The sequence below is a fragment of the Phoenix dactylifera genome, chromosome 11, assembly GCF_009389715.1.
Source record: "Phoenix dactylifera cultivar Barhee BC4 chromosome 11, palm_55x_up_171113_PBpolish2nd_filt_p, whole genome shotgun sequence".
Classification (NCBI taxonomy): Eukaryota; Viridiplantae; Streptophyta; class Magnoliopsida; order Arecales; family Arecaceae; genus Phoenix; species Phoenix dactylifera.
The window spans coordinates 28,606,544-28,678,632 of record NC_052402.1 but is presented as its reverse complement, the minus strand read 5'-3'; the positions used below and the strand labels follow the sequence as shown (position 1 = coordinate 28,678,632).

Here is a 72,089-nt window from a genome sequence, read left to right as displayed (position 1 = left end):
TTTTCCTTTCACTTCGGGTTCTTCATTCCCATCTACTTCAGCTGGACCATCTACAGCTCCACCACCTCAGCAACCTTTAGAAGTCCGGATCAGCACTGAGCAGCTCCGGGAGATGAGATAGGAGATTGTGAGGGAGCTGAGAGATGATTTATTGAGAAAGCTCCGAGGTCCACTGAGTGCTCCCTCCACTGATGTCGTTCCCTCCTTAGTAGCAGTGTCCAAGATGGTAGCAGACCTGAAGGAGGAAATGTACAACATAAGGAGTCTAGTCCAAGATCAATACTGGAGCCTTAGTGATATAAAGGATGACACGAGGAAGATGCGAAATAACATCAGAGAAGAGCTGGGTAGCCAAAGTCAAGGTGCGGAAAGGCTTGCAAATGCCTTAATATCCAAGCTTGACACTATTCAAGAAAGTGTGACCCAACTCACTGCGATACAATCCAGGGCCACCTCGGAGATCATCGAACAACTAGGGAACGTATCTGAGGGGCTAAGCTTGGTCATAAAACATACTAGACTGAGTACGGGAGCCACATCCTCCACTACTAAAAAACCCTAGTGTATTTTTTTTTGATTTTATAATGTACAGTCCCTTGAGGACCTTTTCTGATATGTAATCACACTTGTACTCAATTTGACTTTAATACAATGAGTAGAAATTTCCTTTCAAAACTGTGCAATTTGAGTTCTTATACTTTTCTGTGTTTTGTGCCTTTTTGCTATGATGACAAAAAGGTGGAGAAAATATGATGAATTGAAATGTAAAGAGAATCACTAAAAAGAAAATCCTTAAAGCAAAAAGTAATTTGTTCTTAGTGGATTCGATACCTCGAGGCTCATTATCTCTCTGTTGGGGCTCCTCAAGGAGTAATCTCCAGAATCTATTCAAGGAATATTCGGAGATTAGTTGAATCATACTCAAGAACAAATTGACATATTTTTCCTCTGAAAGTAAGAATTTAAGCTCAAAAGCTTCAAGACATTAAAAGAAAATTCAGAGAACCTAAACAAAATTAAATGCATATGTTGAGGGGGAGAATCTGAAATTTTAAGAAAGCAAATTCATTAAACACATATAAGCCAAATAATTGATTGCATGATATGAAGGCTTATATAATTTTAAATGAAAGGGGGAGCTTTAATTTCAGGATTTATTGTTTTATACCTTTCAATTTTGGATAAATTAAATGACTAGATATTTGAATTTATTTCAAAACTTTACTATAAATCACCTCTTGGTTGAGCAATTCACTATACAAATACTCAATGTTTTGTCATCATCAAAAAGGGGGAGACTGTGGAGTGATTGACTATACCCCTATTTGATTTTGATGAGCTCAAAGCATTTGAGTATATTTCATGTCGTACTAATGAATTCAATCTAGTGTTTCAGGCAAAATATATGAATTTATCTTTAAGAGCATCGAGCTTTTGTTCAAAGTCATTTGGCTAAGTGTTGAACTCAATTAAGCTAAAGTCTAAAGCTCGAGTCGACTCCAGACGATTGCGAGTCGACTCTAAGTATTTCAGAGGTTCTGGCACAAGCTCGAGTCGACTCCGGTACACTACGAGTCGACTTCGACTGAGAACAGACAGAAGGATAGAAAGATGAATTTCAAACCCTGTCACTGAGTCGACTCCGACGATTTCGAGTCGACTCCGATGCTTGCCGAGTCGACTCCCGACAGTTTCAAGTCGACTCCAAGGAGTAACAGACAGAAAGACAGAGAAGTATTTTCTAGACCCTGTTACCGAGTCGACTCCAGAAGGATGCGAGTCGACTCCAACATTTGGCGAGTCGACTCCTAAACATGCCAGAGTCGACTCTCAGACGGACTGAAAGGCAGAAAACCAAACTCAGTGACTCTGAGAGCCGAGTTGACTCCAAGAATTCGAGAGTCGACCCCAAGTCAGCCGAGTCGACCCCAACAAAGTGCGAGTCGACTCCGATGTAGTTCAACTCGAAAGACAGAGGATCAGTTTTTCGGTCCCTGAGAGCCGAGTCGACTCCAAGATGATCCGAGTCGACTCGAGAGAGAAACGAAGAAAAATAGATCTCTGAAATTCTGAGAACGAGTCGTCTCCAAAATGCCAAGTCATCTCCAGATCATGGCGAGTCGACTTCAGGTTTGGCCCGAGTCGACTCCAGGATGGGACAGCACTTTAATTCAAATCCTGAACAGTGGGCGAGTCGTCTCCAGTAAAACATGAGTCGACTCCAGCAACAGCCGAGTCGACTCCAGATCGAGCGAGTCCGCTTCGACCCCAACGGATACATTGTCAGAAAGTGCAGACTATGCAGAACGGCCACAAATTAGTGTCTAATGGCTATTTTTCAAGGGGGACTGTTTAAATAGCCAGAGTGAACAGTAGTAGACATCAAGAGAGTTACTCCATCTGTGCATTAAGTGTTTTCCAACTACCAAGAGTCTATTGAGAGAAAAGACAAGCAAAAGAAGGAAGAAACGCATTCAATACATTCCTAGAAGTCTTTCCTTCGCATTCAAGGCTCTTCTTCTGACATCAAATCTTCATTGCACTCAAAGAGGAGACTCAGAGTTCGAGAAGCCCTTCTCTTCCTCTTCCAAAATCTATTTGAGGGCTTCTAACTTTACTCTATTCATATTGATTCATATTTGCTTGTTAAGAAGCTTTTCTTGTATCTTTTCCCAAATTATTTTCTTACTTGATTCAATCAGGAGATTGAATCAAGGGTTGTAAGGTTGTTGGTGAGCCGAAGTTAAAACCAACGGTGTAAGGGTTCGATTGTGATCCCAGAAAAACAATCGGGTGGTTCTAGTTGGTAAGCCTGTGAAAACCGACCGAGTTTGTTGTGATCTCGCGAAAACAATGAGTTGGGTTGTGAACTTATAAAACAACCGGCTATAATCCAAAAAATTATAGTGAACTCCCAAGTGAAGCTTGGGGAGTGGACGTAGGAGCAAGGGTTAGCTCCGAACCACTATAAACTGGTTTGTGTTTGTATTGGTTGTTGTCCTCTCTCTCTCTCTTCATTCACTTCATCTAGTAACTTAACTAATTTGCTTGCAACAGATTTAGTTAATTACTAATCATAGTTTTTAATTGGTCGAGAATTAATCCAAACCCAATTCACCCCCCCTCTTGGGTTGTCTTCTTGGGCAACATAACTGAATGGGGGATTGAAGATAAGGTTTCCACTATTATATTAGACAATGCATCTTCGAATGACACAACAGTCAAGGTCTTGAGGGATAATTTTGCAATCAAAGGAAAGCTTTACTTCAATGAAAAAATATTTCATGTTTGTTGTTGTGCACATGTTTTGAACCTAATGGTACAAGATGGTTTAACAGAAACAAGGGATGTAATTGAGAATATCCTCAAAAGTGTGAAAGATCTGAAGATGTCTTTTTCATGACTTCATAAGTTTAATAAAATTGTTAAACAGTTGATGTTGTCAACCTATAGAATGCTTTAACTTGATGTGCCTACTCGATGGAACTCAACATATACAATGCTAAAGTCAGCATTGGAGTTCAAACCGGTGTTTCCAATGTATAAGGAAAGAGACTTCAACTATAAATGGTTACCATCCGAGGAGGACTTGATACGAGCTACAAAGGTTTCAAAATTTTTGGAAGTTTTTAATAAAGCCACAGAAGTGTTCTCAGGACGTCAATATCCAACTTCAAATTTGTTCCTTAAAGAAATTTAGCAGTTCAGCAAGACTAGCTCGACGGAAAGGGGTCGGTTTGGAGAGTGAGGAAGAAATTAAATGATATGTCCTTAGATACTAGAGATTTTGCGATGCGCATGACTCGAAGAATGAATAAAAAAATTGAGAACTATTGGGAAGATTGTAACTTACTAATGGCAATGGAGCAGTTTTGGATCCTCGCTATAAAATGCGGCTCATTATATTTTAGTTTTCAAAAATTTATGGTGGATGTTTTTCAACGCCATATTGATGATGTTCGTGAAGCTTTAGATATGCTCTATAAGGAATATGTATTTTCAGAGGGACAAATAAATGTTAATACTAGCAATATCACTAGTACCTCCTCCAAACTGAAAAGAAAAAGAAGGGCTGATGATGACTTTGATATGTGGGCTGAACAACATGGGGATATTATTCCTGCAAACAAAACTGAGTTGGACATATATCTAGGAGAAGGTATTTACAAGCATAGTGATGAAGGCTATGACAAGTTTGATACTTTGAACTGGTCAAAAGCCAACACCCTAAAATTTTGCTATCTATCAAAGATGGCTCGAGACATACTTATTGGAAATTGTGTCCTGAAAGACAATTGTCAGCCTGTTGATGATTGAATTGTATATGAATTAATGAAATTAATAAAAGTTATTTGGCAATGTTTCATTATATATTTTGCATCTTCGTGAAATCAAGTAATGTAATGAAGTCCTTAGGACTCTATTAAACGATAAAGAAGGATTTATCTACGAGTCCTTAAACTAGTTCGCGACCAAACGATATGCTATCACTAGGATAATAGCATTATCAAGAATAGGTCGTTGTGTGCCATATGTGTTGGTTGTCCTCTTAACCAAGGAGTGTAGGACACTGATATATCACACAGGTAAAGTATAGGAGTACACTTCACTAAACGTGACCAGTTTCGGAACGCTCTCTTGTCAAGAGATGCTCCAAGTGGATATGGATATAAGTATCCCTCAGACCTGAGATCACCACGGTGACTTGCAAGCAACTCACTGTACTTTGATACTACACTATCAGAATTTCTAATTCAATGATGGAAGGCTATTAGGTGCAGTCAAGTACTTACGAAGTCAGTGTATGAGTCAAGATGGAATTGACCCCTCTTGGTGATAGGAGATAATGCCCTTATGTTTAATTTAGCAAAACCTTGGCCAGAATAATCCTTGTGAGGAGTCATAGGATTTGTACAATTGAAACACATTTTGGATATACTGATGAAAGAGTTGATAGAACTCTGAAGTCATCCTAGGCATTTGGAGTCATAGGCATTAATTATACGTGACATATCTAGGAGAGAATGGGATCCTCTCTCAGTGGACTCCTCCTAGTACACCTCAATATAATGGAGTGTCAGAAAGGAGAAATCGAACCTTGATAGACATGATTCGATCTATGATGGGGTATGCTAGTCTGCCAATATTCTTCTCGGGATATGCGCTCGAAACAGCTTCCTATATTCTTAATAAAGTTTCGAGTAAGTCTATGACTAAAACATCACATGAGATGTGGACAGGGCGTAAGCCGGTGCTCACTCGCCTTAGAATTTGGGGATGCCCGGCCTATGTCAAATGTTTGAAAGCAGACAAACTCGAAGCTAGGTCTGATAGATGTTTCTTTGTCAGCTATCTAAAAGAAATTAAGAGTTATTATTTCTACCTTGCTGAAGAACAAAAATTATTCGTCAGCAATAGAGCTGTCTTCTTGGAAAAGAAATTTCTTGGAGAAGGAACTAATGGTTCTAATGTTGAACTTGAAGAAATTCGACATGTAAAAGAACCGACACCACCCACTGAACCATTAGAACCTGATTTGATTAGATCAAGCCCAGAACCCATTATGGAAACATCCTTAAGGTGATCTGGTAGAGTACCACGTCAGCCGGACAGATACTATGGTTTCTTGATCCGGGATCCTGTTGAGCTTGATAAAAATGATGAGGATCCGATCACCTATATAGATGTTATGCAGAGGAACGATTCTGATAAATGGCTGGAAACCATGCATTCCGAAATGGAATCTATGGAGGTCAGTAATGTATGGATATTGGTTGACCCACCCGAAGGAATAAAATCCATAGGGTGCAAATGGATTTTCAAAAGAAAAAGGGGCGCAAACGGAAAAGTGAAGACCTACAAAGCCCGTCTGGTTGCCAAGGAATATCATCAACATTATGGTATTGACTATGACAAAATATTTTCTCCTTTGGCAATGCTCAAATTTATTCGGATTATGCTTGCGATAGCAGCACATTTTGATTATGAAATCTGGCAGATGGATATGAAAACTATCTTCTTGAATGGAGATTTGGAAGAAGAGGTATATATGATACAACCTGAAAGTTTTACATCCACATATGAATCAAAAGTCTGCAAGCTTCAGAGATCCATATATGGATTAAAGCAAGCTTCTCGGAGTTGGAACATACATTTTGATAAAGTGATCAGAACATATGGCTTCATTAAGAATGAAGAAAAACCTTGCATATATAAATGGGCTAATGATTCAGTGATTGTATTTCTTATTTTGTATGTGGATGATATTCTCTTAATCGGGAATGACATCCCTATATTACAAAGAATAAAGGTTTGGCTATCATCACAATTTTTCATGAAGGATTTGGGAGAAACATCCTACATCCTAAGGATGAAGATCTATAGAGATAGATCTAAAAGGTTGCTTGGATTGTCCCAATCCACATATATAGATACCGTGCTGAAAAGGTTCAGCATGATAAATTTCAAGAAAGGCTATCTTCCGATGGACCATAAAATTCAGCTCTCTAAAAAGAATTGTTCGACAACTTCTAAAGAAAGAGAGAGAGTGAATAGAATTCCATATGCTTCAGCAATAGGATCTATTATGTACGCAATGACATGTACCAGACCTGAGGATGATAGTGTTATTTTGATGATTAACAAGCAATAATCGAGAGTATGTTATAAGTTAATTCGATACTTCATTTATAAGTCTGTTACTCTCAGTATATTTGTATAACAAGTTAAAGATGCATTTCATTGTTTACTTAGATGAATCTAACCTTGAGTTGCAGCAAAGTGTGGATTGAGTCGACCCCAAGATTGATTGGGTCGACCCCGGCACATCAAGAAAGCATTTGGCACACTTCTGCAAAAATGGCACAGATGAACAGTAAGTTGGGTCGACCCAAGGAAAGCATGAGTCGACCCAAACTTCAAGCTTCTCAACAACTCAGAAAATGGTTCTCTGGAAATACTGAGAGGGTCGACCAAGATGAAGTTGAGTCGACCCAAGCTTGAGTCGACCCAAACCCTGAGAGGGTCGACCCAAAGGCAAGACAGAACAGATGACAGAAAAGGTTCTCTGGAAACCCTGAGAGGGTCGACCCAAGAAGAAGTTGAGTCGACCCAACTGAACCTTGAGTCGACCCAAAGAAATGTTGGGTCGACCCAAGTGAAGGAAGGCTGAATTGCAAGTTTCTGTGGTTCTGAGAGGGTCGACCCAAGAAAAGTTTGAGTCGACCCAAGTGAAAGTTGGGTCGACCCAAGGACAGGTTGAGCCGACCCAAACACGGGCAGAAGCATAACGGCTAGTTCTGCAGAAGTACTTTTTGTCCTTCCAACAGTGAGTAACGGCTAGTTTTTGAATTCTAACCATTGGGGCTTGTCCAATGGATTAAGAAAACTATTTAAAGTGGCACTATTCATCAGAGACATCACCCTTTCAAAAGAATATCAAAGTGTACACAAGAAAGAGAAAGTGCCCTAATCTTCTTCATCCAAGTGCTTCATTCAAGAGTCAAAAGAAAGTGGTTGAGCAGATTCAAAGAGTCATCAAGAGCTCCATCCACCCTTGAAGAGTGAAGCATCCTTGACAAAGAAGAGAGAAGTCACATCAAGCGATAACTATTCTCTAAACTCTTCTTTGTGGATTATATTGTTATATTTGCTCATCTAGGAGTTTAAATCTTCTTACTTTGTTCATTAAACTTATTGTAAAGGTTAGTTGGTAAGCCCGCAAAACCAACGGAATAGGTTGATTGGTGAACCCGTAAAACCAATTATAAAGGTTCGTTGGTGAGCCCGTAAAACCAACATAGGTTCGTTGGTGAGCCCGTAAAACCAACATAGGTTTTTGGTGAACCCGGAAAACCAAAGTGTAAAGATTTTTGGATTGTGAGCCCGGAAAACAATCCAACTGTAATCTGCGGGATTATAGTGAATTCCCAAGGGGTCGCTTGGGGAGTGGACGTAGGTGCTAAGGAGAGCACCGAACCACTATACTTCTTGTTGTTTGTATTGTGATTTGTTTATTTCACTAACTCATCAATTAACATAAGTAAGATAGTTAAAATTAAGAGAAACCAATTCACCCCCCCTCTCTTGGCTTGTCACCTTGGGCAACAAGTGGTATCAGAGCAAGGTGCTCCAATAGTACTTATTGATCTCACAATCAAGAGTTAAAGATCATGACAACCCAAGTGGGATGTTCTATGAGTGAGGGGCAATCCACAAATAGACCTCCTCTATTTAATGGCACAAACTACACATACTGAAAAGCTAGGATGAGGATATTCATTCAAGCTTTAGACTATGAATTATGGTACATCATTACTAGAGGACCTCACACACCCACACTTAATATAGAGGGCACTATCATACCCAAATCAGAAATGGATTGGAATGAAAGTGATAGAAGATTGGCACAGTTAAATGCAAAAGCAATTAATGTACTTTACTGTTCATTAGATGTAAGTGAATTTAATAGAATATCTACTTGCATCTCCGCAAAAGAAATTTGGGACAAACTTGAGGTCACTCATGAAGGGACTAATCAAGTTAAAGAGTCAAAAATAAACATATTAGTACATAAGTATGAACTATTTAAAATGGAATCCTCTGAGTCCATAACTGATATGTTTACTCGTTTTACTGAAATTATAAATGGGCTTAAGACTTTAGAAAAGTCTTATACTAACTCTAAATTGGTGCGAAAAATTCTCAAGTCTCTACCAAGAGTTTGGAAGGCCAAGGTAACTGCAATTCAGGAAGCAAGGACCTCAACACATTGCAATTAGAGGAACTTCTAGGATCACTCATGACCCATGAGTTGACCATGAGGCAAAATTCAGAAGATGAGGTCAAGAGAAGAAAGCCCATTGCCCTAAAGTCTACCACTCCTAAACAACAAACTGAGTCGGAAGATTCAGATGATGATGAGGAATTTGATGAAGAAGGAATGGCTATACTTGGAAGAAAATTCAGAAAATTTATGAGAGGTAAGAATAGATTTCATAAAAAGAAACCCTTCTTCAAAGGTAGCTCAAGCAAAGAAAAGGGTAAGGACAAAGAAAAAGAAAAAAAATCACCTATTTGCTATGAGTGTAACAAACCCGGGCATTATAAAATAGACTGCCCAGATTTGAAATGGATGGCAAGAAAACTGAAAAAGAAGAACTTCATGGCTGAATGGAGTGAAAGTGAGGAATCAAGTTCGGAAGAAGAAGATCATCAAGAGACGGCCCAAATGTGTCATATGGCCAATGACGATGAGGTAGATTCTGAACTTGAATGTGATTTTACTGTTGATGAATTACATGATGCATTCTTAGAACTCATGGAAGAACATAGAAAACTAATCAATAAAAATAAAGTTCTAAAAGAAGAAAATCAGTCTCTTGTCAAAGATAAGTTAAAACTATCTCATAACTATGAAACATTAAGTAGGAAACTTACAAATGAAACCAAGAATCTAATTGCTGAAAATGTCAAGTTAAAAGAAGATGCTGAAAAATATAAATCTTTAGTAGATAAGTTTACACTTAGTTCTACCAAATTAAATATGATTCTTGATAGTCAAAAAGCTGTATATGATAAGGCTGGATTAGGTTATAAAACAAATAGGAAACAAAAATACTTAAAGAACATTTTTGTTAAAGCTAAAAATGAAAATATTGCTTGTCATTGCTGCAATAAATTAGGACATAAAGCATATGAATGTAATTATAGAAAGTCCAGTCAAAACGAATTGAGTAATAATCATAAGATTAAATTCAAGAAAGTTTGGGTTCCAAAAGGAACATCAAGTACTAACCCTAAAGGACCCAACATAGTTTGGGTACCTAAAACTCCTTCTTGATCTTTATTGCAGGGGTCTCTTGCAGCTAATAAAGTGGAAAAACGATGGTATCTAGATAGCGGCTGTTCAAGACACATGACCGGTGACGTAGACCAATTTGTCACCTTGGAATCTAAGAAGGGTGGAGTAGTAACCTATGGAGACAATGGTAAAGGGTATATCATTGGAAAGGGTAAAATTTTCATTACTCCATCTATTTTCATAGAAAATATCTTATTAGTTAAGGGTTTGAAACATAATCTACTTAGCATAAGTCAATTTTGTAATAAAGAATTTAAAGTCACATTTGAAGCATCAGTATGCATAATCACAAATCCTAAAGACAATAGCATTGTACTTGTAGGACAAAGGCAAAGAAATATTTACATGGTAGATCTTCATGATTTAAGCAAGAAAAATGGATTATGCTTAATTACTAATGAAGAAAAGAAAAATGAAATAAGTTGGCTTTGGCATCGTAGACTAGGACATGCTAGTATGGAATTAATATCAAAACTAGTTAATAAGAAATTAATAAAAGATGTGCCAAAGTTGATTTTTGAAAAGGACAAAATCTGTGGACCATGCTCATTAGGAAAACAAACTAAATCATCATTCAAATCAAAGAATATAGTATCAACAACTAGGCCTTTTGAACTCATACACATGGATCTATTTGGACCCACTAGAACTGCGAGTCTAGGAGGGAAGAAGTATGGATTAGTTATTGTAGATGATTTTTCAAGATATACATGGGTTTCATTTTTGGCACATAAGAATGAAGCATTTTCAGAATTCTTGAAACTATATAATAATATCATAAATGAAAAGAAGCTCACCTTAGTAGCAATTCGAAGTGATCATGGTACTGAATTTAAAAATCAACACTTTGAAGAATTTTGTAATAAAAATGGTATTTCACATCAATTTTCAGCACCTAGAACGCCTCAACAAAATGGGATTGTTGAAAGAAAAAATAGGACATTGGCAGAAATGGCACGCACGATGTTGTGTGAGTCAAATCTTCCAAAGTACTTTTGGGCTGAAGCTATAAGCACTGCTTGCCATATTCTAAATCGGGTTTTAATACGACCAATAACCAAGAAAACTCCTTATGAACTTTGGAAGAATAAGAAACCAACTGCTAAATATCTTAGAGTATTTGGATGTAGATGTTTCATCTTAAACAATGGCAAGGAGGATCTAAGTAAATTTGATGCCAAGTCAGATGAAGGTATCTTCTTAGGATACTCCACATCTAGCAGGGCATATAGAGTATTCAATAAAAGAACTCTTGTAGTGGAAGAGTCAGTTAATATTATATTTGATGAGTCTGATAGTGAGTCTGCTAGGAAAGAAAATATTCTTGATGATGATACAGAAATTATCGACTTTGAAAAGTTGAATATTGATGATGTGCCAATTCAAGATAAGGGAGATGATTGCGTGCCACCACAATCTCAAAATTTGCCAAAGAAATGGAGGTATGCATATGGATACCCTAAAAACTTAATCATTGGTGATCCATCTCAAGGGGTAAGAACTCGATCATCTCTTAGAAATTTAAATGATTATCTTGCTTTTGTTTCACAATTAGAACCTAAGACTTATGAAGAAGCTGAAAAGGATACTAATTGGAAAAATGCCATGCAAGAAGAATTAAATCAATTCAAAAGAAGTAATGTATGGACGTTAACTGAAAGACCAAAGCATAACTCAGTAATTGGAACAAAATGGATCTTTAGAAATAAATTAGATGAAAATGGGATAGTTATAAGAAATAAAGCTAGACTGGTAGCTAAGGGATACAATCAAGAAGAAGGAATAGATTTTGATGAAACATTTGCTCCTGTAGCTAGATTAGAGGCTATTAGATTACTTCTAGCATTTGCATGTTTCATGGATTTTAAATTGTATCAAATGGATGTAAAGAGTGCATTCTTAAATGGTTTTATAGAGGAAGAAGTGTATGTAGAGCAACCTCCTGGTTTTGAGAATCATGAATTGCCAAATCATGTGTTTAGATTACATAAGGCATTATATGGATTGAAGCAAGCACCTAGGGCTTGGTATGATCGATTAAGCAAATTTCTGCTTAATAATGACTTTAGTAGAGAAAATGTAGATAAAACACTGTTTCTTAAAAGAAAGGACAATAATCTATTAGTGGTACAAATATATGTAGATGACATAATCTTTGGTGCCACAAATGATACTCTTTGCAAAGAATTTGCTGATTTAATGCATGGAGAATTCGAAATGAGTTTGATGGGAGAACTAAGTTTCTTTCTAGGATTACAAATCAAACAAACTAAAGAAGATATTTTCATTCATCAAACTAAGTATACAAAGGAAATACTAAAGAAGTTTGGGAATGAAAATCATAAGGGAGTAGGCACTCCAATGAATCCTACTAGTAAGCTAGACAAAGATGAAAAAGGGAAGAGTATTGATATTAAGCTTTATAGAGGACTAATTGGATCCTTGCTCTACCTTATTGCTAGTAGACCAGACATCGTATTTAGTGTAGGAATATGTGCTAGATACCAATCAGATCCTAAGGAGTCACATCTAAGTGCTGTTAAAAGAATCTTTAGATATTTAAGAGGAACTACGGACATTGGATTATGGTACTCAAGAGACTTCTATCTAGATTTGCTTGCATACTCAGATGCTGATTTTGCTGGATGCAAATTAGATAGGAAGAGCACTAATGGTACATGTCAATTCTTAGGAAACAACTTAGTATCATGGTTTAGCAAAAAGCAGAATTCAGTGGTACTGTCAACAGCTGAAGCTGAATATATAGCTGCTGGTAGTTGTTGTGCTCAAGTACTATGGCTTAAGCAACAACTAGAGGACTATGGAGTTAAGCTAGATAATATTCCTATTAAGTGTGATAATACTAGTGCCATCAACCTTACTAAAAATCCGGTTCAGCATTCTAAAGCCAAACACATAGAAATAAGATATCATTTTATTAGGGATCATGTGCAAAATAGAAACATATGTATTGAGCATATATGCACTGAAAAACAATTAGCCGACATATTCACAAAACCCTTGAGTGAAGATAGATTCTGCACGCTTAGGAGGGAATTAGGCATATGTGATCATTTTTATTGAAGAGATATAAAATGGAGCAAGCAGTCTCATGATACATTCCTCTCATTTCTAAAAACCCATGAAACATGAGTCAAACTTTTCATTTATAGATTCCCTACTCATGTATCATTGTCCTAGAAAGAATTTATAAGGATTGGAAGCAAGAAAAATTTTTAGAAGCAAAAAGGAAGAGAAAGGAAAAATTCTGAACTTGGGTCGACCCAACCCAGAATAGGGTCAACCCAACGTTGAGTCGACCCAAAAAAATTCTTGAGTCGACCCAACGTCGGGACCCCACTGTTAAAAGGGGGACTCGAGAGCTTTTTTAGGGCACTGTTTGCCCTTGTCCTCTTCTGAAATACCTATTTTCCACTCTCTAAACTCCTCCAATCATCTCCAAACAGTAGATTACTTTAAGATCTTGGAGAAATGGGACCCAAAAGAGCCGTAGCCAAGAGATCCGGAAGAGTCTCACGGATCCAACGTGAGGAAAGACATGCTACGGAGCCATCTACAGTGTCTCCACAACGTGAGGCACGTGCAGAGCCACCTCCTCCTCCTTCCCCCTCAGTACAACTTGCAAGGTTTGCGGGGAGACCAGTTACAACGGGAAGAAGGATCCATTCCGAGTTCTTTGATCAAGAAGGGTTCCGTTTGAGGGAATGAATCCAAAGGCAAGGTTGGGAGTATCTTTGCTCCCTAGATGTGATGATCTACCCCGGACTAGTTCGGAAGTTCTATGCCTTTCTCAAAACTGGAATGGGAGGGCTTATTTCGGAAGTTCGAGGAGTTAGGGTTCGAGTTTCCAAGGAGAGTTTGAGTGAGCTACTTCATCTCCCCTGCGAAGAAGCCACTCCAGAAAAGCCTGAAAACAAGATGAGAGCTCTGTAGTTGATAATGGAGAATGAAGACTTCGACTTCTCCGAGAAGGTAATAGCTAGCTCTCTCTCTGCAGAAATGAGATTATTGCTCAGCATCATAAATAGGATTTTATTTCCGAAGAGCGGGAGATTCGATCTCATCACAGAGCGAGATCTTGTAGTGATGGAGCATATTATTCAGGGTATTCCCCTTGTTGCCCAGATAGACAACCCAAGAGGGGGGGGTGAATTGGGTTTTTAAATTAACTTGAATATTTAAAACTTTGTGGATAATTAATTTAAAGCTATAGCAAGTTGTTTAATTAAAGCTAAGTGCTGTGAGTAGTGTCCGGGGAAGAAGATGAGAGACAATGCACTACAAACACAAAGTTTTATAGTGGTTCGGAGCTAACCCTTGCTCCTACGTCCACTCCCCAAGTCTCACTTGGGAATTTCACTATAACCCCCTTGGATTACAGCCGGTTGTTTTGCAAGCTCACAACCAAACTTGTTGTTTTACGAGCTCACAACGAACTCGGTCGGTTTTCCCAGGCTCACCGACTAGAACCAAACCCCGATTGTTTTCCCGGGCTCACAATCAAACCCTTACACACGTTGGTTTTAACTTGGCTCACCAACCAACCTTAAACCCCTTGATTCAATCCCCCGATTGAATCAAGTAAATACAAGAGATAGAAGAAAACAGAAAATAGCTTCTCAAAAAGCAGATTTAAAACAATATAATCGTAAAGGAGTTAGAAGCCCTCAAACGCTTTTAAGCTGGTGAAGAGGTATGGCTTCTGGAACTCCGGTCTCCTCTTGAAAGAGTGGTCGACTTGAATGCAGGAGGAGGAAGCTTTGATTGTTGGGAAGAAGTTGTTGGAGCAGTAAATGCAGATCTCCCCTTTTTCGTTTAAGAGCACTTGGAGAGCTTGAAAAGCTTGAATGCTTGGAGTGGAATGTCTATTCTCTACCTTGCTACAGTCCTCTGTGGCTATTTAAGCCAACCCCCACGGAAACTAGCCGTTACTCTGCTTTTTCTGGCCGTTCTGCACACTCTGCGCAGCCTGACAATATGACCGTTGGTGGGTTGGAGTCGACTCGCGCGATCAGGAGTCGACTCGGCTGTAGCAGGAGTCGACTCACGCTTTTCCGGAGTCGACTCGGCAACTGTTCCAAATTTGAATTAAAGTTGCAGTCTTGACTGGGAGTCGACTCGTCTTGACCTGGAGTCGACTCGCCAACTTCTGGAGCTGACGTGGCAATTTTGGAGTCGGCTCATCCACTGAAGTCCGTGGATCCAAATTTGAATTTTGTCCACTCGAGTCGACTCGACTGTCCTGGGAGTCGACTCAAATCTCAGAGCCCGAATTCCCGATTCTCTGTCTTTTGGCTCATCCAGTCTTGGAGTCGACTCGAACTTCCTTGGAGTCGACTCAGCTCTCAGTTTCCGAAAGTTGGTCTTCTGCCTTTTGACGTGAAGCTTGTCTCGGAGTCGACTCGAGCTGTCTGTGAGTCGACTCGAATCTCAGAGGCAGTAACATGGTCTTCTGTCTGTTGATGGTCGCTCAGTCTCGGAGTCGACTCGCGTACTGCGGGAGTCGACTCGAATCTCAGAGTCCGAAAATCGTTCTCTGACTTTTTCTTTGTGTTTCTCTTGGAGTCGACTCTTACTACCCTGGAGTCGACTCGTTGAACATTGGAGTCGACTCGCGCACTTCGGGAGTCGACTTGTTGACAGTTTCTGAGTTGAAGCTTTCTGTCCTTCTGTCTGTTCTCAGTCGGAGTCGACTCGTACTGATCTGGAGTCGACTCGAGCTCGTGCCAGTGAACTTGATACGCTTGGAGTCGACTCGTGATACTCGGGAGTCGACTCGAGTCTCAGACATTGGTTCATGCAGACTTCTTAACTTATCCAAAATACTATGAACCAAGTCTAGAAACACTTGGACAGGATTTTCACTGAAACACTCAATTGAATTCATTAGTAATCACAAGATATACTCAAATGCTTTGAGCTCATCAAAATCAAATGGGGTTTTAATCAATCACTCCACAATCTCCCCCTTTTTGATGATGACAAAACTTTGAGTATATGTAAAGTGAATTGCTCAGAAAACAATGAAGTAAAATCCATAAATGAATTCAAATGTCTGATAATTTAATTTATCCAAGTTTGAAAGGAGTGAAACATTAAATTTCGGAGTTAAAGCTCCCCCTTTCATTTGGAATTATATAAGCCTTCATATTATGCAATCAATTGTTCGGCTTATATGTCATTAATGATTTAGCTTGATTAAAATTCAGATTCTCCCCCTCAACATATGCATTCAACTATGTTTTGATTCTCTGAATTTCCTTTTAATGCTTTGAAGTTTTTGAACTGAATTTTATCTTTTTAGAGGGAAAATCTGTCAATTTGTTCTTGAGTAGGATTCAGCTAATCTCCGAATATCCCTTGAATAGATTCTGGAGATTACTCCATTAGGAGCCCCAAAAGAGAGATAATGAGCCTCGAGGTACCGAATCCACTTAGAACAAATTTGTGTGTGTTATTAAGAGTTTATCTTTTTATTTATTTCCATTGATTTCTTTTACATATTTTTTCATATTTCTCCCCTTTTTACATATTTTATACATATTTCTCCCCCTTTTTGTCATCATACCAAAAAGGAGGTAATCACACACAATCAATGGCACAACCAATCATCAAATGGCACATAATTGAAGATAAAATGTCTACTCATTGTATTGATATGAATGTGAATACATGTGAGAATACAATAAGTAAAGCAAAGCAAGACAAAACACAACTCAAACACATCTATGTCCTCCTCGAGGATGAAGCTCCCCCTCTCGAGGATGCATCTCCTCCTCTGGAGGGTGTGGCTCCTCCTCTCGAGGATGTGGCACCTCCTCTGGAGGATGGTGCTCCTCCTCTCAATCGGCTCTGCTCCATGAGGAGGGTGACTGCATCTGTCACATGTCCGAGCTGCGTGATAATAGACGTGGTGGCTCTGCTATGTGTAGTGGAGAGCTCTGTCACCGACGCCTGAAGTCCAGTCACCGATGTCTGTAGTGCGTCCAGCTTGTCGATGAGTACATTCGACAAGCGCTCGGCCCCCTCGGTGGTGGTGTGCATGTCACGACCTATCTCCTCTCGCATCTGTCGAGTGGAGCTCGTGACCTCACTCATGCTATGGAACTGGGCCTGGACCAAACTCCGGATATTGTAGATCTCTTCCCGTACATGAGCCGTCATGTCAGTCACGGCTGTCAAGGAAGGGACCAGGGCAGAGGAAGTGGGCGCAGAAGAGGGAGCAGGCACCGAGCCGCGGATCTCCCGAAGCAGCTCGTCCTTCAGATCTCGGACGATCTCCTGCCGCAGCTCCCGGAGCTGCTCTGTATCAATACGGACCTCCATAGATGGTGAAACTGAGGAGGAAGGTCCGGCAGAGGTGGTAGGAGCAGGAGGAGTGGATGGGAGGTCTGGATGGTCTGGAAGGTCTGCGTAGTCTGAATCTGGCTCAGGACTGGGTGATGGTCTGGTGGTCTGAGCAGTGAGAGTGGACTTCCTAACCCAGATCCCTTCTCTCTTCCGAAACCCCATCCTGTGCATAGTCCCCGTACATAAGCGATCAGTCCATCGCAAGGCACGAGAGGGTTCCCTCTCAAGAATGGAAATCTCGTACTGCCTAAAAAGAAGAGTGAATAACATCCCGTATGGGAGTGAGAGCCTAGGTCTATCTAGGGGCTCACACATATACCTATAAATGAGCTTTGGGAAGTTGATCGGGGTGTCCTGAAGGATATAAGACATAATAGCTAAGTCCCTCTCATTCACAAAATCAAATCTCCCTGTCTTAGGGAAGATGGACCTGGACAGAATGCTCAAAAGGATTCTCACTTCAATAGGAAGTGAGCTAGCAGATACCTCATCTAGGGGGGACTGAGGTGGATGCCCTAAGACGACCGTAAGGGCCGCAACTCTATCCTCAGGGTGTGCGGGAGCCACCCCTACTAATGGAAGGTGAAGGATATGGGCAATGAGGTCCTCTGTGACACGCAACGGGACACCTACTACCGTGCCCTCGATACCTCCATCTCCCCGATGGACGGTACTGTAAAACTCTTGAACTAGGCCAGGATAGGTGGGAAGGTCCAAGGTGAGTAAGTACTCTAGGCCCTGGGCTCTAAGCCTATCGCCTATGGTGAACCCCTCCCGGGAGAGATAGTCGAAATCGACAAACCTCCCGGAGGTGACGGCCTTCCTGGCCAACGGCCTAACGAGAACCACCCTAGGCGGGGAACGATCCGGAGGTGGTTGCCTCGCGGGATCGTGCCGCGCCTTGGAGCGCCGCTCGGGACCGGCCTCGGGATGGGACCTCTTCCTAACGACGGTCTTACGAGGCATCTTGACCTAAACGGGAAGAAAAATACCTAGAGGACGGTGAAGGACCGACAGAGGAAGCTCGGGACGGACCGGAAATGACCTAGGAACGGACGGAAACTCAATGTCCGGCGAAGAATCGACGGGAAAAGGGCTTGGAGACGATCGGGGATGACCTAGGAGTCGGCTCTAGGGCTTTGTGAACAGTGGCGGCTTGAGGAAAAGTGTTTGCGAAATGACAACCCTAGGGTTAAAAAGTCGGATCCCGACTGCGAGTCGACTCCCCTGAGTCGCGAGTCGACTCGACCTCGAGTCGACTCCAGAATATGCGCGAGTCGACTCTCTGTTAGCGCATATAGACTTCGAGTCGACTCCCGACATTGTGCGAGTCGACTCCCCCTCAGCTGCCAACTTTGCGAGTCGACTCCCGCAAATGTGCGAGTCGACTCCCCCTTAGGAGCCGGCTCTGAAACTTACTCGAGTCGTCTCTAACCTTGGCACGCACCTAAAAACCATGCTATAATCGTGCCAAATGAGGGAAAATCAGCTAATTAAAGACTGATTTGATGATCACTGTATAGAAACTCTATTTTAACCTCATTCTAATCATCAAAATCAATTAATCTAGTGAAAAACTCCCACTAGGATGGATCAATCACTCCTAATCCCCTTCTAAGCACACTAAACCTCTCTTCACTTAGGGTTTTGTAAAAATGTCTGCTAATTGATTATCAGTACACACAAATTGGGGTGACACATCACCATTCAATACATGATCTCTTATGAAGTGATGTCTTATCTCAATGTGTTTAGTTCTTGGGTGTTGAATTGGATTTTTAGTGAGATTTATGGCACTTGTGTTATCACAATTAATGGGGATTTTATCTTGTTTAATGCCATAATCTTCTAATTGTTGTTTAATCCATAAGATTTGAGCACAACAACTCCCGGCTGCAACATATTCAGCTTCTGCAGTGGATAATGCAACTGAGTTTTGTTTCTTGCTAAACCATGAGATTAGGTTTTCTCCTAGAAATTGACAGGACCCGCTGGTACTTTTTCTATCCAGCTTACATCCAGCGAAGTCTGAATCTGTGTACCCTATTAAGTTTAGGCTAGATTCTTTAGAGTACCACATCCCTATGTTCTTAGTTCCAATTAAGTATTTAAAGATTCTCTTAACTGCAGCTAGGTGTGATTCTTTAGGATTAGCCTGATATCTAGCACACATGCACACACTAAACATAATATCAGGCCTACTTGCAGTAAGATACAGTAAAGAACCTATCATACCTCTATAAAGTTTTTGATCTACAGATTTACCTGATTCATCTTGGTCTAACTTGCATGATGAGCTCATGGGGGTGCTGATTGACTTGTTTCCCTCCATATCAAACTTCTTGAGCATCTCCTTGATATATTTTGCTTGATTAATGAAGATGCCTCCTTCAGATTGTTTGATTTGAAGCCCGAGGAAGTAGTTCAGCTCTCCCATCATGCTCATCTCAAACTCACTCTGCATCAAATCAGCAAATTCCTCGCAAAGGCGATTGTTAGTAGCACCGAAAATGATATCATCAACATAAATCTGTTCTAATAACATATCCTTATTTTTCTTTTTCAGAAATAATGTTGTATCTACATTTCCCCTAGAGAATTCATGTTCTAATAGGAATTTACTAAGTCTCTCATACCATGCTCTAGGTGCTTGTTTTAGTCCATAAAGTGCTTTGTTCAGTTTATACACATGATTAGGGTATTGATGATTTTCAAAACCAGGAGGTTGTTCTACATACACCTCCTCATTAATAAACCCATTTAGAAAAGCACTCTTTACATCCATTTGATATAGTTTGAAGTCCTTAGAGCATGCATATGCTAATAGAAGTCTAATTGCCTCAAGTCTAGCTACGGGAGCAAAGGTTTCATCAAAATCTATGCCTTCTTCTTGATTATAACCCTTTGCTACTAGTCTAGCTTTATTCCTTATAACAATTCCATTTTCATCTAGCTTATTTTTATATATCCATTTAGTACCTATAATTGGAGATTCAGAAGGTCTCTCCACTAGATCCCAAACCTTGTTTCTAGTAAATTGATTTAGTTCTTCTTGCATTGCATTTATCCAATTTACATCATTTTCGGCTTCTTCTATATGTTTGGGCTCAAAGTGTGAAACAAAAGCTAAATGATTATTCAAATTCCTAAGGGATGCTCTAGTCCTAACCGGTTGTGATGGATCATCTAGAATTAGTTCCTTAGGATGCCCGTGAGCATACCTCCAAGCTTTAGCTAGCCCATGATCCACTATAGGCTCTTGGTTTGACGATTCTCCTTCAATCAACTTTTGATTATCATCTTGTAATCCCATCTCATCTATCTTTTCTTCAAGTATTTCAATATCATCATCAAAATTAACCTTCTTACTAGATGAGATGTCACTAGAGTCATCAAAAACAACATGTATAGATTCTTCTATAACTAGGGTTCTTTTATTAAAGATTCTATAGGCTTTACTAGTTGTAGAATAACCTAGGAATATTCCTTCATCAGATTTAGGATCAAATTTCCCTAGATTATCTTTTCCATTATTATGTACAAAACACCTACATCCAAAAACATGAAAATAGTTAACTTTTGGTTTTCTGTTTTTCCACAGTTCATAAGGTGTTTTCTTTATAATGGGTCTTAATAAAACTCTATTTAATATATGGCAAGAAGTATTAATGGCTTCTCCCCAAAAGTACTTAGGGAGGTTACTTTCACATAACATCGTTCTAGCCATTTCCTCTAGAGTTCTATTCTTCCTTTCCACAACTCCATTTTGTTGTGGTGTCCTAGGTGCAGAAAAATTATGGGTTATCCCCTTTTTACTACAAAATTCGTCAAATAATTGATTTTCGAATTCGGTACCATGGTCACTTCTAATGGCTATGACTGAAGACTCTCTAGCATTTGTTACTTCCTTATGGAATTTTTTAAACATAGAAAATGCTTGATCCTTATGTACTAGGAACATGACCCATGTGTACCTAGAGTAATCATCTACTATAACAAGACCATATTTATTTCCACCTAGACTTGTTGTTCTAGTTGGACCAAATAGGTCCATGTGTAATAATTCTAGAGGCCTAGAGGTAGAGACACATTTTATGGATTTAAAGGAGTTCCTAGATTGTTTGCCAAATTGACATGCTTCACATATTTTGTTCTTTTCAAATTTTAATTTTGGCAAACCTATCACGGAGTCTCTTTTAACTAATTTAGTTATTGTGTCCATGCTTGCATGACCTAACTTACGGTGCCATAACCAACTAGCATCATTATCTTTAGTTTCATTTACAACTAGACATTGGTTATGTTTTGCAAGATCTTCTAGGTCTACAACATATACATTTCCACGTCTAATCCCTTTAAAAACTAAGCTATTATCATTAGGATTTGTTATAATACATAGTGATGGTTTAAACATAACATCATATCCTTTATCACATAATTGACTGATGCTTAACAAGTTATGCTTAAGACCATCAACATATCTGACATTATCTATAAAAGTAGAAGGGGTGATTTGAACTTTACCAATACCAATGATGTGACCTTGGTTGTTGTCTCCAAACGTCACAGCACCTCCCTTCTTAGCTTCAAGGGTGAAAAATTGGTCTTTATCACCCGTCATGTGCCTTGAGCAGCCACTATCCAAATACCAGCAATTTTTGTTGACCTTGGCTGCAAGACACTCCTACACAAGCAAATCATGTCATCTTAGGTACCCAAGTTTTCTTGGGTCCTTCATGGTTAGTCAAGTTGGTTCCTTTTGGAACCCATACCCTTTTAATCTTTCTTTTAGTTTTTCTTTTCCTATAGTCACATGCATTTGCCTTATGTCCTATATTTCCACAACAAAAACAGATCATTTTCTTAGTTTTATTTTCCCCAGCTTTGACAAAGAAGTTACTAAGAAGTTTTTGTTTATTTTTCGGTTTATACCCTAAACCCGCTTTATTAAATACGGCTCGTTGACTGTTAAGTATCATGTTTAACTTTTCAGAACTATATGTGAATTTTTCAACTAAGGGTTTGTATTTGTTAAGTTCTTTAGTTAATGTTTGATTTTCGGCTTTTAGATCATTTAGTTCTTTTGTTAGATCCTTGTTTAAGACTTGTTTATGGTTTTTGAGTTCTGAAAGTTCCTTAGTTAGTTTTTCATTATCTTTAGTTAAGGTATTAGTTTTCTTAATTAAGAGTTGGTTGCTTGTCTTAAGTTCTAGATTTTCTTTGGTAATAGCATCTTTCTCCTTAATTAAAGAATCATACTTACGGATATAAGTTTGGTTAGTTACTTTTAGTTCCCTGTTTTTAACATTAACATCCTTATATTCAATCATTAGTTCGTTAAACGCATCATAAAGTTCATCAAATGAAAAATCATAGTGCGTATCAGAAGTTTCCTCATTTTCGTTGGCCATGAAACAAAAATTGGCCTTCTCTTCTTGTTCTTCATCCGATGATGAGGATGATGCGTCGGAGTCCGATAGGGTGGTGACAAGGGCTTTCTTCTTCTTCTTGTACTTGCTGCTCTTCTTTAGTAAGGGACACTCAGCTCGGATGTGTCCCGGCTTTTTGCACTCATAGCACCCGATCCCCTCACTTTTCCTTTCCTTACCTTTGTCCTTGCGGTAGGAATTTGAGGGGCCTCTCCTTTGATGATAGGACTTCTTGTGGTTGATGAATTTCTTGAACTTGCGCACAAGAAGAGCCTCACCACCATCTTCCTCATCTTCTTCTTCACTGCTGCTGCTGCAAGACAAGTCCTTGTTAGAAGAAGTAGATTTTAAAGCTATTACCTTTTTCTTATGGGAGGACTCTTCCTCGTTGTGTTGTTTCATGGTAAGCTCATGCGTCATAAGGGATCCAAGGAGCTCTTCAAGTGGAAGCTTGTTCAAGTCTTTAGCTTCTTGGATTGCCGTCACTTTAGCTTCCCACGACCTTGGTAGACACCGAAGGATTTTCCTGACAAGTTCACTGTTAGTATAGTTCTTGCCAAGGCTTTTTAGGCCATTGACAATATCAGTAAACCTAGTGAACATGCATGTAATTATTTCGTTAGAGTCCATTTTAAATAGTTCATATTTATGAACCAAAATATTTATTTTGGACTCTTTCACTTGATTCGTGCCCTCATGGGTCACTTCAAGTCTGTCCCAAATCTCTTTTGCAGAATTGCAAGTAGAGACCCTATTGAATTCATTACGGTCTAAGGCACAATAGAAGACATTCATTGCTTTAGAGTTTAATTGTGCCTTCCTCATGTCATGTTCATCCCAGTCCATTTCTAGTTTAGGTACCTTAACACCATCTACGTATATGGATGGGATGTAGGGCCCATTTACTACAATGGACCACATCTCATAGTCTTGGGCTTGGATGAATATTCTCATCCTAGCCTTCCAGTATGAGTAGTCAGATCCATTGAAGAAAGGGGGTCTTTGGGTGGACTGACCCTCAATGTGAGAAGATCCAAATGGGGTTGTCATTTTGATCTTTTAACTCTTGAGTGGAAGAGTTTTTGGCTCTGATACCACTTGTTGCCCAGATAGACAACCCAAGAGGGGGGGGTGAATTGGGTTTTTAAATTAACTTGAATATTTAAAACTTTGTGGATAATTAATTTAAAGCTATAGCAAGTTGTTTAATTAAAGCTAAGTGCTGTGAGTAGTGTCCGGGGAAGAAGATGAGAGACAATGCACTACAAACACAAAGTTTTATAGTGGTTCGGAGTTAACCCTTGCTCCTACGTCCACTCCCCAAGTCTCACTTGGGAATTTCACTATAACCCCCTTGGATTACAGCCGGTTGTTTTGCAAGCTCACAACCAAACTTGTTGTTTTACGAGCTCACAACGAACTCGGTCGGTTTTTCCAGGCTCACCGACTAGAACCAAACCCCGATTGTTTTTCCGGGCTCACAATCAAACCCTTACACACGTTGGTTTTAACTTGGCTCACCAACCAACCTTAAACCCCTTGATTCAATCCCCCGATTGAATCAAGTAAATACAAGAGATAGAAGAAAACAGAAAATAGCTTCTCAAAAAGCAGATTTAAAACAATATAATCGTAAAGGAGTTAGAAGCCCTCAAACGCTTTTAAGCTGGTGAAGAGGTATGGCTTCTGGAACTCCGGTCTCCTCTTGAAAGAGTGGTCGACTTGAATGCAGGAGGAGGAAGCTTTGATTGTTGGGAAGAAGTTGTTGGAGCAGTAAATGCAGATCTCCCCTTTTTCGTTTAAGAGCACTTGGAGAGCTTAAAAGCTTGAATGCTTGGAGTGGAATGTCTATTCTCTACCTTGCTACAGTCCTCTGTGGCTATTTAAGCCAACCCCCCACGGAAACTAGCCGTTACTCTGCTTTTTCTGGCCGTTCTGCACACTCTGCGCAGCCTGACAATATGACCGTTGGTGGGTTGGAGTCGACTCGCGCGATCAGGAGTCGACTCGGCTGTAGCAGGAGTCGACTCACGCTTTTCCGGAGTCGACTCGGCAACTGTTCCAAATTTGAATTAAAGTTGCAGTCTTGACTGGGAGTCGACTCGTCTTGACCTGGAGTCGACTCGCCAACTTCTGGAGCTGACGTGGCAATTTTGGAGTCGGCTCATCCACTGAAGTCCGTGGATCCAAATTTGAATTTTGTCCACTCGAGTCGACTCGACTGTCCTGGGAGTCGACTCGAATCTCAGAGCCCGAACTCCCGATTCTCTGTCTTTTGGCTCATCCAGTCTTGGAGTCGACTCGAACTTCCTTGGAGTCGACTCGGCTCTCAGTTTCCGAAAGTTGGTCTTCTGCCTTTTGACGTGAAGCTTGTCTCGGAGTCGACTCGAGCTGTCTGTGAGTCGACTCGAATCTCAGAGGCAGTAACATGGTCTTCTGTCTGTTGATGGTCGCTCAGTCTCGGAGTCGACTCGCGTACTGCGGGAGTCGACTCGAATCTCAGAGTCCGAAAATCGTTCTCTGACTTTTTCTTTGTGTTTCTCTTGGAGTCGACTCTTACTACCCTGGAGTCGACTCGTTGAACATTGGAGTCGACTCGCGCACTTCGGGAGTCGACTTGTTGACAGTTTCTGAGTTGAAGCTTTCTGTCCTTCTGTCTGTTCTCAGTCGGAGTCGACTCGTACTGATCTGGAGTCGACTCGAGCTCGTGCCAGTGAACTTGATACGCTTGGAGTCGACTCGTGATACTCGGGAGTCGACTCGAGTCTCAGACATTGGTTCATGCAGACTTCTTAACTTATCCAAAATACTATGAACCAAGTCTAGAAACACTTGGACAGGATTTTCACTGAAACACCCAATTGAATTCATTAGTAATCACAAGATATACTCAAATGCTTTGAGCTCATCAAAATCAAATGGGGTTTTAATCAATCACTCCACACCCCTGAATCTCCCGGCCATGATCCTGAGGCAGATGAGGAAGGTGATCTGCAACTCCAGAGTATCTCTGCCTTATGGTATGATACTCACTTTGATCTTTCGACAGCATGACATATCTGTCGAGGGGGAGGTATCCAGGTATCTGCTTCATACTGATACATACACTGCACGAACACTTATACGTATGGGCTATGAGAAAGTGAACGGGCAGTGGATTCATACTAGAGCAGGGATTCAGGGTGATGCACCAGAGGGTGATGCACCAGATATTGGAGACCCTATCCCTGAGGATGAGGAGCATATGGATCATCCTACTGCACCTTCAGAGGCTGGACCATCGTCATCTGTTCCTCCGAGAGATACAGATGAGTTCTGGAGTAGGATGACAGAGCTTATATCAGCTCAGGCGAGGACTATCACTGATGGGCTGACGAGCAGATTAGACAGCATGTCTGCTGAGATCAGTGATCTGAGGCAGCAGATAGGAGCTCTACGGAGAGAGAGAGAGACCCATGGACCATCTGTGCCACAGGCTGCTGAGTCAGAGATTTCGGCACAGAATCATCCAGCTCATCATGCTCCACGACAGACTCAGTCTCACCAGGCTCGACCTCCCCTCGCCACGTACACTAGGAGGATGAGGACTAGATCCCAGCCATTAGATACTCCCTAGGCTGAAATTAGTACTTCTGTTTAGAGCCTAGGATAGGTATCTAGTTTTCATATGTATTTTGTGTTGATCATGTACTTTGAACTTTGATTGAGGAACATTGTATTTGCTTTTGTTTTTGGCATGATTGTACTAAAATGTTCCTATTTGATCAATGAAGTTTGAATGTTTGCTATTTATTGTGTCTATTCCCATGCACCTATTTGATGATAACAAAAAGGAAGAGAAGTAAAAAAAGAGAAATAAGTTGTGTAAGAAAGAGAAATAACTTGTAAAACAAATTGAAAATTATAATGGGAAAGCATATACATTTTAGGGGGAGCAATTTATAACAATAAAAATGATCAAATCTAAAATTTCTATTAAATTTCAGAATTTGGCACATAGAATTTCAGAATTTGGCACGTACCTTTCACACCTCGATACATAACCTGAAACTCATGCTTTATCTCAAATTTTTGGAGTTTCATCTTTAATATAAATGAAAGGGGGAGCAATTCAAAAAGTTAAATTGGAAACATTTGAATGATATAGGGGGAGACTTCACTCTCATATTTGAAAAGCTGAAATTCAGCAACTTGAGCCCTTTTAAAACTGATCTTAAGACAAGTATCAATGGGCTCATACTCTATATTTTGTAATCATCAAAAAGGGGGAGATTGAGGATGATAGTGTTATTTTGATAATTAACAAGCAATAATCGAGAGTATGTTATAAGTTAATTCGATACTTCATTTATAAGTGTGTTACTCTCAGTATATTTGTATAACAAGTTAAAGATGCATTTCATTGTTTACTTAGATGAATCTAACCTTGAGTTGCAGCAAAGTGTGGATTGAGTCGACCCCAAGGTTGATTGGGTCGACCCCGGCACATCAAGAAAGCATTTGGCACACTTCTGCAAAAATGGCACAGATGAACAGTAAGTTGGGTCGACCCAAGGAAAGCATGAGTCGACCCAAACTTCAAGCTTCTCAACAACTCAGAAAATGGTTCTCTGGAAATACTGAGAGGGTCGACCCAAGATGAAGTTGAGTCGACCCAAGTTTGAGTCGACCCAAACCCTGAGAGGGTCGACCCAAAGGCAAGACAGAACAGATGACAGAAAAGGTTCTCTGGAAACCCTGAGAGGGTCGACCCAAGAAGAAGTTGAGTCGACCCAACTGAACCTTGAGTCGACCCAAAGAAATGTTGGATCGACCCAAGTGAAGGAAGGCTGAATTGCAAGTTTCTGTGGTTCTGAGAGGGTCGACCCAAGAAAAGTTTGAGTCGACCCAAGTGAAAGTTGGGTCGACCCAAGGACAGGTTGAGCCGACCCAAACACGGGAAGAAGCATAACGGCTAGTTCTGCAGAAGTACTTTTGTCCTTCCAACAGTGAGTAACGGCTAGTTTTTGAATTCTAACCATTGGGGCTTGTCCAATGGATGAAGGAAACTATTTAAAGTGGCACTATTCATCAAAGACATCACCCTTTCAAAAGAATATCAAAGTGTACACAAAAAAGAGAAAGTGCCCTAATCTTCTTCATCCAAGTGCTTCATTCAAGAGTCAAAAGAAAGTGGTTGAGTAGATTCAAAGAGTCATCAAGAGCTCCATCCACCCTTGAAGAGTGAAGCATCCTTGACAAAGAAGAGAGAAGTCACATCAAGCGATAACTATTCTCTAAACTCTTCTTTGTAGATTATATTGTTATATTTGCTCATCTAGGAGTTTAAATCTTCTTACTTTGTTCATTAAACTCATTGTAAAGGTTAGTTGGTAAGCCCGCAAAACCAACGGAATAGGTTGATTGGTGAACCCGTAAAATCAATTGTAAAGGTTCGTTGGTGAGCCCGTAAAACCAACATAGGTTCGTTGGTGAGCCCGTAAAACCAACATAGATTTTTGGTGAACCCGGAAAACCAAAGTGTAAAGATTTTTGTATTGTGAGCCCGGAAAACAATCCAACTGTAATCCGCAGGATTATAGTGAATTCCCAAGGGGTCGCTTGGGGAGTGGACATAGGTGCTAAGGAGAGCACCGAACCACTATACTTCTTGTTGTTTGTATTGTGATTTGTTTATTTCACTAATTCATCAATTAACATAAGTAAGATAGTTAAAATTAAGAGAAACCAATTCACCCCCTCCCCCTCTCAGCTTGTCACCTTGAGCAACAAGACCAGACATGGCAAACTCACTAGGGGTAGTGAGTAGATACCAGTCTGATCTAAGTAGCAACTACTGGAAGGTTGTAAAAATCATTCTTAAGTATTTAAGAAATACTAAAGACCAGTGGCTTGTCTATGGAGATACTGACTTGTAATTAGTGGGATACACTGATTCTAGTTTTCAGTCAGATCAGGACGACAGCAAAAGTGTGTCAGGTTACATCTTTACCCTGAAAGGTGGTGCTGTCTGTTGGAAAAGTTTCAAACAGCATACTATGGCTGATTCACTGTGCAAGGCAGAGTATATTGATGCATCCGATGCCGCCAAGGAAGCTGTATGGATGCGAAAGTTCATTACCGAGCTTAGAGTGGCATCCTCCATTGATGGTCCAGTTCCACTATTCTGTGATAGCACTGGAGCCATTGCTCAAACGAACGAACCAAAAGCACATCAGCGGACCAAGTACATTCTGCGACGATATCATCTTGTTCGAGAGATAGTAGAACGAGGTGATATAGATCTTCAGAAGATTAATAGAAAGAAAAATCTGGCCGACCCATTTACTAAAGTCCTCGGCACCAAAGAGTTCAACGATTACAAGTAAAGATGGGTATACGATATTGTACCAATTGGCTTTAGTCCAAGTAGGAGTTGTTGGAAATTGTATCCTGAAAGACAATCTTCAGCCTGTTGATGATTGAATTGTATATGAATTAATGAAATTAATTAAAGTTAGATGGCAATGTTTCATTACATATTTTGCATCTTCGTGAACTCAAGTAATGTAATGAAGCCCTTAGGACTCTATTAAACGATAAAGGAGAATTTATCTACGAGTTCTTAAATTAGTTTGCGACCAAACAATATGCTATCACTAGGACATTAGCATTATCAAGAATAGGTCATTGTGTGCCATATACGTTAGTTATCCTCTTAACCAAAGAGTGTAGAGACACTGATATGTCACACAGGTAAAGTATAGGAGTACACTTTACTAAACGTGACCAGTTCTAGAACGCTCTGCTGTCAAGAGATGTTCCAAGTGGATATGGATATAAGTATCTCTCAGACCTAAGATCATCACGGTGACTTACAAGCAACTCACTGTACCTTGGTATCGGACTATCTGAATTTCTAATTCAGTGATGGAAGGTCTTTGGGTGCAGTCAAGTACTTGCGAAGTCGATGCGTGAGTCAAGATGGAATTGATCCCTCCTAGTTATAGGAGATAATGCCCTTATGTTCAATTTAGAAAAATATTGGCCAGGATAATCCTTGTGAGGAGCCACAGGATTTGTAAAGTTGAAACATTTTTTGGATACACTAATTAAAGAGTTGACAGAACTCTGAAGTCATCCTAGGCATTTGGAGTCATAGGGATTAATTATACGGTAACCATAGTCCAAAGGTTCCAGAATATTGCTTTACAATTATTCGGCCTATCCGAACGTCGAGTACCATTGCTAGATGGTCACTTCGATTAGTACAGAAAGTTGTGCTTGTGCTACCGGCTTAGGTTTGAACCTAAGGGGTCATACGCATAGAAGTTTTTAGGTTGATCAAATGGCTGTTCGACGATTAAGAATCGTTTAGGGGTACATCGGTCAATTTGATTGACAAATTACCTTAAGCAAAAGTTGCAGTAAAATAATTATTGAATTATTGAAGGACTAATTAGCAATTAGATTGCTAATGAACTCAATTGATTGAATGATTGAGCTTAGGTTAAGCTAAATTGAATAAAATTTAATTTGGGTTACATCAGGTTTTGACATAATTGGATTGGATTCGATCCGAGTTGATTAGACTCGACCCAATTAATTGGACTTGACCCAATTGGATTGGAATTGACCCGAGCCTATTAAAAGTCCTTATTTAATAAGGATTCTAAGTTCAAAAATTCAGAAATTGATAAGAAGTAGAATCTCTAAATTTTAGGACCCTAGCTTTTTTTTGGAGAAGAAAGACACCTCATCCTTATCTCTAAAATTAGTGGTGCCTATCCTATTTATTTTTGACCAATTTTTGGTGTGATGAAAGAGGAGGCATGGGGCTATTTTTCAAAAAAATATGGCACCTCAAATCTTCCTAAAAAGATTGGAATCAAATCCCTAATTTGTAGGAAAAACATGGCACATGAAGCAGGGTAGCGTGCGGCTGAAGTTTGGGGTGCATGAACCCCCTAATTTTTAGGGATTCATTGATAGTCAACTTTAAAGACCACGCAATAGCATATATCTGGTAGGATAGTGATTACGGGTATCGATCCATAGAAATTGGGGTACAGTTATTTTTCTTAAAAATAAAAATATTTAAAAGGAAGAGTTTGTGAAGAAAACTTAACTAAAAAATTTTAATAAAAAAAATGTAATTAAAATGATATCAGTTTCGGAGAACCTAGGGCATGTAATTCACCACTAACATCGGAATAAGGGTTATTTGTATTTTAATTTATTTTTGGATTAACATGCAAATTGACTACAAGTCTAATTAGCATTCAAATAAAAATCTCACAAAAGTAATTTAGGAACATCCATCTTCGGTCGGCATGAAATGTCTACCCTAAACTAATGTGACAGGATACTGCATCTTTCCTAAGTATGGATGATCTTCTATTAACTTAGTGATCATGAAGAACAGTTGTATAAACGTCATATTTAAAATCAATAATACAAAATATTCATTAAGAACAAAATATTCATTAAGAATAGAAATCAATAATATTCATTAAGAACAAAATAAGGTTTATACAACTCCAAGAATAGAAATCAATAATACAAAACCCTTAGCCCTTTGTTAGGGCTACATCCGGCCCTGGAGAGGAGATCGGCCTTCTATGGAGTCGTGGGCGACAGCAGCAGTGGTGGAGAAGGCTTCCATCACGACCAGCTCTTCTTTCTTTCTTCCTCCGGCGACTCCCATCGAAAACTCCCTCTCAGCACTTCATTATTTTTTATATGGGAAGTTATTCCCGAAATGCCCCAAAGTCTTCTCTCTCTCCTTTTATTCTTGTGGGAACTCCCTGAGAAGAGCCAAGCTTCTTCTTCTCCCGGTGGGGAACTTGGCCTCTGAGGAGATGATTCCGAAGAAGGGAAGTCTCCTCCTTTTATAGCTTCACCAGCTCCTCTATTTTCCTCCCTGGATAAGATCTTCCGAGTGAGAAGATAAGGCAGAGAAAACAGCTCTGTTTTGCGGATGCGGGTGAGACGCAGAAGGAAGGTTGGACGGCTGAAGATGTTGATCCACAGGAGGTTGCCCCACGGCTGCTGCGGCCTATGATTCACGGACGTGAAGCGCGGAACGGTTGAAGCAGAGCTGGGAGGAACGCGTGGAAGATGCGAAAGCGTGGGAAGCTTCATCACGGATGGCTGCTGGCTGATGTTTATCCTTGTGAACGGTGGGATGGGAATGTATCACGAATAGAATGAACTGCAAGATCTTGGAAGATACTGAGCCGTTGGGAGGTGAAGGCTAGATTTTGGTGGGAACAGGGGATCTTTAGATGCAGAAGATCTCATAAAGTTGGCTGCGGACGTGGAGTAGGGGAGAAGAACTGGTTGCTTGATCCGAACGGGAGAAGAAAAGATCATGATTGGAGGAAATCTGGGAAGATGATCCATGAAGCTCGAATGTTGTTCCGCGAACGCTGGGGAGATTGCTGAAGTTAATCCGGATGTTGAGACTCGATCCACGGAATGAGAGGATGATCTCTGTTCTGTTTCCGAAATAGGGGATAATGCGACTCGGATGATGTTCACGGCTGGGAGATGAAGGAACGAATTTGAATTGCGGTTGTGGATAAGCTGGTTCTCATCCGGAGGTTGTGAAGGAACGCGGAGAGCATGGGATGCTGGGAGGATAAGATTGGGAAGGATGACACGGTTGGAACGAATCCGGGAGGTGATCTAATCTGGGAGAAGATCCAAAAGATGAAGCTTGAGGACTCGGCTGAGAGCTGGGATAGCTTGCGGTTGAGATGATCTTGGATATGGCTTGGTTCGTGGGAGAACAATGGGCGTGTGGGATGATGTGCGAATGGCTGGGAAGAAATCCAGATTGGGATGAAGGTGGATCACGAACGATAACATGGAACGGATGCTTGGTAGAATCGCGGAATGGCTTGCGGATGAGGTTGATCCGGAATAGGGGAACTGGGATAAATATTGGATGTTATTCGGAGAAGAGGATGAGGAGAAACAAAGGACTTGATTTTGGGAGGATAAGCTCAGGAACGACGTGGAGGAGTTGGATTCGGCTGGGATTGGTTCCGAAACAAGGGAAGAGATGGCTTTGTTCGTGGACATGGAAGGAATCCGAAAGAGGTTGGCTTGATTCGATGGGATCTGGGATGCAGGGGATGCGGATATGAACGGGATGAAGCTTGGTAACAAACATGATCCGGAGGGAGGCTAGGACGGCCTCTGGATTTGGTTTGGAAGGAGGTTACGGCTGTGATGTGGAGCATTAGTTGCGGGAAGGAATCAGGGGAGGCTTGTCCGTGGAGTTAGTCTAAGCGGGATGTGAGGAAGAACACTCGAGATGAGCATGGGACGTTGGGATATATGATCCGGAAGTTTGGGGATAATCGTCGTTGGCTGGATGTGGCTGAGATGTTTTGAAATCCCATGTACTTTGGCATGTGTCATTCGGGATGGCTGCTACGTGTGCTCTAGCGTGATCAGGCTTCATGGTTATGAGTCAGATGATGGGTTTGACCCGACCTGCATACATTGAATTCGACCCAAAATAATTAAATCAAACTCAAATTACCAAATAATTTATTAAAATGCAATGATGAAGGGAAACACATTTTTTTATGTTTACATTTAAAATATGTGAATTAAAATAATGATAAGTGCCATGAATAAGATTTTAATTTATGCATTATTTAGCACTTATCACACCCCCCAACCTATATTTTGCTAGTTCCAAAGCAAAAATTAAAAAAAAAAGAAATTAACTCACTTTCGCAGGAATCGCGATTGTATTTACCGTATGCAATAAGGCTTTAAACTCCTAGGTGGCCCTAGTGGACGAGTTTTATCTCGTGAGGGTTTCCGGCTCAGATACCCACAAACTGCTGTCGAAAGAATTTATTTTATTGTTTTATAAAATCTAATTTCAAATGCCTAAGTGCCAAGAATTTCAAAAGCACACGAAATTTTAATTTAAGTCGGCCCAAATTCTAGGTCAGTATGCAACTTAAGTTGAAGTCATTAAGTTTCTATTAGGGAGTTGTAAAACTTATTTATATTTGGGTGCTCGGTGATATCTGGACCATACACAAGCTAAGGCTTTAGATCCTCCAAAATACTGCTAAAGCTGGTAGTTTCCAAGAATTGGTGAGATAAGACCTAATCACTGATTCAAAATCATCCTATCTTGCAGAATTTCGAGAGTTGTGGATGTTTACTTTAATACCTCATGGGCTTTATCTGTAATATTCTAGTTTATTCGAATTTTGACAACGACGGCTTTCACACTATCGTCTTGTTCAAGGTCAATATTATTTTCTTTTTCGCTGTTTTTTTTTATTTATTTATTTTGTATTTATAAATAAATTATGCACTTTTACTCTTGTAATGATTCCTCCTCCGTGTAGCGAGCATTCAATCAACACTCCCACACCAGATGGCATAAGGTGTTGGGCATCAAACTCCCCTACGGACCTATGCTCGGGTTCATCATCACAAGCCCGCTGACCTTTAACGATAGGTAGCCCTTTTCGATGTACCTGACTAAATTCACTCTTTTTTTTAAATAAATATTGGATAATAGTGAATTAGATAGGTATGATTCATCAGGACTCAAGGTTGCTACCAGACTTAACAACATAATGTTTGAACCTAATTCTTAGAAGTGCAGGCCATGTGTGTTGTGAAATTCCAAAGTAAAAATTATCTTACAACTCACTAAAAGAACTTTTAATAAAAAGAACTCAAATTGTCTTACTCCTGGCTAGTCATTGGGCTTTTTTAGATTTTATATACTTCGTGTGTTTATTATTTCAACACTAAGGCAAAGAAATTAGATTTTTTTTTGAGATAAACTTATTTCAAAATACGAAAATTTTCTTCAAAAATTTGAATCCTATACCCCCAACCTAGATCAGACATTGTCCTCAATGTTTTTTTTAATTATTATTATTTATATATATATTAAATAATATTATATAATTATTTTTTATTTTTTTATTTTATTTTTATTATTTTTATTTTGGATGAAAATAGATGCATATAGAGGATAGAAGCATTGTACCTTAGTTGCATCAGTAATATGAGGACTCCTGAAAAAAATATGACAAGAAAATGTGCAAAAATAATCTATGAAAATTGGGTTGCCTCCCAACAAGCGCTAAGTTTAACGTCTTCAGCCAGACGCAGTGCATCTTTATCAAATCATACCGGGTTCATGCCGGGTTCTCCAAGGAAGAAAATTTGTGGAAGACTGATTATCGGGCAGGAAGTTGACTGTTTCTATGGCCTTGTCTATATCAAAGTCAAAATGGGCCAAGCATGTTTTTAGAAGGTCATCTGCCAAAGTATAGAAAAGGTTTTCTTCTACAAGATCGTCCATTTTATCTATTAGGAAGCACTCAACTTTCTTTGCGGGTTGATCAGAGGCACGAAATATATTTAACTTGACCTTCATATTCCCAAAGGATATATTCATCACCCCAGTTCTACAATTTATACTCGCATTAAAGTAACCCATCCAATGGTATTTAACATCCAAAAAACTACCAAATAAAATGCGTCCCAAGCAGAAATATCACAAGTACGGCTGTAGCTAAAAAGGGGCGCCCAAGGATCACGGGGATTTATTTCTTAGGATTAGGCTCATGTTCCATATCAAGGACGATAAAATCTACTGAAAAATAGAATTTGTCTACCTTGACAAGAACATCTTCAATTATCCCACGTGGTGTTTTTACAGATCGATCAGCCAATTGAAGGGATACCGAGGTTGGTTTTAACTCACCTAACCCAAGTTTCTCATAAACTGAGTAAGGTAAAAGGTTGACACTTGCCCCTAGATCTAAGAGTGCTCGATCAATAAAATTATTTCCTAAGACACAGGAGATAGTGGGAGCACCAAGATCTTTGAATTTTGGAGGGGTGTTGTGTTGGAGAATAGAACTCACTTGCTCAGTTAGAAAGACCTTTTTAGGCACATGTGTCCTAGATTTTCGCTTTTGGGTACAAAAGTCTTTGAGAAATTTGGCATAGGAGGAAACTTATCTAATAGCATCAAGAAGCGGGAGGTTGATTTTGACTTGTTTGAAAACCTCCATCATCTCCTCTAGTGAAGTTCCCTTTTTGCCAAAGGGAGAGGGTGAATTAAGAGCTTCCGGAAACGGGGCTTTTGGAATGTGAGTTTTGGCAGAAGGTGGACTAGCTGAAGAAGAAGAAGAAGGTTTTGGATTTTCATGTGATACATTTTGCTCCTCTTCTTTACCTTCATTATTGTTTCCCTCCCTAATCTTATTGTCTACTACACGTCCACTCCTTAGGGTAGTCAAAGCATTAGCTTGTTCATGATGAATTGTATTTAGTTGATTTTCTTGAGCCATGTATTGTCCCCTAGGATTACTCACTGGTTGGCTTGGAAGCTTTCCTTCCTCTCGTTTGTTCGATGCATTAGCTAGTTGCCCCAGGGATTCTAGCTTGGCGATAGATTGCATATGAGAGTGCACCAATTGTGTAATGGTTTTCAAACCTTGAAGGGCGGTCAACACTTTCTCCTCAAAGGCTGTATTTCTATGGGGTGGAGGAGGAGTGTGTTGAAATTGAGTCGAAGGACGGTAGGGATGAATATTTTGTGAGGTTTGAAAATTCTGAGGGTTTTGAAAATTTTGGAAGTAGGGTTGGGCAGTATTCGAAGCTTGCTGCTTCCAAAAAAATTTGGATGGTTACGCCATCCCGGGTTGTAAGTGGTAGAATATGGATCATTACCCGGTCGGAATTGCGTTTGGGCAGCATTTACTTGTTCTTGCACAAATTCAGGAAATTGTGCTGCCGAAGGACACTCAAAAACAGTATGAGACAGACTATGAGAATGATAGTGTTATTTTGATGATTAACAAGCATTTAACAAGAGTATGTTATAAGTTAAATCGATACTTCATTTATAAGTTCATTACTCTCAGTATATTTGTATAAATTGATATAGATACATTTCATTGTTTATATGAATGAATCTAACCTTGAGATGCAGCAAAGTGTGGATTGAGTCGACCCAAAGGATGATTAGGTCGACCCCGGCACATCAAGAAATCATTTGGCACACTTCTGCAAAAATGGCACAGATGAACAGTGAGTTGGGTCGACCCAAGGAAAGCATGAGTCGACCCAAACATCAAGATCCTCAAACAACTCAGAAAATGGTTCTCTGGATTTACTGAGAGGGTCGACCCAAGAAGAAGTTGAGTCGACCCAAGTAAACCTTGAGTTGACCCAAAGAAAGGTTGAGTCGACCCAAGTGAAGAAAGGCTGAAATTCAAGATTCTGAATTTTCTGAAAGTTGGGTCGACCCAAGAAAAATTTGAGCTGACCCAAGGTTTGAGTCGACCCAAGAAAAGTTTGAGCTAACCCAAGGTTTGAGTCGACCCAAAGAAAGGTTGGGTCGACCCAAGGGAAGGAAGGCTGAATTTCAAGTTTCTGTGTTTTCTGAGAGGGTCGACCCAAGGAATGTTTGAGTCGACCCAAGTGAAAGTTAGGTCAACCCAAGGACAGGTTGAGCCGACCCAAACACGGGCTGAAGCATAACGGCTAGTTCTGCAGATGTACTTTTTGTCCTTCCCAAGGTCAGTAACGGCTAGTTTTTCAAATCTAACCATTGGGGCTTGACCAAAGGATGTGGGAAGCTATTTAAAGGGGCACTATTCATCAGATAGAATAACTTTTGAAAGGAATATCAAAGAGTACACAAGAAAACAAAAGTGCCCTAATCTTCTTCATTCAAGAGCTTCATTCAAGAATCAAAGAAAGAGGTTGAGCAGATTCAAAGAGTCATCAAGAGCTCCATCCTCCCTTGAAGAGTGAAGCATCCTTGACAAAGAAGAGAGAAGCCACTTCAAAGCGATAAATATTTTCTAACTCTTCTTTGTAGTTAATATTGTTACATTTGCTCATTTAGGAGTTTGAATCTTTCTTTTTGTTTGTCAAACTATTTGTAAAGGTTGGTTGGTTAGCCCGCAAAACCAACGGGATAGGTTTTTGGTGAGCCCGGAAAACCAAAGTGTAAAGGTTCGTTGGTGAGCCCGTAAAACCAACAAAGGTTCGTTAGTAAGCCCGTAAAACCAACAAAGGTTTTTGGTGAACCCGGAAAACCGAAGTGTAAAGGTTCGTTGGTGAGCCCGTAAAACCAACAAAGGTTCGTTGGTAAGCCCGTAAAACCAACAAAGGTTTTTGGTGAACCTGGAAAACCAAAGTGTAAAGGTTCGTTGGTGAGCCCGTAAAACCAACAAAGGTTTTTGGATTGTGAGCCCGGAAAACAATCCAACTGTAATCCGCGGGATTATAGTGAATTCCCAAGGGGTCGCTTGGGGAGTGGACGTAGGTGCTAAGGAGAGCACCGAACCACTATATATTGTTGTGTTTGTGTTGTGCATGTGCTTACGTTTATTCTTGCAATATCTTCCATCTTTGTTCTAGTTTAACTCATTCAAATAATTTAAGAAAGCATCCACCGCACTTAATTAAGAAAACTTTTAAAACACCAATATTTAGAAGAAACCAATTCACCCCCCCCCCTCTTGGATTGTCACCTTGGGCAACAAGTGGTATCAAAGCAAGGTGCTCTAATAGTACTCATTGATCTCACAATCAAGAGTTAAAGATCATGACAACCCAAGTGGGATGTTCTATGAGTGAGGGACAATTAATTGATAGACCTCCACTATTTGATGGTATAAACTACACATATTGGAAAGCACGCATGCGCATTTTCATTCAAGCACATGACTACGATTTATGGAGTATCATAGTCAATGGGCTACACACAAACACTAATCATGATAAAGAAAGGGCTCAGCAAAATGCAAAAGCCATGAATATTCTATATTGTGCATTGGATGATAGTGAACTTAATAGCATATCTTTTTGCATAACTGCTAAGGAAATATGGAATATGCTTGAAGTTAAATATGAATGCACTAACGTTTCTAGTGAATTTGAAACTAGTTTCGAAGAAGAAGAGTATCAAACTGAAACTGAAAATCTATGCTTTGTAGCACATGAAGATGAGGTATGTACTCGAACACAAAGTGATTTCTCATTCAAAAATCAAGTACATACTGAAGCTCAATCTGATTTTACATTTGATGAACTTCATGATGCTTTTTCTGATTTATACTTAGAATACAAGAAGCTTAATTTAAAGAATAAGAAGCTTAGTTTAAAGAATAAAAAGCTAAATCTGAAAATGTCAGAAGAAAGAAATTCTACCGGTGAAATGAAAGACAAATTAAATTTTGAGAATGAACATTTAAGGTTAAATTCAGAAGAATTAATTCAGAAAAATCAGAATTTAATTAAAGAAAATCAAAACTTAAGTAAAAAGGTTAACCAACTGAAATCTTTTATTAACAAATTCACTGTAAGTTCAGAAAGATTAAAAACAATGTTTGAAAGCCAACATGCTGATTTTGATAAATCAAAACTTGACTGGACTTCCTTACTTAACAATAAACCCCTAAATAAAAAGGTAATTAATTCACCAAGCAAACCATCAAATAAGATAACTTGTTTCAAATATGAAAAGAATAGGCATAAAAACTTTACCTATTGTTTCAATACAAGCAAATCAAATGATAAAATTATTACAATTAAACAGATTTGGATTCCAAAAGGAACCATATGCACTAACTCCCAAAGACCCAAGCAAGCTTGGGTACCTAAAATGAAAAACTGAGATTATCTTGCAAATGTGTCAAAGCAGCCCTTGAAGCTCATGTGAAACTCTTAATTGGGTGCCATGGCACGTGACTTATAAATAAATTTTATTTCATCATTTGTATGTAATTTAAATTGTCATTTTATGTCTTGATATGCTTAACTTTATAAATTCAGTTAGGCTATTGAATATTTATTAAATGCCTTGTATGTATGACAAATCTTATCTACACGATCTTAGCATGAAATTTTCTAGTGCTTGCATGATGATAAGAAAACAATGAATGAATATGTATAACTTTCTCCTTCAAGTTTTCAAAATCTAAATTTTCTCTCTAGTATAAATGATTGATGCTGATTTCATGCCTTCATGTTAAAACTTCATTGAGCATAATCATTGTATCCATGATTAATATCTTTCTCTAAAATTATCTCAAATTCTACTGATTAATTGTAACATGTCATGCTTAACTTGATCATAAAAATCTTTTAAAGCATGAATATTAATTCTTTTAAACTATCACTCATAAGTCAAAATAAAATCCTAATTGCTCTAAAAGAAGATTGCTCAACTCCCTGAAACATGATTATTAGTATTGAAAACTAAATCATAATCAAAATTTTTGATAGAAACAACTGTTTAAGATAATTTGATTAAAACTCAACTTGTATATCTTATTGATAATTATCTTAAGCAAATAGAATCTAAGCTAAATTAATTCTGAAAATAAAAAAAAAATTTGATTTGACCTTGATGAATCCTTCTATTGCCTCACATGCTTGTCCTTGAACCATTTTACTTAATGAAGTTATCTCTTTAGTTCAAGTGACTTGTGCTTGCTTATATTTAGGCAATCTCTTGAGTAAAGTGACTCAAATTCAATTATTATCATGTCTCATGTTGAGTCATCTAGTTAAGAAATATGTTGTATGAATGTTTTTGTATCCTAGAGAACCTAATGAATTGCCTTCAAGAAAAGAAAAAGATTTAGCTAATGATACAGGACTTATGAGCAAGAAATTTCAACTTGAAGGACACCTCGATGAAAGATACAATAAACATCCCCTTGCAAACAAAAAAAAAGAGAGATTTTCTTCAGCCAAGGATGTAAAGAATTTAAAAGATATTTGGCTTGAAGAATGCTAAATGCATTGGTAATCTAAACCCTTCTCTTGTGAGTTAGTTGAGCAAAATTAATAGTCTGAAATTATATGGTAGCATGATTAAACATTTAATTGCTAATCTTCTTGATATCATGCTTCATTCTCATGCTAATGATAATTGTTTCATGGAATGATTAAATTGAAGTTCACTTTAACCTGTATAATGCATAACCATGAAATACACAAGTTTATGCCTCAAGTTTCTAATTCAAAATAACTTGTGATAAGCTATGAATCATTGGGCATAATGAAAATGCTGTTTGCATGATATATATTTATATGCAGCATATTAGATTAATTCTTTATTCTGCTCTTTCATGTAACTACTTGAAAATGACAAAAAGAGAGAGAGATAAAGAAAAAGAAAATGAACATTGCTCAGAAGAAGTAAAAGCTAAGTAAATACTCCAATCTTAAGTAAAAGCAGCGCAAGCATAATATATTCAGCATATTTGTGAGACTTGTGTGAACATTCTTTTGGAAGGGATAAAATCCGTAATTAATTATATTTAAATAGGGAGAGTTTGGAGTGAATATCTTGTTGCTAAAGAGAACAGTTTAACATTTCTACATTGCTCATTATAGGGATGGTGCCAATGGGGAGGCTAGTGGTAGTACCCGGCACTATTTGACCCAACTATTCGGTGTAGGGCATATTAGGGACGGCACAAGAGGGAGGCTAGTGGTAGTACCTCGTGCCCCTTCCAACTCCACCGGATAGGGAGCAAATAGAATATAGAGCATAGAAAAGTAAAACCGAAAAATAAATGAAGATAATCAAAATGTTCATTGAATGGTTAAAGAAAGAAATTAAAAAATTTGGGGAATGAATGATAAATAAATGAAAATATATAAGAAGGTTGTGAAAAATCAAATGAAGTTTCAATCACTTGAAAACACACCTTAAGGATAAAATCAGTGCTAAATTGTATTTAAATAAAAGAAATTTTATTTGAAAAGAATTGATTTTGATCCATGACATGCTTGTTATGTTTTGCATACTTTGAATTATATGTTTTCAATGTTCAGTTTGAAATGCTTCATGCTTGAATAATTTGATTGAAACATGTTTCTACCAATAGCAAATTTATTTTTTTTATGACACTCATAATTTGGAATAGGCTTTAACTTTGTATACAAGTTTTTGCTTCACCTTTGACTTCGAAATAACTTGTGCCTCAAAGCCTAATGAAAATTGTTTTTACTTGTATTCTATACTCATCAATGATATGTTGGATTTCTCTTGTACTCTCTTGATCAAAAATAAAATTTCTTATTAAATCGGTTCCAATGCTTGAATGTTTGAAAAATTACATAAAGAATTTTTCTAAAAATATTTTTGAAAGAAATTTTAGATTTGTCGTTCATGATCACCTTTGAAATCTGAAAGTTGAATATATTTATAAAAAGAAGAAGAAAAGAATACTTCTATTTTAATGAATATCTTCCAAAAAAAAAAAGGATAATCTGAATTTGCAAATTAGGCAGAATGAATTGATTATAATTTATCTTTCAACTTGCCTAACATTAGTACATAATGTCCTCCAATTTGTACCAAAATTCAATATGAATTACAAAGATTCTGGATGTGCTCTAATGTTTTTGAAATATGTGTTTTCAATCTTAATAGTTTAAGATGAGCAACAAATGAGAAGATACATATCTCAAATTACAACCTTGAAAGCCTCCTTGAGAATCTTTATGAAATTCAGAATCTGATTTTGTATAAAAGCTTAAACTCAATATGAATTTCTAGATAAAACTACAGCTTAAGAAAAATAGAATAATTCTGATGCCTTGATTGCTTGCTCCGATACGCATCTGAAACATATCATTTCTTATCTTCAAAGTGTACTAATATTGGTCTGAATGATGTGTCTTTCGATGATCTTGATTGCAAACAAATATTTTTAAATATGTGATTTTATTTTGATATTGAAAAGATTTATTGTGCTTCATATATACATTGCTGAAAAACTTTGATTAAGAAATTGAGTTCTATAAATATATATACTTCAATGATCATCTATATATTTTTTTTTCCTCTCCTACATTATTAAAGACTTCTATCAAAATATATATGTATATATATATTATTAAAAGAGTGAATGATCTTAAGTTTAGAAATATTTCAGCTCACTCAAATGATTCTTAAAAGAAAGAAAATGTAAATGCTTTTGAAAGAATTTGAGCTTCAAATGAATTATTTTCTGATTAATATTTCAGTACATTTTCTCAAAGATTAAGAGGAAGCATAACTTGTTCTTAAAAGATTAAAAAGAGTGATTGCTATAAATTTTGAATAATTCTAGATCACTCTACATTCTTGATATCATAAAGTTTCAGTTTTATTCACGTTTATCATTAAAATCTGAAATTCAACAAAAGATAAGAATAATTAAAGAAGAATGCATCTTTTAAGGGGGAGCTTTAGATATTCAGTATCTTATCCTAAAGTTACTTTAATTTGATGCATACCTTGAATTTTATGGATTGATTTTGATGAACCTCCTTATATTGCAAGACTTGCTTTAATTATATAATAAGTTTATACCTTGAGATGAGTTCTATAAAGGTTGTCTTATCTCAAACCTTGAGTCTTATGAAAATAAAATATATTTTCGAGATTGACAATTTTATTGAACAAATTCTAAAACTCTCAAATGGAATGATTAATTAAGGAGGAGAAAGAAAATTTCAGAGGGAGAGATCATATAGAACTTAATCATGTAAATTCACAACTAAAGATGAGAGAAAGAATACTAAATGTAAAGTGGTATTGAACTTTGTGCCTCATTGAATATCTTTTGAAAGTTGGATTTTCATCTGTACTTAATTGGTAAATTACTTGTTTTGAAAACTAAGTGAAAAGGATTCCATTTGTCTTAGTATTGGAAATTTACTTTGGAATCTACTAATGAGCTCTTATTGGCTTGCACTTTAGTGTTTCAATCATGAGCCAATTCATTTTAATTGATTTTGATGATATAATCTTTAAAGGAGTAAAAGAAAGTCTTTAAGAGAGCTTTCAAAGAACTTTCAAAGCCCTAAATTTTATGTATCCTACATTACATAAATTCATACTTTGGTACCTATGCTCCAATACTTTTATATCATGAAAGAACTTTGAAGTCATTAAGAATTAAGGATTCAACATAATCTTATATTTTTCGAGTATATAAGTTTTGATCTTTATCTGCTCTTATACTATACTCTAAAAATTAATTAGATTGCTCTCATGTTGCTATATACTTAATATATTAAAAAAAAGGGTATTGAAGTTTCATTCGTGCTTTCTTTGAATATTATTCTTGATACTCCTTGAAATAACTTGAAAAAGATTCCATCTACACTTGATTTCAAAACTATCTTTGGAATCTACATTTAGAGATCACTTCTGGCTTATATCCTAAATATCTCATTCCTAAAGCCAAACACATAGAAATAAGATATGATTTTATTAGGGATCATGTGCAAAATGGAAACATATGTATTGAGCATATATGCACTGAAAAACAATTAGCCAACATATTCACAAAACCCTTGAGTGAAGATAGATTCTGCACGCTAAGGAGAGAATTAGGTATATGTGATCCTTTTTATTGAAGAAATATAAAAGGGAGCAAGTAGTCTCATGATACATTCCTCCAATTTCTAAAAATCCATGAAACATGAGTCAAACTTGTTATCTATAGATTCCTTACTCATGTATCATTGTCCCAGAAAGAATTCATAAGGATTGGAAGCAAGGAAAATTTTTAGAAGCAAAAAGGAAGAGAAAAGAAAAATTCTGCACTTGGGTCAACCCAACCCAGAATAGGATCGACCCAACGTTGAGTCGACCCAAGAAGTTTCTTGAGTCGACCCAACGTCGGGATCCCACTGTTAAAAGGGGGACCCGTGAGCTATCTAGGGCACTGTTTACCCTTTGTCATCTTCCGAAAACTTTATTTTCCACTCTCAAATCTTCTCCAATCATCTCCAAACAGTAGATTACTTCAAGATCTTGGAGAAATGGGACCCGAGAGAGCCGTAGCCAAGCGATCCGGGAGAGTCTCACGATCTTGTTTAGAGACTAGGATATGTATCTAGTTCTCATATGTATTTGGTGGTTATCATGCATCTTTAAACTTTGATTGAGGAATATTGTATTTGCTTTTGCTTTTGATATATTAAAATGTTCCTATTTTGATCAATGAAGTTTGAAGTTTGGTATTTATTGCATCTTTTCCCATGTACCTATTTGATGATAACAAAAAGGGGGAGAAGTAAAGAAAGAGTAATAGGGGAGAAGTAAAGATATCTTTAGAGTAAATAGAGTAACAAAAAGGGGGAGAAGTAAAGAAAGAGTAATAAGAGGAGAAGTAAAGAAAGAAAGAGAAATAATTTGTAAAACAAATAGAAAATCATATAGGAAAGCATATACATCCAAGGAGGAGCAATTTGCAACAATGAAAATGATCAACTCAAAAATTTATATCAAATTTCAGAATTTGGCACACATAATTTCAGAATTTGGCACGCACCTTTCACACCTCGATACATAATCTGAAACTCATGTTTTATCTCAAATTTTTGGAGTTTCATCTTTAATGAAGTATAAATGAAAGGGGGAGTAACTCAAAAAGTCAAATTGGCAACATTTAAATATAGGGGGAGACTTCACTCTTATATATGAAAAGTTGAAATTCAGCAAGTTAAGCCCTTTTCAAAAACTGATTTTAAGATAAGTATCAATAGGCTCATACTCTTTATTTTGTAATCATCAAAAAGGGGGAGATTGAGAATGATAGTGTTATTTTGATGATTAACAAGCATTTAACAAGAGTATGTTATAAGTTAAATCGATACTTCATTTATAAGTTCATTACTCTCAGTATATTTGTATAAATTGATATAGATACATTTCATTGTTTATATGAATGAATCTAACCTTGAGATGCAGTAAAGTGTGGATTGAGTCGACCCAAAGGATGATTAGGTCGACCCCGGCACATCAAGAAATCATTTGGCACACTTCTGCAAAAATGGCACAGATGAACAGTGAGTTGGGTCGACCCAAGGAAAGCATGAGTCGACCCAAACATCAAGATCCTCAAACAACTCAGAAAATGGTTCTCTGGATTTACTGAGAGGGTCGACTCAAGAAGAAGTTGAGTCGACCCAAGTAAACCTTGAGTTGACCCAAAGAAAGGTTGAGTCGACCCAAGTGAAGAAAGGCTGAAATTCAAGATTCTGAATTTTCTGAAAGTTCGGTCGACCCAAGAAAAATTTGAGCTGACCCAAGGTTTGAGTCGACCCAAGAAAAGTTTGAGCTGACCCAAGGTTTGAGTCGACCCAAAGAAAGGTTGGGTCGACCCAAGAGAAGGAAGGCTGAATTTTAAGTTTCTGTGTTTTCTGAGAGGGTCAACCCAAGGAATGTTTGAGTCGACCCAAGTGAAAGTTGGGTCGACCCAAGGACAGGTTGAGCCGACCCAAACACGGGCTGAAGCATAACGGCTAGTTCTGCAGATGTACTTTTTGTCCTTCCCAAGGTCAGTAACGGCTAGTTTTTCAAATCTAACCATTGGGGCTTGACCAAAGGATGTGGGAAGCTATTTAAAGGGGCACTATTCATCAGATAGAATAACTTTTGAAAGGAATATCAAAGAGTACACAAGAAAACAAAAGTGCCCTAATCTTCTTCATTCAAGAGCTTCATTCAAGAATCAAAGAAAGAGGTTGAGCAGATTCAAAGAGTCATCAAGAGCTCCATCCTCCCTTGAAGAGTGAAGCATCCTTGACAAAGAAGAGAGAAGCCACTTCAAAGCGATAAATATTTTCTAACTCTTCTTTGTAGTTAATATTGTTACATTTGCTCATTTAGGAGTTTGAATCTTTCTTTTTGTTTGTCAAACTATTTGTAAAGGTTGGTTGGTTAGCCCGCAAAACCAACGGGATAGGTTTTTGGTGAGCCCGGAAAACCAAAGTGTAAAGGTTCGTTGGTGAGCCCGTAAAACCAACAAAGGTTCGTTGGTAAGCCCGTAAAACCAACAAAGGTTTTTGGTGAACCCGGAAAACCAAAGTGTAAAGGTTCGTTGGTGAGCCCGTAAAACCAACAAAGGTTCGTTGGTAAGCCCGTAAAACCAACAAAGTTTTTGGTGAACCCGGAAAACCAAAGTGTAAAGGTTCGTTGGTGAGCCCGTAAAACCAACAAAGGTTTTTGGATTGTGAGCCCGAAAAACAATCCAACTGTAATCCGCGGGATTATAGTGAATTCCCAAGGGGTCGCTTGGGGAGTGGACGTAGGTGCTAAGGAGAGCACCGAACCACTATATATTGTTGTGTTTGTGTTGTGCATGTGCTTACGTTTATTCTTGCAATATCTTCCATCTTTGTTCTAGTTTAACTCATTCAAATAATTTAAGAAAGCATCCACCGCACTTAATTAAGAAAACTTTTAAAACACCAAAATTTAGAAGAAACCAATTCACCCCCCCCCCCCCCCCCTCTTGGATTGTCACCTTGGGCAACAGACTAGAACAGAGAGCACACACTTGTGCTTGGGAAAAGTTTGGGAGCTGTTCTCTAGACATTAGCTGGTCCAACTTGCGGGATAGTGCATCTACTTTGTCAGATAGACCTATGGACTGGCTAACTTCGTATATGGTTCCTTTTCTTTGAGAACTCGGGGGTGCTTGACGAGCGGAGGAGGCATGGTGGAGGAAATTTTCATTGAGGTTTTCAAACAACTGCCATGCCTCATGCTCACTCTTAAGCATGAAAGTTCTCCCATAAGAAGCATCAATCATTTGACGACAATTGGGATCTCTCTCGCATGCAAATCTTTTCGTTCAGACAACCCGTCATAAAAGCATTGCACTAGTTGCCATTTGGGTATTTGATGATGCGGGCATTTTCGGAGTAAATCTCTAAATTTTTCCCAGGTTTCATGAAATTCTTCCCCGTCAGACTAAGAGAAGCTCGTGATGGCACGCCTAAATTGGTTTGTTCTTCCTATGGGAAAATATTTTTTTAGAAATTCATATTGCATTTGAGCCCATGAAAGAATGGAATTGGCTTCTAATGAATGGAGCCACTGCTTAGCTCTATCCTTAAGAGAGAAAGGGAACAACCTAAGTTTCAGAGCATCATCAGTGAAGTTTTGAATTTTAACAGTAGTGCAGATCTCAAGAAACTCATCTAAATGTTTGTATGGGTCTTCATTGTTGAGTCCATAAAAAGACACTAGACTTAATTTCAAACTGCACAGCAACAGTGGTATCAGGTAGTCGAATACAAGATGGAGAGGTATAAATGGAAGGAGTAAAGTACTCCTTTAACAGCTTGGGTTGTTCTTCAGCCATCTCGATAGGTGGAGCAGATCCTATGGTTCTATAGGTACGGATTTCGGCTCGAAGGGCCCTAATAGAATGCTCTATTTCAGAATCAAAAGGTACTAATTCAGGATATCTGGAACGACACCCTAGCGTACACTAATACCTTTCTGATCAATTAAGTACAGTCAAGCATGCACTAAAAAGAAAAACACATCAACTCCTTGTGTTTGCCCTAAAATCACTAGACAGCTCCTAACTGGTTTGAAGAGGGCACCTAAGCCTCCAATCCGGTCTAATGAACTGAGTTGACCAGGTAAGCTCCTAGGTAAGTGGGGGGGTCACGATGCGTTTACTAAGGTCCCACTTAAAAACCACTTGCCTCGAACAGATGAACTATCTTCCTTAAAGGGACAAAGCTTGCCTAGACATCAACTGAGCCACAGAGCAAAATTGGTGCAACTTTCGGTGATCTTCATCCTATTGAGCTCGAATGTCCCTAGGGGCCAACGTCTAATTAATTTTAATTAAGGTGATAGCTATGTGCGAATTGGTTCACCTAATTTGGGCAAGAATCTGGTGATGAAATCCAGTTCTTTTCTTGTTGGGGTGATTGCCCTTACTATGTGCGGATTAATTGGTGTATGTGTATCAAGCATGCATTCACACTTTTACTGAAATTAAAATCAAACAATTACCACAAAATTTTAGGCTAATTTGGAATCAACTTAAATAAGAAAAGTTTAGAGGTTACCAAAGGAAATTTTTCCAGCAATTTTTTTTTATTTTTAGGCAAACCTCTACAGCATTACTTTTTCAGCAGTTTCCTTTTTGATCGTCCCAAATTTTCTCTTTGATTCCTGATCGAATAATACCAATAGAAAAATCAAAAATTAGTAAAAGAAAAGAAAAAGGGATAAGTAAAATAACCAAAATAGAAAATATTTTTATTTTATTTTAGATATATGTGTATATATATTTTTTAAAGAGTTTTTTTTTATGAAAAGAAAAACAACTATACTAACAATCCCCGGCAACGGCGCCAAAAATTGATAGTCAACTTTAAAGACCACGCAATAGCACGTATCTGGTAGGATAGTGATTATGGGTATCGATCCTCAGGAATTGGGTACAGTTATTTTTCTTAAAAATAAAAATATTTAAAAGGAAGAGTTTGTGAAGAAAACTTAACTAAGAAATTTTAATAAAAAAATGTAATTAAAATAATATCAGTTTGGGAGAACCTAGGGCATGGAATTCACCACTAACATCGAAACAAGGGTTATTTGTATTTTAATTTATTCTTAAATTAACATGCAAATTGACTGTTAGATATATGCCCTAGAAGCCAATCTGGCAGACATATTATTTATTCTGGGACATAAATTTGTACTTGACTTTATTATTATTGAATAATAAATGGGCATATTTTCATTCATATTGTTTATGTGTCTATGAATCGTCCAAGAAATTAATAAGATGATGATACATATTCTCAAGAATTGAGAATTTGATCCATGTATCATTGGTGATTAATTTCTAAATGCTCCTGATCAATGGATCATCACGTGGACGGTGATCGATCCGATCAGTGCACAGATTGCTTTCCTTATGGATGGACGAGACTCGAGTCCACAGTGTAGGGTCACTGAAGTGAGAGTGCAGGTGCTTGTTAGAGAACAAGGGTACTGAGCGTGACCAAGACAAGAAGTCACTTGGATGTCTATCCACTCGTCAGTGACTTACTTGATGTTGCAGTAGTGTGACTGGTCCTTTGACCTGCGGTGCTTCGGCTACTCACAGTGAGGTTATTGTAGTTTGACTGCACATATACATGGTCTCTAGTCATATGGGTCCTTGTTGTGTAGATTGGCTGCAGTAGGTTCACTGTAGGAGTAGGGTATGCACTTACATGGAATCTATCGACCTTGATAGAAGAGGAGTGATCCTATGTGATTTATTAGACAGAGTTCTAAGATCTTGGCCAGGGAAATAATATATAGTGGACAAAGAGTTTTCCACTATCGAACTCAAGTCGAATAAATCTAGACATATGACAGACAACGGGGTTTGACGAGTTATCCATGACCTCCGGTCTGTAGGGATCCACGATAGAAGGACTGTATCATACGATAACTGCACCTAGAGGTTCATCATTCTATTCTGCTGGGTGGCCACTACATACTGCTAGGTGTCACTGGTGGATGGTGAGACTCACAGGGATCATCTTGATGGTCGATAAACCCTGATGAGTTGAGTTGAAATTGTTTCAACCCATTGAAAGGAGTTTTCAATGATATTGTGATAGAGATCGCAATATATCTCACTACCAGTCAAAATAGAACCTATGGGGTCACACACATTAGAAGTATTGATCGATCCAATGGTTGAATGTGATTAGGAATCACAAATAATCAATTAGATTGATAAATGAAAACCCGCTAAGAGTTAGTGGTTAGAAGAAGGATTAATTGCAATCGGATTGCAATTTAATTTAATTAATTGGATTTAATTAATTGGACTTGATCATGAGTCCTACTTGGAGTGGAATTCATGAAGTCCTAATTGGATTAGGATTTCAAATTAAATTAGAATCCCATTTGGAATAGGATTTCTAAAGTCCTAATTGTCTTAGGGCTGAAAATTGAACAAGTCCTGATTAGATTAGGATTTTCTTAAGTCCTAATTAATTTTAAATTTAATCTAATTAATTTCATGACTCCTAATTGGATTAGGATTGAAGAGTTCAATAGAGTCATGGTTCAATTAAGTCCTAATTAGATTAGGATTGGGAGGAAATTGAAATAGGTCCATACAAGTCCTATTTTGACTAGGATTGGACTCATGCACTAGACCCAAATTAAATCACCCATTAATTTGATTAAGTGGCAGATTTAAATGGATAAGAGGGAGGGGAATATGCCCCTCCCTTTGAGCCATGCGTGGGAGAAAAAGGAGGGGCGCATGCCCCTCCTAGGTGACATGAAATAGAGATAAGGATGAGCTCCTAAAAAATAGGAGCTCATCTTTATCCCTTTGCAATTAAAAAGGGAGCATGGAATTTCGGCCAAAATGAATGTTTTTCTCCTCATTCCAGCCGTGAGCACCCTCCTCCATCTTCCTCCTTTGAGCCACGATCAAGAGAGGAAAAAGAAAAGCTTGGGACGCCCTCTTCCTTCTTCATCTTGGTTCCAAAAGGAAGAAAAAGAGAAAGGTTGCGGGTCTTGTTTTCTTCTTCCTACATCCATCCTTCTTCTTCTTCCTCTCAAGCCAATCAAAGATTGATTCAAAGGAGAAGACTTCAGCCATCCATAGCCATCTCTGCAAGGGAGCTAGCACCCCGGTGAGATCCAAAGGCTTCGATCGAGTCAGTACTTCGTGTGGATACCTGTAGAGGCCGGACGCGTGTGCGGCTTCCACTGAGCCTTGATCAAATACCACGTAAATCAGATTTGCGGAGACCATTTACCCGCACAAGGTGAAGATCTGATCTTCTTAATGATTTTAAAATGGTTTAAAATAATTTAATTCTAATCTATCTACAAACGAATGGTTTTAAAATACATTCATGCGATGAACGGATCCCGCATATGTTTTTCCGCTGCAATCTGAAAATTATTTCAAAATTTTCATGACATATGAGGGATGATAACATTGACTACCAGTCTAATAATAATTCAAATAAAAATCTCACAAAAGTAATTTAGGAACATCCATCTTCGGTCGGCATGAAATGCCTACCCTAAACTAATGTGGCAGGACACTGCATCTTTTCTAAGCATGGGTGATCTTCTATTAACTTAGTGATCATGAAGAATAGTTGTATAAACGTCATATTTAAAATCACAAAAATTAAATATGAGATGAAATAAAATATTCATTAAGAACAAAATAAGGTTTATATAACTCTAAGAATAGAAATCAATAATACAAAATCCTTAGCCCTTTGTTAGGGCTGCATCCGGCCCTGGAGAGGAGATCAGCCTTCCATGGAGTCGTGGGCGACAACAGCAGTGGTAGAGAAGGCTTCCATCGCGACCAGCTCTTCTTTCTTTCTTCCTCCGGCGACTCCCATCGAAAACTCCCTCTCAGCACTTCATTATTTTTTATATGGGAAGTTATTTCCGAAATGCCCCAAAGTCTTCTCTCTCTCCTTTTATTCTTGTGGGAACTCCTTGAGAAGAGCCAAGCTTCTTCTTCTCCCGGTGGGGAACTTGGCCTCTGAGGAGATGATTCTGAAGAAGGGAAGTCTCCTCCTTTTATAGCTTCACCAGCTCCTCTATTTTCCTCCCTGGATAAGATCTTCCGAGTGAGAAGATAAGGCAGAGAAAACAGCTCTGTTTTGCGGATGCGGGTGAGACGCGAAAGGAAGGTTGGACGGCTGAAGATGTTGATCCACAGGAGGTTGCTCCACGGCTGCTGCGGCCTGTGATTCACGGACGTGAAGCGCGGTACGGTTGAAGTAGAGCTGGGAGGAATGCGTGGAAGATGCGAAAGCGTGGGAAGCTTCATCACAGATGGCTGCTAACTGATGTTTATCCTTGTGAATGGTGGGATGGGAATGTATCACGAATGGAATGAACTGCAAGATCTTGGAAGATACTGGGCTAGATTTTGCTGGGAACAGGGGATCTTTAGATGCAGAAGATCTCATAAAGTTAGCTACGGACGTGGAGCAGGGGAGAAGAACTGGTTGCTTGATCCGAACGGGAGAAGAAAAGATCACGGTTGGAGGAAATCTGGGAAGATGATCCATGAAGCTCGAATGTTGTTCCGCGAACGCTGGGGAGATTGCTGAAGTTAATCCGGATGTTGAGACTCGATCCATGGAATGAGAGGATGATCTCTGTTATGTTTCCGAAATAGGGGATAATGCAATTCGGATGATGTTCATGGCTGGGAGATGAAGGAACGAATTTGATTTGCGGTTGTTGATAAGCTGGTTCTCATCCGGAGGTTGTGAAGGAACGTGGAGAGCATGGGATGCTAGGAGGATAAGATTGGGAAGGATGACACAGTTGGAACGAATCAGAAAGGTGATCTAATCTGGGAGATGATCCAAAAGATGAAGCTTGGGGACTCGGCTGAGAGTTGGGATAGCTTGCGGTTGAGATGAACTTGGATATGGCTTGGTTCGTGGGAGAACAATGGGCGTGTGGGATGATGTGTGAATGGCTGGGAAGAAATCCGGATTGGGATGAAGGTGGATCACGGACGATAACATGGAACGGATGCCTGGTAGAATTGCGGAATGGCTTGCGGATGAGGTTGATCCGGAACAGAGGAACTGGGATAAATCTTGGATGTTATTCGGAGAAGAGGATGAGGAGAAACAGAGGACTTGATTTTGGGAGGATAAGCTCGGGAACGACGTGGAGAAGTTGGATTCGGCTGGGATTGGTTCCGAAACAGGGGAAGAGATGGCTTTGTTCGTGGACATGGAAGGAATCCGAAGGAGGTTGGCTTGATTCGATGGGATCTGGGATGCAGGGGATGCGGATATGAATGGGATGAAGCTTGGTAACGAACATGATCCGGAGGGAGGCTGGGACAGCCTCCGGATTTGGTTTGGAAGGAGGTTACGGCTATGATGTGGAGCATTAGTTGCGGGAAGGAAGCAGGGGAGGCTTGTCCGTGGAGTTAGTCTGAGCGGGATGTGAGGAAGAACACTCGAGATGAGCATGGGACGTTGGGATATATGATCCGGAAGTTTGGGGATAATCGCCGTTGGCTGGATGTGGCTGAGATGTTTTGAAATCCCATGTACTTTAGCATGTGTCATTCGGGATAGCTGCCACATGTGCTCTAGCGTGATCAGACTTCATGGTTATGAGTCAGATGATGGGTTTGACCCGACCTGCATACGTTGAATTCGACCCAAAATAATTAAATCAAACTCAAATTACCAAATAATTTATTAAAATGCAATGATGAAGGGAAACACATTTTTTATGTTTACATTTAAAATATGTGAATTAAAATAATGATAAGTGCCATGAATAAGATATTAATTTATGCATTATTTAGCACTTATCATTCATGGCACAAAATTAAAAGAGAATTTGTTCATATCTTAGCTATTGGTTCACCAGAATTTTTTGGAAAATTTATCAGCCAAATTCGTTGGCTAAAATAGGTGTGAGGCGTGGGGGGTCTTTTGGCTATAAAAAGACCCCCACGCCTAGGGTTTGAATGATGTGGTCTTTAGAGAGGGTTCTAAATTCTGAAAAATTTTTGAGAGCCAGCTGCCCTCTCTCCCCCTTCTTCTCCTTCATCTCCATCCTTTATTCTCTTGAAGTAGAATCAAAAGTTGAGAACTTCGAGGGGGAAAAATTCAGCCATTGCAGCACCTCTACGCGAGCTAACACTCCTGCAGTTGTGGATCATCCTAGAGCTTCGCGTGGACTATCCGTAGAGGCCGGATATATGTGCGGCTACAGAAGGTGATCAAGGCATCATCAAAGTTCTCAAAGCAAAAAGGTATGAGATCTGATCTCATTAGAATTTAGGATTAAAAATCAATTAGGTTGCTAAAATTCTGCATGATTACATGTTAGACATAGAATATGCATACTTGTTTAGGATAAATGTTTAAAGTTCTGAATCTATTTTTATTGTAGAGATATGATCTCTAGCATGCATAGGAATTAAATAGTTTAATTCATGCTTCCGCTGTAAAATTTTTAAAAATATATGCATGCGACCACTAGGGTTCCCAATAATACTAGCCATTCCTATTACTATTGTTGCTTCAGAGGTTGCATTTAGTGCTAGAGGTAGAGTGCTCGATCAATATCGTAGCTCTTTGAAACCTGAGACTGTACAAACTTTGATTTGTACTAGAGATTGGTTGCATCATAAGCTTGGATTGGAGCAGTCATCAAATGTAAGTATCATTTATAGTATTTAATATATCTTTTAGTAGTTAGTTTTTTAATTTATAATTTCTGGTTTCTTGTTTAATTACAGGTTGATGAAGAGTTTATGCAATGGAACACAGAGACTGGTCTAAACTAGACTACTTGAGAATTTGAGATTTATTATGTTTATTGTGTTTCTTGAACTCTTTTGTAGAACTTGATTTGTATGAGATATTTTTTAGTTTGTTGGGGTTTCACTTAGACCATTTAACTTCTTTTTGATTGTCATTGCCTTTGTGCTTGGATGTGGTTAATACATAACTTGATCATTTTTCCTTTTCTAAGCATAACTTCAACATTTTTTGTGGGTTGAAAGTGTTTTAGATGCCAAATAGTGAATTTAGCAAGTTTCAGAACATTGGAGTCGACCCCAACACTGGAGAAGGCAATTTGTGAAGCTTCTGTTAGAGTGAGTCGATCCAAATGATCGATCAAGTTTTCTTTGCCTTTTATCAAGCTCAAACCCAAGCTCCGGCTTGAGCTCGTTATTGAAACGAGCTTTACGAGCTCAAGACCGAGCCTTTGCTTTGCCAAGTAAGCCCGAGCTCGAGCCCAATACAGAGCTTGGTACCAAGCCCAAGCTTGAGCCCGAGATTCTATGAAATGAGCCGAGCCCGAACCTCCTAGGCTCGGGCTCTGCTCGGCTCGTTAACAGGCCTACTCACATATAAGAATAGAAAATTTTATTATGAGCTACCTTATAAGTCAACCCATAGTTTATGATGAGTTGACTCTGAAAGAAACCCTTGTAGGGTAGCATGCATGATTTTAAAATTTTTTAGAAATCAGTGGAAGCAATTAAAAATTAAATTGTTTAATTTTCATGCATGCTTGAGATCTAATCTCTACCATAAAAATAAAACCAGGATTTAAATATTTATGTAAAACATGAAACTATAATTATATGTTTAACATACAATTCTGAAATTTCAGCAACATGAAATTTCTGCAATCAAGTTAAGATCTAATCTTAATATCTGATGAGATCAAATCTCATACCTGATTTATTGAAAGTCTTCGATGACTCCTTGATCACGCTCTGTAGCCGCACATACGTCCGGCCTCTATGGATCGTCCACGCGAAGCTCCAGGAAGATCGACGTCCGTGAGAGTGCTAACTCGCGAGCAGGTGCTACAATGGCTAAACTTTTCTTTCTCATGGCAATCAACTCTTTGATTGTTTGCTGAAGAAGAAGAAGATGATGGAGGAGGAGGAGGAGGAGGAGAAGAGATGGCAGCCGTCTGCAGAATTTTTCAGAACCCTAGAACTCCCTAAAAATTCTGCATCTAAAACCCTATGCGTGGAGGTCCTTGTTGCCCAAGGTGACAATCCAAGAGGGGGGGGGGTGAATTGGTTTCTTCTAAATTTTAGTGCTTTTAAAAACTTTCGTAATTAAGTGCGATGGATGCTTTCTTAGGTTATTTGAGTGAGTTAAGCTAATACAAGAATAGAAGATAAAGCAAGAGAAAATGAAAGCACAAACACAATGCAAACACACCAATATATAGTGGTTCGGTGCTCTCCTTAGCACCTACGTCCACTCCCCAAGCGTACCCTTGGGAATTCACTATAATCTCACGGATTACAGTTGGATTGTTTTTCGGGCTCACAATCCAAAAACCTTGTTGGTTTTACGGGCTCACCAACGAACCTATACAACTTTGGTTTTCCGGGTTCACCAAAAACCTTGTTGGTTTTGCGGGCTCACCAACGAACCTATACAACTTTGGTTTTCCGGGTTTACCAAAAACCTTGTTGGTTTTGCGGGCTCACCAACGAACCTATACAACTTTGGTTTTCCGGGTTCACCAAAAACCTTGTTGGTTTTGCGGGCTCACCAACGAACCTTTACAAAGTGTTTAACAAATAAAAAGAAAAGATTCAAACTCCTAAATGAGCATATAAAACAATATGAACTACAAAGAAGAGTTAGAAAGAAATTATCGCTTTGAAGTCGCTTTGCTCTTCTTTGTCAAGGAAGCTTCACTCTTCAAGGGGGGAAGGAGCTCTTGATGCCTCTTTGAATGTGCTCAATCCCTTTCTTTGATTCTTGAATGAAGCTCTTGATGAAGGAGATTAGGGCTCTTTTGTTTTCTTGTGTTTTCTTTGATATCCCACTCAAAAGTTGTTTCCTCTGATGAATAGTGCCCCTTTAAATAGTTTTCAACCTTCCTTGGACAAGCCCCATTCGTCAGATTTGAAAAAACTAGCCGTTACATACCTTGGGAAGGACAGAAAGTACATCTGCAGAACTAGCCGTTACTGTTCAGCCCGTGTTTGGGTCGGCTCAACCTGTCCTTGGGTCGACCCAACTTTGCCTTGGGTCGACTCAACCATTTCTTGGGTCGACCCTCTCAGTAACCACAGAAACCTCAATTTCAGCCTTTCTTCCCATGGGTCGACCCAACCATTCTTTGGGTCGACTCAAAGTTCACTTGGGTCGACTCAAATTCTTCTTGGGTCGACCCTCTCAGTAATTCCAGAGAACCGTTTTCTATCTGTCTTTCTGTCTTGCCCTTTGGGTCGACCCTCTCAGAGTTTGGGTCGACTCAAGCTTGGGTCGACTCAACCACTGTGTGGGTCGACCCTCTCAGTGAATCCAGAGAGCATTCTTCCTTTGTGTTTTGAGGTTCTTTGGAGGTTGGGTTGACTCATGCTTACCTTGGGTCGACCCAACTCACTGTTCATTTGTGCTGTTTTTGCAGGAGTGTGCCAGATGATTCCCAGATGTGCCGGGGTCGACCCAATCAACCTATGGGTCGACTCAATCCACACTTTGCTGCATTCTTAAGGTTAGATTCATCCAAATGAACAAGACCATATATATATTTTCAATTAAACAAATGTACTGAGAGTAATGAACTTATAAATGAAGTATCAATTTAACTTATAGCATGCTCTAGATAATTACTTGTTTATCATCAAAATAACACTATCATCCTCAGTCCTTTTATAGCCTAGGAGCCCCACGCTATCACTTGATCATGGCGTGTGGAAATTCCTAAAAAATAGGGATCTTGATAAGTGCTTAATAATTTATAATTTAGTTATCTTTCCATAGCACTTATTAATGTTTTTAAACTGATAAATACATATTTTACCATTAAATTGAATAAACATTGAAATAAATTTAAATTATGGTGAGAGGTAAATAATTCTTTTCTCAAAATAGACTCTGAACTTGTCTCTCTCCTAGTTGTAATCTTTCATGAAAACATATAAGGAGGAGATTGTGTTGACCTGGTTTAGTAACCTGATGGAGTTATAATCAAGCTAAGGCTATGATTAAATAGGTTTTGGTCATGATTAGATAATTATTCTTATATGAGGAAAAAGGTTTGATTAACCCTTTTTATTAAGTCACGGTCCTGCTTTTAGCCTTGTTGAGTCCGGTCTGAAGCTGTTTAGCAAGAATTAAATTTAAACAATATTGGGCTCGAGAGTAAGTTCAAGCAAATTAACGATCATGACCCACCTCAAACCCAAAGTCAATTTCCAACCAATTCCTTACCTGCCTTCATATAAAATTTATAAATTTAAAACAAAAAAAATAATGAATATAATAAAATAAATAAAAATAATTTTGGGAAGAATTACTGGATTCACTGTTCATATGAACAGTGTCCCGTAAAAACACTGTTCATATGAACAGTGTTACAAAAAAAAAGAAATAATATAATAATTAAAAAAAAACTGTTTCACTGTTTATCTCCTTCCTCCCGCTATCTATACTTCCCGTGATCCCGCCTCACAGAGCACCCCCTGCCCGTTCCAGCCACGAGTCCCACGCGGTTCAGCCGAGATCCAGCACCACCGCATCAACTCCGTGCCAGCAGCATCAACCACATCCCATCCGCCGCCCGTTCCACCTCCCAGCAGTCGAAAATCAGCCATTTCCTCCAAGCATTCCAACCATCCCAAGCTTCACCCGGATTCGTTCCAAGAAGAGATCCCATCGATTTCTAGCTCCAATCCCTGTGATTCAGCCTTCACCGTGATCCCAGTCGACTGAATTCAACGAGCCGGTAACCCAGCTCCTTTCGGATCGGCACCCGTTTCGAGCTCCATCCCCATCTTCGCCCGAGATCCAGCCATTCTCCCAGCATCACACCCTCGCGTGCAGCAGGAATCAAGCCTCCACGAGATCATTCCCAGCATCACGCCCTCCTCCTCTCTCGGGATCCATCGCTGGTCTTCAGCGATCTACAAGAGGAAGACGGAGAAGAGAGGAAAAGGGGGAGAGCTCGGTTCGAGAACAGAGCATGCTCTGTTATGGTGCCGAGAAGGGAGAATAAAAAAAGAGGGATGCTGTGAGTGGATGAGTTAGTAAAAGAAAGGAAAAAAAAAGAAGGAAGGACTTGAGACGAATGGCGTGGAGTATCTTAGCAAGCCGATCAAAGTCACCGAGCATCATGAGCAGCTAAACCTCGGTTTAGGGGTTTGATGAAGCCATAGAGGAGTATTCGTTTCATTTTTATTGATTTGAGTTTGTATTGTAAGATTGTTGCATGATGAAGAATTTATCAATTGATCTTACGATTTATCCAATTTATGTGAATCATTTATCTTGCATGAAATATTTTACATAAATTGATCTATTTCATCAAATCCAACACCTGTGATTTGGAGGAGATATTCACGTGACATCGATTTCATGTTTAATGATTTAATGATCAGATGCATCATGCTAGGTTAGACAGGTCATGCTTATCATTAGAATAGATGGTTTGTGCTAGACTTAGATGATTCATGCTGGGAATTAGTTATAATTTTCTTTTATAGATTGCTTTGGCTTGTAGTCGGAAGCAATCAAGTCTTAAATACAACTCAATCATTGAAAGCGTCATGAATATAAATCTATCGGTGGATTCTAGCCCTAAACACCTCTCTCCATAGATAATTCATACTACTACACCCATATTAATTCTTAGTTTTTATCATTTACTCTAGCTTATCCCCTTTGAAGTAATGATTTAATTAGAAAAAAAAACTTGTATCCAATCCCTGTGGACCGACACCCGTAATCACTATCCTACAGGATACGTGCTATTGCGTGGTTTATTTTTGAAATTGAAATAACCGATCAATTTTTGGCGCCGTTGCCAAGGATTGCTAGCATAGTTATTTTTCCTATCATTAAAAAAAATTAATTAAAAAAAAACTTTCAGAAAAAAACATATATATATCTAAAATAAAATAAAAAAATTATTTTCTATTATTGTTACTTTTCTTATCTCCTTTTTCTCTTCTACTAATTTTTTTCCAGTTTTTCTTTTGGTCTTATTTGATCAGGAATCGAAGGAAAAATCTGAGATGATCAAAAGGAGAATAGCTGGAAAAGGAATGCTGTAAAGGTTTGCCTAAAAAAATTTAAATTGCTGGAAAAATTTTCTTTGGTAACCTCTAAACCTTTCTTATTTAAATTAATTATTAGCTTGAAATTTTGTGGTGATTGTTTGATTTTAATTTCAGCAAAAGTGTGAATGCATGCTTGATACACATACACAAATTAATCCGTACATAGTAAGGGCAATCACCCCAACAAGATAAGAGCCGGATTTCATCACCGGATTCTTGCCCAACTTAGGTGAACTCAATCGCACATAGTGTCACTTTAATTAAAATCAATTAGATGTTGGCTCCTAGAGACATTCGAGCTCAATAGGACGAAGATCACCGAAAGTTGCACCAATTTCGCTCTGTGGCTTAGTTGATGTCTAGGCAAGCTTTGTCTCTATAAGGAAGACAGTTCATCTATTCGAGGCAAGTGGGTTTTAAGTGGGACCTTCGCGAACGCATCGTGACCCCTCCACTTACCTGGGAGCTTACCTGGTTAACTCGGTTCATTAGACCGAATTGGAGGCTTAGGTGCCCTCTTTAAACCAATTAGGAGCTGTCTAGTGATTTTAGGACAAATACAAGGATTGATATGTTTTTCTTTTATTGCATGCTTGACTGATCAAGTACTAGTGTATGCAAGCGAGTCGTTCTAGAGTACGTGACCTATTACCCTTTGACCCTGAAATAGAACGGACCCTTAGGAATATTCGAGCTGAGATCAGAACATTAGAATCATCCCCACCTTCTGAGATGGCTGAAGAACAACCCAAACTCCTGAGGGAGTACTTTACTCCCACCATTTACACTTCCCCATCTTGCATTCGATTACCTGAGGTAGCAGCTGTACAATACGAAATAAAGTCTAGTATGATCCAAATACTCCCATCTTTTTACGGGCTCACCAACGAAGAACCATATAAACACCTAGATGAATTCTTTGAGATTTGCACCACTGTCAAGATTCAAGAACTTCATTGATGATGCTCTGAAACTTAGACTATTCCCCTTCTCCCTTAAAGATAGAGCCAAGCAATGGCTGAATTTTTTAGAAGCCAATTTGATTCGTTCTTGGATCAAATGCAACAACATAGGCTTCGGCGCTACTACAGCGCTTCGCTAACTCGAAGCGCCTCGCTATGAGAATGACGCTTCGCTAACGCGTTGCGTTGTCAGCTAAGAACTAGAATTCTTATCGATACTGGAACTCATAGGGAAGAAAATGGATTTATGGATGGAATCAAATATGCAGTATTTACAGAAAAAAGTATTCGGTTATTGGGGAACAATCAATATACTTCTAATGTCGAATCAGGATCAACTAGGACAGAAATAAAGCATTGGGTCGAACTCTTCTTTGGTGTCAAGGTAATAGCTATGAATAGTCATCGACTCCCGGGAAAGGGTAGAAGAATGGGACCTATTATGGGACATACAATGCATTACAGACGTATGATCATTACGCTTAAAAATAATTTGTTCTATTCAATATCTCTATGGGGAAAAGAAGCACCAAAAACATTCAATAAAAATTTACTTTTATCAACAATGAATAATAAGGTTTACTTTTTTTCAAAAGATACATATAAAATTATTGATAATGATAAGATACGATACTTTAGTACTTACTTTGGAAATAAATATACTTCCACGTATCCTCATGAATCAGACAATACTATGCTATTTCCTCTGCTTGTATTGGTACTATTTACTTTGTTCGTTGGATCAATAGGAATTTCTTTTGATCAAGAAGTAATGGATTTTGATATATTATCGAAATGGTTAACCCCATCCCCAAATCTTTTACATCCAAATTCGAATTATTCTGTGAATTGGTATGAATTTTTTACAAATTCCATTTTTTCAGTAAGTATAGCTATTTTCGGATTATTCATAGCATATATTTTATATGGGTCTGTTTATTCATTTTTCCAGAATTTGGACTTAATCAATTCATTTGTAAAAGGGAGCCCTAAGAGAATTATCTTGGACCAAATAAAAAGTGTTATATACAATTGGTCATATAATCGTGGTTACATAGATATTTTTTATACTAGGGTTTTAGTCATGGGTATAAGAAGATTAACCGAGCTAACTCAGTTTTTTGATAGACATATAATTGATGGAATTACAAATGGAGTTGGCCTTACAAGTTCCCTTATAGGTGAAGGTATCAGATATATGGGGGGGGGACGAATCTCGTCTTATTTATTTTTATATTTTTTTTATGTATCAATATTTTTATTATTTTTTTTGTTCATTGGTATAAACCCAATAATTATACAGGTCTTCATGGGATAATTTTTTTGTCGTGTACAAAGACATTTTTCGTTCTATCATTTCCGAAAAAGTCGATAAACTAGGTGGATATGTAAAAGATATTTTTTTTTTCCCATTACTTGGACATGTATAAAAAAAATATTGTGACATTTCATTTCGTACAGCATTTTCAAACCGATCATTTTTTATATATCGCAATGGACAATTCCATCGTTTATAATCGAAAAGAAAAGTTACAAGAGGTTTTTCAAACCAGAAATAAGTCTTTTCATTTTTCTCTTCTTTAAGTCTTCCCAATTCCCAATTATCTAAATTTTTTAAAAAATACTTTCCCATAGGAAGAACGAACCAGTTTAGACGTGCCATTACAAGCTTCTCCCAAACCGAGGGAGAAGAATTTCATGAAACTTGGGAGAGATTTCCGGACCTAATCCATAAATGTCCACATCATCAAATACCTAAATGGCAGCTAGTGCAATGTTTCTATGACGGATTGACTGAACGAAATCGTCAGATGATTGATGCCGCATGCGGGGGGACATTCATACTTCAAAATGAGCATGAAGCATGGCAATTATTTAAAAATCTAAACGAAAACTTCCTCCATCATGCTTCTTGTTCTCGTCAAGCATCCCTGAGTTCTCAAAGAAAAGGGACCATTTGTGAAATAAGTCATTCTATGGACCTGTCTAGCAAGGTAGATGCATTATCCCATAAGATTGACCAACTGATGATAGATGGGTATTACATGAACTCTTCCCAAGCACAAGTGTGTACTATCTGTTCTAGCCCATCCCATCCTATTCATGAGTGCCCTTCAGCGCCCCAATTCCTCGAACTCGTGTAAGAACACATCAATGCTGCTCAAACACAGCCTAGACCGGGTAATGACCCATTTTCCAATACATATAACCCGGGATGTCGAAATCATCCAAACTTTTCTTGGAAGCAGCAAGCTTCGAATACAGACCAACCCTATTTCCAAAATTTTCAAAATCCTCAGAATTTTCAAACCCCACAAAATATTCATCCCTACCGTCCCTCGACTCAATTTCAACACACTCCTCCTCCACCCCAAAGAAACACAGCCTTTGAGGAGAAAGTGTTGAACGCCCTTCAAGATTTGGAAACTATTACACAATTGGTGCACTCTCATACGCAATCCATCGCCAAGCTAGAATCCCAAATGGGGCAACTAGCTAATGCACTGAACAAGCGAGAGGAAGGAAAGCTTCCAAGCCAACCACTAAGTAATCCTAGGGGATAATACATGGCTCAAGAAAATCAATTAAATGCAATTCATCATGAACAAGCCAATGCTTTGACTATCCTAAGGAGTGGACGTGTAGTAGACAATAAGATTAGAGAGGACAACAATAAGGAAGGTGAAGAAGAGGATAGAAATGTGTCAAATGAAAATCTAAAACCTTCTTCTTCTTCTTCAGCTAGTCCACCTTCTGCCAAAACTCATATCCCAAAGGCCCCATTTCCTGAAGCTCTTAATTCACCCTCTCCCTTTGGCAAAAAGGGAACTTTACTAGAGGAAATGATGGAGGTTTTCAAACAAGTGAAAATCAACCTTCCGCTTCTTGATGCTATTAGACAAGTTTCCTCCTATGCCAAATTTCTCAAAAACCTTTGTACACAAAAGCAAAAATCTAGGACACATGTGCCTAAAAAGGTCTTCCTAACTGAGCAAGTGAGTTCTATTCTTCAACACAACACCCCTCCAAATTCAAAGATCCTGGTGCTCCCACCATCTCCTGTGTCTTAGGAAATAATTTCATTGATCGAGCACTCTTAGATCTAGGGGGCAAGTGTCAACCTTTTACCTTATTCAGTTTATGAGAAACTTGAGTTAGGTGAGTTAAAACCAATCTCGGTATCCCTTCAATTGGCTGATCGATCTGTAAAAATACCATGTGGGATAATTGAAGATGTTCTTGTCAAGGTAGACAAATTCTATTTTTCAGTAGATTTCAGTATCCTTGATATCGAACATGAACCTAATCCTAAGAAACAAATCCCCGTGATCCTTGGGCGGCCCTTTTTAGCAACAGCTAATGCATGCATCAATTGTAGAACAGGGGTAATGAACATATCATTCGGGAACATGAAGGTAAAATTAAATGTGTTCAATGCGGACGACCAACCCGCGAGGAAAGTTGAGTGTTTTATGATAGACAAAATAGATGAACTCATAGAAGGAGATGCAAAAAACTACCTTACTGTGTCTGGCTGAAGACAGTAAACTTAGCGCTTGTTGGAAGGCAACCCAATTCTCTTAGATTTTTTTTAACATTGAGGACAATGTTAGGTTTAGGTTTGGGGGTATTCATCTTGATTTTCATTCAAAAAAAAATAGAAAAAAATGCGTTCATTTTCATTTAAAATAATAATAATAATAATAAATTAAAAAAAAGTTTTTGTTTTTAAAAACCTAATTTCTATACATTTATGTGAGAATGATAAACACACAAGGTATATAAAATCTAAAAAGCCCAATGACTAGTCGGAAGTAATACAAATTTAAGTTCTTTTTATTAAGTCTCTCTTAGGGAGTTGTAAGCTAATTAACACTTTGGAATTTCACTACACACTGGCCGACCCTTCTTGTTGGGGTATGTGGAGACCATTGGTGATGAAGAGAATTGAAGGAGAATCAATTCTGCATAATTCTGTCTGGCGGACTGTCGGAGTCGACTTGAGCTACAGTCGAGTCGACTCGGGAACAGTCGAGTCGACTGGGGAACAGTCGAGTCGACCCGAGAGGAGAAAGGCCAGAAGACCGAGAAAACCATGTTTCTGTCTCGACTGTCAGAGTCGACTCGAGCTACAGTCGAGTCGACTCGAAGCATCGTCGAGTCGACTCGAGCTACAGTCGAGTCGACTCTAGATCGTGCCAGTTTTATCCAGACGTGCCAGAGTCGACTCGAACCACAGCCGAGTCGACTCGGGCTCGCGAAAAATCGTACGGACGATTTTCTTTTGGTGTTTTTGGTGGCGTTTCGACGGCTATGATCATCTGAAGGTCTTGAGACTATATATAGGACTCATGAGAGCCCTAGGAGGATAGATATTCAAGGATATTTCGAGAGAGACTCTTGTTTTGTGCGGCTAGGGTTCTAGAGAAGAAGAGGATTGGGATCCTACTTCTTGTGCAAAGGAAATTCTGTGTGAATCTCTTGTAGATCGATCGCTTGTGATCGTTCTGGTGTGTGCTATCTCTGTAATCTGTTCATCCTAATTGAGATTTGGAGCGGTGGAGGACGTAGGCTACTTGTAGCCGAACCTCGTTACATCTTTGTGTTTGCTTTGCTATTTTCTTCCTATTTCTTCTTCTTTTGGTTTGATAATCCGCTGCGGTGCTCAAGTGTTTTACCCTATTGATACCACGGGGTAATCTTTTGCCCTTCGTAGCGGAAGCGAAGCGGTGATCCTTGAGTCCGGTGTCGAGGGAGCGAGAGAGTGCTTATCCGTTTGCTTCTCTCTTTGCTTGTCCGACGTTGGTGGTTGTACCGGTGTGAGTGGGTTCCGGTGCGGGTCGCTGCCAACAACTGGTATCAGAGCTATTGGTATTCTGCAATGGCGGATGAAGAGAAGTTGCGAATTGAGAAGTTCAATGGCACGAACTTCGGATTTTGGAAGATGCAAATAGAGGATTATCTTTACCAGAAGGATCTCTATTTACCTCTTGGAGGTAGAGCGAAGAAACCAGAGAAGATGTCCGATGAAGACTGGGAGGTCCTCGATCGGAAGACGCTCGGCACCATTAGATTGTCACTTGCATCCCAAGTGGCATTCAACATCAAAAACGAGAAGACGACGATGGAGTTGATGGCAACATTGTCGCGGATGTACGAGAAACCCTCAGCATCAAACAAGGTATTTCTCATGAAGAGGTTGTTTAATCTTCGTATGAAAAATGGCGGCAGCGTAGCAGAATACTTCAACGAGTTCAACGGACTCACGGCCCAGTTGGAGTCAGTGGAGATTAGTTTTGACGATGAGATTCGGGCATTGCTAATCCTCTCCGGACTGCCTGATAGCTGGGAGGGCCTGGTGATGGCAGTGAGCAACTCTTCGGCGACGGGGAAGTTGATCTTTGATGACGTTGTGGAAGTGCTTCTGAGTGAAGAAGCAAGAAGGAAATCTTCTGGAGCTACGGAGTCGTCTGAAAGTGCACTAAACATCTCTAACCGGGGAAGACAAAAGAAGGATGGTCGATTTTGAAGCGACTCGAAGTCGAGATCCAGCAGGTCTCGAGCACCTCAGAACAAGGGAGCGAAGTGCTGGAACTGCGGGAAGATGGGGCACTTTAGGAGGGACTGCAAATCTCCTAAAGGGAAGCAAGGCGACCACACCGAAGGAGTCAGCAAGGATCTGGCAAATCTTGCTGAAAACGGTGACATGGATGCCCTCGTTCTATCTTTATCTACCGGTGACGAGTCTTGGATGATAGACTCAGGCGCGTCTTTCCATGCTACATTCCAACGGAAGCTTCTTGGAGGATATGAGAAGGGAGACTTCGGCAAAGTCTACTTAGGGGATGGAGAGCCTTGCACCATACAAGGAAAGGGAAGCGCGGAAGTGAAGTTGATTTCTGGATCTTCACTTGAGCTTGAGGACGTACGGCACGTGCCTCAACTGCAGAGGAATCTGATTTATGTTGGACAGTTGGCGAGCCAGGGGTACAAGACTATTTTCACAGCTGATCAGTGGAAGATATCCAGGGGTTCGTTGATGGTGGCTAGTGGCAAGAAGGTTGGGACACTTTATATTGCCAACGGCACGGAAAACTCTATTGGAGTTGCTGCAGCAGATGTGGACGCCAAGTTATGGCATTGCAGACTTGGGCACATGAGTTATCAGGGACTGGAGGTGATGCACCAGTTGGGAAAGCTGCAGGGTCTCAGGAGTGTTGAGATGGACTTCTGTGAGGATTGTATTCTCGGAAAGCAGAAGCGTGTTTCATTCAACAAAGAAGGTAAACCTCGGAAGCAAGAAAAGCTAGATCTCGTGCACACGGATGTGTGGGGGCCTGCACCGGTTTCTTCCATTGGTGGATCTCAGTACTATGTTACTTTTATTGATGATGCTACCAGGAAGCTTTGGGTGTTCTTCTTGAAGCACAAGTCAGAGGTATTTGGGGTCTTCAGGAGATGGCAGGCAATGGTAGAACTCGAGACAGGAAGAAGGTTAAAATGCCTGAGATCAGACAACGGTGGTGAGTATTGTAGCAGAGAGTTTGAGGACTACTGTGCAGAAGCTGGGATCGTCAGGCAGAGGACAGTTCCAGGGACACCACAACAAAATGGAGTTGCTGAAAGGATGAACAGAACAATTAATGAGCGTGCCAGGAGTATGAGGATACATGCTGGATTGCCACAGCAGTTTTGGGCAGAAGCAGTTAACACTGCTGCCTACTTGATCAACAGAGGGCCATCAAAGAAACTTGAATTTGGAATTCCTGAGGAAGCATGGACAGCGAAGAAGATTGATTTGGCGCACTTACGAGTATTCGGTTGTACCAGTTATGTCCATGTTGATTCCAATCAAAGAAGCAAATTAGACGCCAAATCAAAGAAGTGCATTTTCGTTGGATACGGAGCTCAACAGTTTGGGTATCGTTTTTGGGATCCCGAACACAGGAAGATCATTCGTAGTAATGATGTGGTATTTAATGAGAAAATGCAGCAGAGCACTGAATCAGAAACAAAACCTGTTGAGCCGTGTTTTGTGGATCCTGAAGAGGAGTCTACAAATTCTGGTCAGAAGACTCAGTCAGAGCAAGAACCTGAAGTATTGGCACCCTCTCCACAACTAAGAAGGTCCACTCGTAGTACTCATGGGAAGCCTCCTCAAAGGTATGATGGGACTCTTAGTTATTTGCTGCTCACAGATAATGGCGAACCTGAATGCTTCACGGAGGCATTGGAGGTTGATACCAGGAAGGAGTGGGAGTTGGCCATGGATGATGAGATGGAGTCATTGGAGCAGAATCAAACGTGGGATTTGGTGGATCTGCCCAAGGGGAAGAAAGCACTGTCAAACAAATGGGTTTACAGGCTGAAGGAAGAGCAGAATGGGAAGAAACGGTACAAGGCCAGGCTGGTTGTAAAAGGATTTCAGCAGAGAGCAGGTATCGACTTCACGGAGATCTTTTCTCCTGTAGTCAAGATGAGTTCTATTCGGGCGGTGCTGAGCATGGTGGCAGTAGAGAATCTTCACTTAGAGCAGCTTGATGTGAAGACAGCTTTTCTTCACGGAGATCTCGATGAGGAGATATATATGCAGCAGCCGGAGGGATACATTGCAGCTGGCACGGGTGACTTGGTTTGCAAATTGAAGAAAAGCCTCTATGGTTTGAAACAGGCGCCCAGGCAATGGTATCTCAAGTTCGATAGTTACATGCTTGAGATAGGATACAGGAGATGTCAGGAGGATCACTGTTGCTACTTCCGGGACTTCGGTACATCTTATATTATCTTGCTATTATATATTGATGACATGTTAGTTGCAGGAGCTAGCATGCATGAGATTGCAAAATTGAAGCTGAAGCTGTCAAGAAAATTTGCAATGAAGGATCTAGGAGCAGCGAAACAGATCCTTGGGATGCGGATCAGCAGAGATAGGCCTAAACATATCCTTAGACTATCTCAGGCGGAGTACATCAGCCGAGTACTCAAGAGATTCTGCATGGAGGGTGCCAAACCTGTTGGCACACCACTAGGTGCCCACTTAAAGCTTTCAAAAGGACAAAGTCCGAAGACGTGGGTGGAGGAGCTCAATATGTCAAAAATCCCGTATGCATCGGCGGTGGGGAGCTTGATGTACGCTTTGGTCTGTACGAGACCTGACATTGCTCAAGCAGTGGGAATTGTGAGTCGCTTTATGAGCTGCCCAGGCTTGGAGCATTGGCGTGCGGTCAAATGGATACTGAGGTATCTGAGAGGCACGGAGCACATATCAATGTGCTATGGAGGTTCTGAGATCCGGTTACAGGGCTTTGTGGACTCAGACATGGCAGGGGACTTGGACGGCAGGAGGAGCACGACAGGGTACTTGTTCACCCTGGGCAGTGGAGCCGTCAGTTGGATTTCCAGGTTGCAACCAGTTGTTGCATTGTCGACTACGGAGGCGGAGTATGTGGCAGCCATAGAGGCGTGCAAGGAACTAATATGGCTTCAGGGCTTGATGAAGGAGTTTGGGAAGGAGCAGAAGGATTGCATGTTATATTCAGATAGTCAAAGTGCAATTCATCTGGCAAAGAATTCAGCTTTCCATTCAAGGACGAAGCATATTGACATACGGTACCACTTTGTGAGGTCATTGCTCGAGCAGGGACTCGTCAAGTTGGAGAAGATTCATACAAGTCAGAATCCTGCAGATATGTTGACGAAGGTCGTCACGGTGGAGAAGCTGAGGAGTTGTTCAGCTTCTGCTGGTCTTCATGCTTGAAGACGTTGAGGAGGCATCGTACCTATCTCACTAGGATGATTCAGTTTCAGTGGGAGCACAGAGGAGAGCCAAGTAACAAGAGAATATACCCAAGGTCTCCAAGTGGGAGATTGTTGGGGTATGTGGAGACCATTGGTGATGAAGAGAATTGAAGGAGAATCAATTCTGCATAATTCTGTCTGGCGGACTGTCGGAGTCGACTCGAGCTACAGTCGAGTCGACTCGGGAACAGTCGAGTCGACCCGGGAGGAGAAAGGCCAGAAGACCGAGAAAACCATGTTTCTGTCTCGACTGTCAGAGTCGACTCGAGCTACAGTCGAGTCGACTCGAAGCATCGTCGAGTCGACTCGAAGCATCGTCGAGTCGACTCGAAGCATCGTCGAGTCGACTCGAGATCGTGCCAGTTTTGTCCAGACGTGCCAGAGTCGACTCGAACCACAGCCGAGTCGACTCGGGCTCGCGAAAAATCGTACGGACGATTTTTTTTTGGTGTTTTTGGTGGCGTTTCGACGGCTATGATCATCTGAAGGTCTTGAGACTATATATAGGACTCATGAGAGCCCTAGGAGGATAAATATTCAAGGATATTTCGAGAAAGACTCTTGTTTTGTGCGGCTAGGGTTCTAGAGAAGAAGAGGATTGGGATCCTACTTCTTATGCAAAGGGAATTCTGTGTGAATCTCTTATAGATCGATCGCTTGTGATCGTTCTGGTGTGTGCTATCTCTGTAATCTGTTCATCCTAATTGAGATTTGGAGCGGTGGAGGACGTAGGCTACTTGTAGCCGAACCTCGTTACATCTTTGTGTTTGCTTTGCTATTTTCTTCCTATTTCTTCTTCTTTTGGTTTGATAATCCGCTGCGGTGCTCAAGTGTTTTACCCTATTGATACCACGGGGTAATCTTTTGCCCTTCGTAGCGGAAGCGAAGCGGTGATCCTTGAGTCCGGTGTCGAGGGAGCGAGAGAGTGCTTATCCGTTTGCTTCTCTCTTTGCTTGTCCGACGTTGGTGGTTGTACCGGTGTGAGTGGGTTCCGGTGCGGGTCGCTGCCAACACTTCTAAGGTCTAGGCTCGACATTATGTTGATAGTATAGTAGCAACCTTGGATCCTGATGAATCATACTTATCTAATCCAAAAAAACAAATATCAATAAAAATGGATTTAGTCAGGAACATCGAAAAGGGCTACCTATTGTCAAAGGTCAAGTGGGCTTGTGATGAAGACTCTGAGCATAAGTCCGTAGGGGAGTCTTGATGCCCGACACCTTATGCCAACTGGTGTGAGAGTTATCGACTGATTGCTCGTTACACAGAGAAATCACCACAAGAGTAAAAGTACACAATTTATGATATTAAAAAAAAAGGTTCTGTATTGACCTTAAAAAAAAGAAAAAGAAAAAGAAAAAAGAAGACAATAGTGTGAAAGCCATCGTTGTAAAAATTTGAGTAAACTGGAATATTACAGATAAAGACCGTGAGGTACTAAAGTAAACATCCACAACTCTCGAAATCCTGCTGATAAGATGATTTTAAATTAGTGAGCAGGTCTTTTCGACCAATCCTTAGAAACTCCTAGTATTAGCAATATTTTGGAGATCCGAACTCTTAGCTTGTGTACGGTCCAGATTTCACCGAGCACTCCAGTATAAATAAGTCTTACAACTTCCTAAATGGAAACTTAATGACTTTAACTAAGATTGCATACTAACCTAGAATTTGGGCTGACTTAGTAAATAAAACCGTGTGTGCTTTGAAATTCTTATCATTTATGTATCTTAAATTAGATTTTTAAAAAAAAAGAGTTTTTGAAATTCTTAGCTAGTATGCACTTGGAATTTGATTTTCATCAATCGATTATAAAAAAAAAACAACAACAAATTAATCATAACAATAAATGATATTGAAGTTTGTGGGTATCTTCATTGGAAACCCTCACGAGACTATAACTCATCCACTAGGGTAACCTAGGAGTTTAAAGCCTTGTTGCATATGGTAAATGCAATCGCGATGCCTGTGAAAGTGAGTTAGAGTTTTTTTTTTCTAATTTTATTTTGCTCGAGGACTAGCAAAACATAGGTTTGGGGGTGTGATAAGTGCTTAATAATTTATAATTTAATTATCTTCCCATAGCACTTATTATGTTTTTAAACTGATAAATACATATTTTACCATCAAATTGAATAAACATTGAAATAAATTTAAATTATGGTAAGAGGTAAATAATTCTTTTCTCAAAACAGACTCTGAACTTGTCTCTCTCCTGGTTGTAATCTTTCATGAAAACATATAA

At 39.3% G+C, this 72,089-nt stretch overlaps 1 long non-coding RNA gene and 1 other non-coding gene across 2 annotated transcripts; one reads left to right on the top strand and one right to left on the bottom strand.

The window, feature by feature from the left end:
• The first annotated feature begins 54,593 nt into the window (after positions 1-54,593).
• Positions 54,594-55,011, top strand: LOC120112606. The gene is made up of 2 exons (XR_005514182.1): positions 54,594-54,687; positions 54,771-55,011. It is a non-coding gene; the product is annotated as an uncharacterized LOC120112606 (long non-coding RNA).
• A 7,678-nt stretch (positions 55,012-62,689) lies between these two features.
• LOC120112681 lies at positions 62,690-62,795 on the bottom strand. The gene has a single exon (XR_005514253.1). It is a non-coding gene; the product is annotated as a small nucleolar RNA R71 (small nucleolar RNA).
• Between the last annotated feature and the right edge of the window lie 9,294 nt (positions 62,796-72,089).